The following is a 72,089-nucleotide window of genomic DNA, read 5'->3' on the forward strand; positions in this document are numbered from 1 at the left end:
ACATATGACATTTTCAACTATGTTTTAACCAAAAATATAATATCATAATGTTACGTTTAACAACTTAATATAACCCTTGGTACACAAATGACACCTTACAAAAGCATTTGTAATAACGACCCAATTACACAAAACACGGGTTAATACTCAATAACCCAACCCGATACCAAGAGCACAATCTCCGGGACTACAAAATCTCCAATCCGCGTCCAAATATGCAAAAGCTACCTCATCGAGGCCAAGCGCTCCTACGCATCTAATATAACAACTAACTAGCTTCACAATCACAATACCTGTAAAAAGGTAAACAACGAGAGGGGTAAGCATAAAGCTTAGTGAATGAAAAATATTATAGATATACATATATAATCTACTTACTTGCATACACTTACACAAATACTGCATACGAGCTAGCAATTCAACAACCATGCAATCACAATGCAAAACTAATTATCCGCAATTCACAATAAGCTAGCATCACCATTAGCATATAGTTCACAATTTAATATGCTAAAACTACAACACATAACCATGGTTAACCAATCGTACAAGGGAAATGGCTCTCGCGAAAGGCCATCGGAGTTCACAACATCCATTAGTGTACTTAGCACCGCGTATCACTAACCCCCGGGTGGCATCTTAGTGTAGTGACCCGAACTTTTCCATGTTTATATATATTAATTGAGATTGATATTTACATGATTAAATATTTCCAACATGTTAAGCAATCAAACTTGTTAAGACTTGATTAATTGAAATATGTTTCATATAGACAATTGACCACCCAAGTTGACCGGTGATTCACGAACGTTAAAACTTGTAAAAACTATATGATGACATATATATGGATATATATATATATATAGTTAACATGATACTATGATAAGTAAACATATCATTAAGTATATTAACAATGAACTACATATGTAAAAACAAGACTACTAACTTAATGATTTTTAAACGAGACATATATGTAACGATTATCGTTGTAAAGACATTTAATGTATATATATCATATTAAGAGATATTCATACATGATAATATCATGATAATATCATGATAATATAATAATTTAAAATCTCATTTGATATTATAAACATTGGGTTAACAACATTTTACAATATCGTTAACCTAAAGGTTTCAAAACAACACTTACATGTAACGACTAACGATGACTTAACGACTCAGTTAAAATGTATATACATGTAGTGTTTTAATATGTATTTATACACTTTTGAAAGACTTCAATACACTTATCAAAATACTTCTACTTAACAAAAATGCTTACAATTACATCCTCGTTCAGTTTCATCAACAATTCTACTCGTATGCACCCGTATTCGTACTCGTACAATACACAGCTTTTAGATGTATGTACTATTAGTATATACACTCTAATGATCAGCTCTTAGCAGCCCATGTGAGTCACCTAACACATGTGGGAACCATCATTTGGCAACTAGCATGAAATATCTCATAAAATTACAAAAATATGAGTAATCATTCATGACTTATTTACATGAAAACAAAATTACATATCCTTTATATCTAATCCATACACCAACGACCAAAAACACCTACAAACACTTTCATTCTTCAATTTTATTCATCTAATTGATCTCTCTCAAGTTCTATCTTCAAGTTCTAAGTGTTCTTCATATATTCTACAAGTTCTAGTTACATAAAATCAAGAATACTTTCAAGTTTGCTAGCTCACTTCCAATCTTGTAAGGTGATCATCCAACCTCAAGAAATCTTTGTTTCTTACAGTAGGTTATCATTCTAATACAAGGTAATAATCATATTCAAAATTTGGTTCAATTTCTATAACTATAACAATCTTATTTCAAGTGATGATCTTACTTGAACTTGTTTTCGTGTCATGATTCTGCTTCAAGAACTTCGAGCCATCCAAGGATCCGTTGAAGCTAGATCCATTTTTCTCTTTTCTAGTAGGTTTATCCAAGGAACTTAAGGTAGTAATGATGTTCATAACATCATTCGATTCATACATATAAAGCTATCTTATTCGAAGGTTTAAACTTGTAATCACTAGAACATAGTTTAGTTAATTCTAAACTTGTTCGCAAACAAAAGTTAATCCTTCTAACTTGACTTTTAAAATCAACTAAACACATGTTCTATATCTATATGATATTCTAACTTAATGATTTAAAACCTGGAAACACGAAAAACACCGTAAAACCGGATTTACGCCGTCGTAGTAACACCGCGGGCTGTTTTGGGTTAGTTAATTAAAAACTATGATAAACTTTGATTTAAAAGCTGTTATTCTGAGAAAATGATTTTTATCTCTATGTATGGGATGTGTATTGAAATATGAAATCTTGTGGTCTATTATTATGATTTGATATATATAGTTTAAACCTATAACTCACCAACATTTTTGTTGACGTTTTAAGCATGTTTATTCTCAGGTGATTATTAAGAGCTTCTGCTGTCGCATACTTAAATAAGGACGAGATTTGGAGTCCATGCTTGTATGATATTGTGTAAAAACTGCATTCAAGAAACTTATTTTGTTGTAACATATTTGTATTGTAAACCATTATGTAATGGTCGTGTGTAAACAGGATATTTTAGATTATCATTATTTGATAATCTACGTAAAGCTTTTTAAACCTTTATTGATGAAATAAAGGTTATGGTTTGTTTTAAAATGAATGCAGTCTTTGAAAAACGTCTCATATAGAGGTCAAAACCTCGCAACGAAATCAATTAATATGGAACGTTTTTAATCAATAAGAACGGGACATTTCAGTTGGTATCCGAGCGTTGGTCTTAGAGAACCAGAATTTTGCATTAGTGTGTCTTATCGAGTTTGTTAGGATGCATTAGTGAGTCTGGACTTCGACCGTGTTTACTTGAAAAATGATTGCTTAACAAATTTTGTTGGAAACTATATATTTTTAACATGTGAATATTATGTGATATATTAATCTCTTAACGCGTTTGATATTATGTGATAGATGTCTACCTCTAGAACAAGTCCCATTGACTCACCTAATAATAATGAAGAGTCAAATGTAAATTGGAATGATTCGTGGACTGATTCACAAGTTCCCGAAGAGGAACCGGAAGAAGAGTCGGAACCGGAAGAAGAATCGGAACCGGAAGAAGAATCGGAACCGGATGAAGAAATAGAACCATTGGGGGAAATAATAAAACGGTTAAGTAAAAGAAAATCCTCAACCAACCGACCAAGGTTAATTATGGTCAATGGTGTTTTCGCCAAGGAAGCAAAATATTGGGAGAATTACCAATTCTCCGATGAATCGGATTCCGACGAGAATTCCGATGATGTTATAGAAATTACCCCAACTGAATTTAAAAAGGCAAAAGAAAATAATAAGGGAAAGAGCATAAAAATAGAGAAATCTAATTCCAACCCCGATGAACTTTATATGTATCGTCAACCCCCGAAGTCCTTAAGTTGTAACAATGACCGGGGAACCTCTAAACCACCAGGTTTTTCTAAACCAATGTGGAAAACGACGACTCGTATTAGGGGAACATCATATATCCCTAGAAACTTGGAAAAACGAACCAAAACCGAAGAAGAAGAAACAAGCGAGTCGGAATAAGATAGTTGTATTCGTGTGGTGTAATATATGTAATATAGTGTGCTTATGCTTTATGATATATGTAAAAATTGCTTGTATTAATAAGTATTTTTTTTTTATGAATCTAAATCATGTCTATTTTAAAGTATAAAAACACAAAATGGATAGACAACCCAATATTTTAAGAGACCTACCCGGAGACATGATTGATGAAATCTTGTCTAGAGTCGGTCAGAATTCTTCGGCACAACTATTTAAGGCGAGATCAGTTTGTAAGACATTCAAAGAACGTTCCAAGAATGCCTTGGTTTATAAAAGGCTTTCGTTCGAAAGATGGGGGATATCACATTGGGAAATCCATAAGTTACGATGTGTTTACTTTGACGCATATATTGCGGGGAACCCAAATGCTATTTTACGCAATGGGTTAAGAAATTATTTTGACTCAATATATCCGAATATTGGACTTCGTGATTTAGAAAAAGCGGCTAACATGCAACATAAAGAAGCATGTTATGCTTACGGATTAGTAATGTTCGCTTCTCACCAAAGTGAGAACAAGAACATCGGGCTACAACTATTAAACAAAACGTTTCCACAAGTGACGAAGTCGGTAATTGGGGTAAGAAATGAGGTTTTTAGATTGTTACGGGACTGTTGGACATTACGTAACCCTCGTCCCTTTGACGACGTTACAACACGCTATATTATCAACGGCCATAACGGTTATGTTCCACAAGACCAAGGATGGGAAGTAATCCTAGTAAAACCAGAATGCATGACTTGTTTCTGCACGTATGAATTACGTGTCTTTATTGCCTTTGCTGAACGACTTATGTACTAGCTAGAATTATCTTCACAACCATCTTGTATCAAATTTATTGTGTGCTATATTTCATGCTATATGTAAAATAAGCGGTATTGTAAGTTTGCAAAATATTGTGTAAAAGTTTGAACGCGAAATATTATTATAATCAGTTTTTCATATAGAATTGGAGTAGTTGAATTGTATATTAGCTACTAAGTATGAACTTAACGGGTAGGTACTACCCGAATTTAAACTTATAAAACGCTAATATGAAGAAAAAGCTTTTATAAATGAGTTCATATTATGCTACGAAATACTATTAATTACTCTTAATATTCTGTATGATTAACTTGTTCCATTTGACTATTTTGAAGGAAATGGCACTGACTACTCGACACACCGTGAATATGAATGAAGAGGAATTCCGTACTTTTCTAGCTTCAAACATAGCCGCAGTACAGGCTGCGCTACATACCAACAATAACCTTGGATCTAGCAGTACAGGAAATCGTGTAGGATGCACCTACAAAGAATTCACTGCCTGTAAACCTTTGGAATTTGATGGAACCGAAGGACCGATCGGATTGAAACGGTGGACCGAGAAGGTCGAATCGGTGTTTGACATAAGTAAGTGTACTGAAGAGGACAAAGTGAAGTACGCTACGCATACCTTCACAGGTTCTGCGTTAACATGGTGGAATACCTATCTAGAGCAAGTGGGACAAGGCGATGCGTACGCACTACCGTGGTCAGCATTCAAGCACTTGATGAACGAGAAGAACCGTCCCAGAACCGAGGTTAATAAGCTCAAGACAGAACTTAGAGGGTTACGAACCCAAGGATTTGATATTACCACGTACGAAAGACGATTCACAGAATTGTGCCTATTGTGTCCGGGAGCATTCGAAGATGAGGAAGAGAAGATCGACGCATTTGTGAAAGGATTACCGGAAAGAATCCAAGAAGATATAAGTTCACACGAGCCCGCCTCCATACAACAGGCATGTAGAATGGCTCACAAACTAGTGAACCAGATTGAAGAAAGAATTAAAGAACAGACTGCTGAAGAGGCCAATGTGAAGCAAGTCAAAAGAAAGTGGGAGGAAAACGGTGATAAGAATCACCAATACAACAACAACAGCAATTACAACAATAATAGCAACAATTATCCCAACAATCGCAACTACAACAAACGGCCCAATAACAACAACAACAACAACAACAACAGCAACTACAACAATCATCCCAACAACAATAATAACCGCAACAACAACAACAATCAGAAGCAGCTATGCCAAAGGTGTGAAAAGTATCACTCGGGGTTCTGCACCAAATTTTGCAACAAGTGTAAAAGAAATGGTCATAGCGCGGCGAAGTGTGAGGTCTACGGACCAGGGGTTAATAGAACGAAAGGAACAAATGGTGTCGGAACGAGTAATGGCGGAGCAAGTAGTGTCGGAGCAAGTTATGCCAATGTAGTTTGTTATAAATGTGGAAAATCGGGCCACATTATTAGAAATTTCCTGAACCAGGAGAACACGAATGGACAAGGCCGCGGAAGAGTTTTCAATATTAATGCGGCAGAGGCACAGGAAGACCCGGAGCTTGTTACGGGTACGTTTCTTTTTGACAATAAATCTACTTATGTTTTATTTGATTCGGGTGCGGATAGAAGCTATATGAGTAGAGATTTTTTTGCTAAATTAAGTTGTCCATTGACGCCTTTGGATAGTAAATTTTTACTCGAATTAGCAAATGGTAAATTAATTTCAGCAGATAATATATGTCGGAATCGAGAAATTAAACTGGTTAGCGAAACATTTAAGACTGATTTGATACCAGTAGAGTTAGGGAGTTTTGATGTGATAATCGGTATGGACTGGTTGAAAGAAGTGAAAGCAGAGATCGTTTGTTACCAAAATGCAATTCGCATTATACGAAAAAAAGGAAAACCCTTAATGGTGTATGGAGAAAAGGGCAACACGAAGCTACATCTTATTAGTAATTTGAAGGCACAAAAACTAATAAGAAAAGGTTGCTATGCTGTTCTAGCACACGTCGAGAAAGTACAAACTGAAGAAAAGAGCATCAATGATGTTCCCATTGCAAAAGAATTTCCCGATGTATTTCCGAAAGAATTACCGGGATTACCCCCACATCGATCCGTTGAATTTCAAATAGATCTTGTACCAGGAGCTGCACCAATAGCTTGTGCTCCTTACAGACTCGCACCCAGCGAGATGAAAGAACTGCAAAGCCAATTACAAGAACTTTTAGAGCGTGGTTTCATTCGACCAAGCACATCACCGTGGGGAGCTCCTGTTTTGTTTGTCAAGAAGAAAGATGGTACATTCAGGTTGTATATCGACTACCGAGAGTTGAACAAACTTACCATAAAGAACTGCTACCCACTACCGAGAATCGACGACTTATTTGATCAACTACAAGGCTCGTCTGTTTATTCAAAGATTGACTTACGTTCCGGGTATCATCAAATGCGGGTGAAAGAAGATGATATTCCAAAGACTGCTTTCAGAATACGTTACGGTCATTACGAGTTTATGGTCATGCCGTTTGGTTTAACTAATGCACCAGCTGTGTTCATGGACCTTATGAACTGAGTGTGTGGACCATACCTTGACAAGTTTGTCATTGTTTTCATTGATGACATACTTATTTACTCAAAGAATGACCAAGAACACGGTGAACATTTGAGAAAGGTGTTAGAAGTATTGAGGAAGGAAGAATTGTACGCTAAGTTTTCAAAGTGTGCATTTTGGTTGGAAGAAGTTCAATTCCTCGGTGACATAGTGAACAAAGAAGGTATTAAGGTGGATCCGGCAAAGATAGAAACTGTTGAAAAGTGGGAGACCCCGAAAACTCCAAAACACATACGCCAGTTTTTAGGACTAGCTGGTTACTACAGAAGGTTCATCCAAGACTTTTCCAGAATAGCAAAACCCTTGACTGCATTAATGCATAAAGGGAAGAAATTTGAATGGAATGATGAACAAGAGAAAGCGTTTCAGTTATTGAAGAAAAAGCTAACTACGGCACCTATATTGTCATTGCTTGAAGGGAATGATGATTTTGTGATTTATTGTGATGCATCAAAGCAAGGTCTCGGTTGTGTATTAATGTAATGAACGAAGGTGATTGCTTATGAGTCTAGACAATTGAAGATTCACGAACAAAATTATACGACGCATGATTTGGAATTAGGCGCGGTTGTTTTTGCATTAAAGACTTGGAGGCACTACTTATATGGGGTCAAAAGTATTATATATACCGACAACAAAAGTCTTCAACACATATTTAATCAGAAACAACTGAATATGAGGCAGCGTAGGTGGATTGAATTATTGAATGATTACGGCTTTGAGATTCGTTACCACCCGGGGAAGGCAAATGTGGTAGCCGATACCTTGAGTAGGTAGGACAGAGAACCCATTCGAGTAAAATATATGAATATAATGATTCATTATAACCTTACTACTCAAATAAAGGAGGCGCAACAAGGAGTTTTAAAAGAGGGAAATTTAAAGGATGAAATACCCAAAGGATCGGAGAAGCATCTTAATATTCGGGAAGACGGAACCCGGTATAGGGCTGAAAGGATTTGGGTACCAAAATTTGGAGATATGAGAGAAATGGTACTTAGAGAAGCTCATAAAACCAGATACTCAATACATCCTGGAACGGGGAAGATGTACAAGGATCTCAAGAAACATTTTTGGTGGCCGGGTATGAAAGCCGATGTTGCTAAATACGTAGGAGAATGTTTGACGTGTTCTAAGGTCAAAGCTGAGCATCAGAAACCATCAGGTCTACTTCAACAACCCGAAATCCCGGAATGGAAATGGGAAAACATTACCATGGATTTCATCACTAAATTGCCAAGGACTGCAAGTGGTTTTGATACTATTTGGGTAATAGTTGATCGTCTCACCAAATCAGCTCACTTCCTGCCAATAAGAGAAGATGACAAGATGGAGAAGTTAGCACGACTGTATTTGAAGGAAGTCGTCTCCAGACATGGAATACCAATCTCTATTATCTCTGATATGGATGGCAGATTTATTTCAAGATTCTGGCAGACATTACAGTAAGCATTAGGAACTCGTCTAGACATGAGTACTGCCTATCATCCACAAACTGATGGGCAAAGCGAAAGGACGATACAAACGCTTGAAGACATGCTACGAGCATGTGTTATTGATTTCGGAAACAGTTGGGATCGACATCTACCGTTAGCAGAATTTTCCTACAACAACAGCTACCATTCAAGCATTGAGATGGCGCCGTTTGAAGCACTTTCTGGTAGAAAGTGCAGGTCTCCGATTTGTTGGAGTGAAGTGGGGGATAGACAGATTACGGGTCCAGAGATTATACAAGAAACTACCGAGAAGATCATCCAAATTCAACAACGGTTGAAAACCGCCCAAAGTCGAAAAAAGAGCTACGCTGACAATAAAAGAAAAGATATAGAATTTGAAATTGGAGAGATGGTCATGCTTAAAGTTGCACCTTGGAAAGGCGTTGTTCGATTTGGTAAATGAAGGAAATTAAATCCAAGGTATATTGGACCATTCAAGATTATTGATCGTGTCGGACCAGTAGCTTACTGACTTGAGTTACCTCAACAACTCGCGGCTATACAAAACACTTTCCACGTCTCAAATTTGAAGAAATGTTTTGCTAAAGAAGATCTCACTATTCCGTTAGATGAAATCCAAATCAACGAAAAACTTCAATTCATCGAAGAACCCATCGAAATAATGGATCGTGAGGTTAAAAGACTTAAGCAAAACAAGATACCAATTGTTAAGGTTCGATGGAATGCTCATAGAGGACCCGAGTTCACCTGGGAGTGTGAAGATCAGATGAAGAAGAAATACCCGCATCTATTTCCAGAAGATTCGTCAACACCTTCAACAGCTTAAAATTTCGGGACGAAATTTATTTAACGGGTAGGTACTGTAGTGACCCGAACTTTTCCATGTTTATATATATTAATTGAGATTGATATTTACATGATTAAATATTTCCAACATGTTAAGCAATCAAACTTGTTAAGACTTGATTAATTGGAATAGGTTTCATATAGACAAATGACCACCCAAGTTGACCGGTGATTCACGAATGTTAAAACTTGTAAAAACTATATGATGACATATATATGGATATATATATAGTTAACATGATACTATGATAAGTAAACATATCATTAAGTATATTAACAATGAACTACATATGTAAAAACAAGAATACTAACTTAATGATTTTTAAACGAGACATATATGTAACGATTATCGTTGTAAAGACATTTAATGTATATATATATATCATATTAAGAGATATTCATACATGATAATATCATGATAATATAATAATTTAAAATCTCATTTGATATTATAAACATTGGGTTAACAACATTTAACAAGATCGTTAACCTAAAGGTTTCAAAACAACACTTACATGTAACGACTAACGATGACTTAACGACTCAGTTAAAATGTATATACATGTAGTGTTTTAATATGTATTTATACACTTTTGAAAGACTTCAATACACTTATCAAAATACTTCTACTTAACAAAAATGCTTACAATTACATCCTCGTTCAGTTTCATCAACAATTCTACTCGTATGCACCCGTATTCGTAATCGTACAATACACAGCTTTTAGATGTATGTACTATTGGTATATACACTCCAATGATCAGCTCTTAGCAGCCCATGTGAGTCACCTAACACATGTGGGAACCATCATTTGGCAACTAGCATGAAATATCTCATAAAATTACAAAAATATGAGTAATCATTCATGACTTATTTACATGAAAACAAAATTACATATCCTTTATATCTAATCCATACACCAACGACCAAAAACACCTACAAACACTTTCATTCTTCAATTTTCTTCATCTAATTGATCTCTCTCAAGTTCTATCTTCAAGTTCTAAGTGTTCTTCATATATTCTACAAGTTCTAGTTACATAAAATCAAGAATATTTCAAGTTTGCTAGCTCGCTTCCAATCTTGTAAGGTGATCATCCAACCTCAAGAAATCTTTGTTTCTTACAGTAGGTTACCATTCTAATACAAGGTAATAATCATATTCAAACTTTGGTTCAATTTCTATAACTATAACAATCTTATTTCAAGTGATGATCTTACTTGAACTTGTTTTCGTGTCATGATTCCGCTTCAAGAACTTCGAGCCATCCAAGGATCCGTTGAAGCTAGATCCATTTTTCTCTTTTCCAGTAGGTTTATCCAAGGAACTTAAGGTAGTAATGATGTTCATAACATCATTCGATTCATACATATAAAGCTATCTTATTCGAAAGTTTAAACTTGTAATCACTAGAACATAGTTTAGTTAATTCTAAACTTGTTAGCAAACAAAAGTTAATCCTTCTAACTTGACTTTTAAAATCAACTAAACACATGTTCTATATCTATATGATATGCTAACTTAATGATTTAAAACCTGGAAACACGAAAAACACCGTAAAACCGGATTTACGCCGTCGTAGTAACACCGCGGGCTGTTTTGGGTTAGTTAATTAAAAACTATGATAAACTTTGATTTAAAAGTTGTTATTCTGAGAAAATGATTTTTATCTCTATGTATGGGATGTGTATTGAAATATGAAATCTTGTGGTCTATTATTATGATTTGATATATATAGGTTAAACCTATAACTCACCAACATTTTTGTTGTCGTTTTAAGCATGTTTATTCTCAGGTGATTATTAAGAGCTTCCGCTGTCGCATACTTAAATAAGGATGAGATTTGGAGTCCATGCTTGTATGATATTGTGTAAAAACTGCATTCAAGAAACTTATTTTGTTGTAACATATTTGTATTGTAAACCATTATGTAATGGTCGTGTGTAAACAGGATATTTTAGATTATCATTATTTGATAATCTACGTAAAGCTTTTTAAACCTTTATTGATGAAATAAAGGTTATGGTTTGTTTTAAAATGAATGCAGTCTTTGAAAAACGTCTCATATAGAGGTCAAAACCTCGCAACGAAATCAATTAATATGGAACGTTTTTAATCAATAAGAACGGGACATTTCACTTAGCACCTCGATACTTCAACCCCGGGTGGTGTCTTAACACCTCGACACTTCACCCGCCATATTTCTTAGAGTGGCATCTTAACACCTCGATGCTTCACTCCTTTCTAAATCCCGGAGTGGTGTCTTAGCACCTCGACACTTCACTCGCCACGTAAAACGTGGTGTCTTAGCACCTCGACACTACACCTCTCCCGCTACGTAAATAAATACATTATATACATACACATATAATTATTCCACTCACCTTGGAATGTCCGCACAAGTCATGTATAACATGATCTCCGTCCTCAAATCCGAGCAAGTAACCACCTATATTACACATAGGCACGATATACACATAAATAAATATTCTCTAAAAGAGAACCCGACACAAACATCCCTTAGCCGAGGGATCATACCTTGCTCGTCAAAACCCGCCCATTTAACACCTAATTGACACAAACCAATTACCACTTCGGGTGGTAATTCAAACCCACTCAACAAAGTACAATTTTACCCAAATTATACTTGACACCAGTTGACCAAACTAGGTCTTAACACTAAATTACTACTTAGGTAGTAATCATTTCATACGTCATTTACACCAAAACCCCAATGTAGAGACCCGTCCTAATCCATCCGGATGAAGTCCATATCGATTATAAACGATTCACAATAGTTGATTACATCGCGAGGTACTTGACCTCTATATGATACATTTTACAAGCATTGCATTCGTTTTTGAAAAGACAGTCTTTCATTACATCAAAAATTGACGGCATACATACCATTCCATAATATATCTAACTATAATTGACTTAATAATAATCTTGATGGACTCAACGACTCGAATGCAACATCTTTTGGAATATGCCATGAATGACTCCAAGTAATATCCTTAAAATGAGTAATTGCACAGCGGAAGATTTCTTTCGTACCTGAGAATAAACATGCTTTAAAGAGTCAACCAAAAGGTTGGTGAGTTCATTAGTTTAACATAAATAATCATTTCATAATTTTAATAGACCACAAGATTTCATATTTCCATTTCTCATAAACATACGTCCCATGCATAGAGACAAAATTATCACTCATATGAATTGAACACCTGGTAACCGACATTCACAATATGCATAAAAGAATATCCCCATCATTCCGGGATCCTCCTTCGGACATGATATAAATTTTGAAGTACTAAAGCATCCAGTACTTTGGATGGGGCTTGTTAGGCCCGATAGATCTATCTTTAGAGTTCGCGTCAATTAGGGTGTCTGTTCCCTAATTCTTAGATTACCAGACTTAATAAAAAGGGGCATATTCTATTTCGATAATTCAACCATAGAATGTAGTTTCACGTACTTGTGTCTATTTCGTCAAACATTTATAAAAGCAGCGCATGTATTCTCAGTCCCAAAAATATATATTGCAAAAGCATTTAAAAAGGGAATAATGAAACTCACCATACTGTATTTTGTAGTAAAAATACATATAACGTCATTTAACAAGTGTAGGGTTGACCTCTGATTCACGAACCTATATCAATTATATATATTAACACATTGAAATATTAATCAACTAAGTATATATATATTTTGTAATATATATACATTAATATCCTTATATATAATTATATTCATCCTTATAATTTGCTATAATACTTATATGATATATATACTTTAATAAATGTTATATTAGTATGAATAATGTTATATTAGTTAATACATTAAAAATCTAATATTAATATATATTTTTATATAAATATCTTTTGTTTGTAAAAGTAATAATAATAATGATAATAATAATAATAATATTAATAATAATAATAATAATAATTAGGTTTGAAAATAATAATCATAATAATAATAATAATAATAATAATAATAATAATAATAATAATAATAATAATAATAATAATAATAATAATAATAATAATAATAACAATAATAATAATAATAATATTACTAATATTACTACCTTAAGAATAAAGCTTTCCAAAACTAAAACGCCATTGCCCGAGTTCGAACCCGAGACCTCTTGCTTAAACTCAACACACTCCACTATCCATCTATCCTTGCTTTTCTGATTATAACCAGATACCGATTATACTTAAACCGAAATTTTCTGTTTCCTTTTTCTTCTTTTAAATTCAAAACCCACTTAATCTTTTCATCATCCCTTTCATTCTCATCTTCTATTATCATCATTCTATTCGATTCATGATCATCATTCAAGCATAAAATCATAATCTTTTTCTTCATAAAATCCCAATCATCATCCTCTTGTTTTAATACAAACCGAAACAGAAATGTAAATGAAGCTATCATCATAAATCTCTCTTTAAGGTGTTTGGCCAGAAATTATAGCTCATTCACAGGCCCAATTAAATACTTTCATGGCCCATGATGAAGAGAGCCCAAGTTTAACAAGTGTATGTTTGGTTATATGAATTCAAAAGCCCAACATCATAGTATTATTAAATCGACCGTGGGGTTAGTGGTTTTTGGTGGATGTCGGCCATAAGTAAAAAACAGAAGCACTTGTAACAGCAACATATGTTTTAAAGGATAATGTGAATTGCAGACTGCAACATTCGAATAATATCACTGCTGTTTTGCATTTGGGTTTCAAACTATAACAGTAACAAGATTGGGTCGAAGGATTGATCGTAGGGTTTAGTAACATTTAATTCGAATGGAATCAAGAATGATCAGTTAATAACGGTTTTGGGTTTGTTGTTTGTTCGATCAGAAAGAGAACAGAATAGGTTCATCATCATCATATTATCAACACTAATTATCATCTTGGTCCATCAAGAAAGAAAAAAAATATGTATCACTAAAATAATTACTGGATCGTGACACTTTTCCCTTTTGGCCATTTACTACCCCATTTACTTTAATTACATGGACAATACTTTAATGAGTTAATATTCTCCATGTAATCTACTAGCTATAAGATAAAGGTAAGTGGAGAATCTTTTGTTTAAAGCTTGTCGGCCAGAGATCAACAAGAAAAATATATACTACGTATATAATAATAGCGATAAACGGCAGTAAAGCAGCAGCTCAAATGGTTTTGAATTAGTAAAATAAAAACAATATGATAGTAGCCAATGGATCCATAGGATAACAGCCTGCAGCAGCCATAGTATGACAAGGGTGGGTTCTTGGGACTGCTTACAGCGAGAAAAGAAACGGACAGAAATAATAAGAGGTATTGAAGCAACTAAACCGGCTGAAGTGTTTGTTTTTGGTGACGTTTAATATAGAAAACCAAAAAAAATGTAACAACAAGATGATAATCAAAGGGGTTGGGTTTATTCGTATAGTAGTTACATACAATGATGATGGGTTGAATATAAACAGAAGACAAATTGTTGTTGTAGCAGTAAGGTTGGTGTTTCATGATTTTATGTTGGTGTTTGTAATGAACTGAAACAGAAACTGCAATGGATCGTGGTAGTGATGGCGGTTTATGGTGGTGTTGTGGTGGGGGTTCTCGTGGTGGTTACAAGGGTTTTTAATACGAGTTTAGATGATGGAGGTTTGAATTGGAGAAAGGTGGTGGGTTGGTCATGAAGGGATTGAAACAAGAAAGATAGATTGGTGATGTTTAGTGTCGGTTAATGGTGACCATGATTCATAATGGTTTAAGGTGGTAGCGAAGAAGAGGGATTAAGGTGATGGATTAAGTTGATGGTTTTTGATGTGGTTTTGGCTTTGTGTTCACGAAGAAGGAAACAAGATTAAGTTAGAGTGTTGTGTAAGTTTTCAGTATGTATCAATTATATAAACTATATAGGATTTGATGAGGAGATTCAAAGATAAAAGCAGTGACCACAATGATTATCAATCACAATAGTTATCGAAATAGATTGATAACCGAAAAATAGATTATTAAACCCCACTTGTGGATATGAATCAATATGTGGGTATAAAAACAAAAGAAAACAGTAATCTCAATTCTCTATTATCAAATTAATGCGCTCACGGGTATACTTTCAAACAAGGAGAATGAAATAATAATAATATAAAATAATAATAATATAAAATAATAATAATTAGAATAGGGTAATATTATAACAACTCAGATTAAACGTGTTATTTAAATTAGTCGTCGTCTTTTACGGTCTTGATTTCATACTCCGTTGTTAATCAGTGACGAATATAAGTGTTCAGAAAAATCTCATATTTTTAAATTAACTATATTTATTCATTTTAGTCATTATGGTATAAAATTTCGATCATTAACAAATTAAAATTATTAAACAAAAATTAACTCACTGTCCACTTCCGATCCTAGGTAAAATATAAAAATATTTTAAAACTTAACAAATATTTCCTAAATACATTTATAATAATTCTATAATTCATAGAACTCAGTTTTGGATCACCGTTTATTTTAAAATCATATAAGTTCAAATTTAATTTGCTTAATATCAGTCGGAACATCAAACGAGTATTACAGTCATTTAATATTTGTTTTTAATATACTTTATTTATATATAGATATGTTTTAAATGATAATTATTATAATATCATATTTTTATTTTATTTTACATAATTGATTTTTAACAACATATAATATCTCGAATTATATTTCCAATTATTATTTTTATATATGTACACACACATCTATCTATTTACAAATAGTGGTTCGTGAATCATCGGAAATGGTCGAAGGTCAATTGAATATATGAAACAGTTCAAACTTTTTGAGACTTGACATTACAGACTTTGCTTATCGTGTCGATTATAGATTAAGTTTAAAGTTTAAATTTGGTCGGAAATTCCCGGGTCATCACAGTACCTACCCGTTAAAGAAATTTCGTCCCGAAATTTGAGTGAGGTCGTCATGGATGACTATAAAAGTGTTTTCATGGTGAATATGAGTTGATAAATAGAGTTTTATCATCATTGGGTAATATAGATGAAACAATTTGATTACGCGAAGAGTATAAGTGAAGCTATCGCAAGAGAGTGAAATGAGTAAATTTAGTTTCGTCATATCTTTGACGTAGATAGGATTGATTTCCGGAGTTCAAGGGATTTAGAGAAAATCTCTGTAGTAAGATTTGGTTCTTCGGTGATTTAGAAAATCAATATCTTCTTTGATTAGATGCAATAATCTGTTTAAATGGCTCTGTCGGACCTTTCACTATAAATCTACCTTCTTCGTTTCCTTATTTCCACATCGCACACCTTCTATTCTTTCTCCCTCAATTCATACCTTAAAGTATTCTTCAAAATGCTCCATCCCATTCTGATCCTTGATATACTCTTAACTTTCATATCTGTCATTCTTCTCTTTCATCTACCACCGGAGGATTTTATTCACTTCTACTATTACCTTGGGGTTATAGTATTTTTAATTTTCCCGTGCCTTTACGTGGCAATACTTATTGATATGCACGGTTTGTAATTTATGTGTTGTTGTCGAGCTTTATATTTTCTTTTATATTCAAGAGTTCCATACTTTTGTCTCCTCTTCCCGACTTCAAGTCAAGCGAATGATGGTCCGGAATTTGTAGGTATGGATTTTGAAATGAACATAATTAATGTTCTAAGAAGGAAATCGTAATGGCACGATCTTGATTTGGTAAATTACCAGAATATCCCAGAAAAGACCGAATCAATAAGAAAAAAAATATTTTCTTGATATGTTTAGAGATTAGATAGAATGTAAGAGTCGTGTAAATGGCACATGATGATGGTACTGTGAATCATCACGTTCCATTAGAAACTCAGCATGACTTAATGTAATATAATCACGTTGATCAAGTGTCATTATATTATACTAACTCATGCATCAGTTCCCAACATTACTTCAATAACATTCATATTTTAAGCTCAAAATTTTACAGAATATAGAAACTAACAGTTTCTATATGATGTAATACTGATAGCACGAAGAGATTAATGATTTCAGATAAAAATAGTTATAAATATATCTCCAGAAATATGGAGGATGTTTATAATGAAAGATACGATAATATCTCGGAATATCTAAGATCAGAGGATGATAGAAACTATTGTCTACAAGAGTTTAGAGTAAGGAGCAAGACATTCACAAAAGACTTTAGCAGACATTGAATCATTTGGATTCTTTGAAGTCAAACTTATTCTTTGTGATTTGTCCACGGCTTTCTTCATTGTTTCGCATAATCTGCTTTTCGATACTAAATTTTCTATTGAATGTTTCCAATATAATGATACACAGGAAGCACGAGGAGGTATATAATTTCGGACGAGAATATTTATGAAAATATCCTCAGAAATATCGAAGATATTGATGATGATATTTTGGAATTTCTAAGTTCGATGACTGATGGATAAAGATTTTCCGCAAGATTTTAACATGACTTCGGAGCAAGATATTCTCTAAAGATTTCAACGGATCCAGAATTACCTGAATCCTTTGAATATAGGGTTTGGTCCTTGTATTTGTCCTTGGTCTCCTTCATGGGTAGCTCAATCTGTTTTTCAATACCCAATTTTCTATCGAGCGTTCCTAACACTCCTTTTTTTATCATCAAACTTTTGGCCGTTTAGACCATCTACCATTTTTTTTTCTGTTTCCTCTGCATTTAATGCTACCATATCTGAATCATCGATTATCAATCCGAGGTGGTTTCAGGAGAATTGTGTTTTTAGATGATTAAACGCTGATGGTAATATGGTGGAATATGAAAGGTTCTCTGGTAACAATAAATGAGCACGCATATATATCAAGGTTATAATAAGGTTGTTTTGAGCGAAAAGTCAAAGTTGATTTGCCGGAGCTGTGACAAAATTGGCTATTTTGAAGAAGAACTGCAAAGTTATTTTGGGTAATAATAACACTAAAAAAATTAGCACATTTATGTGTTAAACGTTTACTCAGTTTCTGAGAGTTTTTCAAGTGCATTACTATATGCATCAATCTTTTCTTCCATAGATGAAGTGCGGTTGGTTCATCCTATCGATTGAGACGTTTTCAAGAATCATGAAAGGTTTGAACGCAGATTGCAATCGTCAAGATACAAATGAGGTTTAAGGTGAAATCAAGTGGCAAACTTGAAGAAATGTTTAGTTTCATATGTTATAATCAATATTTTAATTCATTTTAATTGTCCAATGTTATTAGTCCTCAGTCGATAGTCCACAGTTGACGGTCGAATAATTCATACATAGTTTAATATATAATATTCGAATTAATTAATACATATCGTGACCCGTGTACATGTCTCAGACTCGATCACAACTCAAACTATATATATTATTGTAGAATTAACCTCAACCCTGTATAGAGAACTCGATCATTACTACATATAGAGTGTCTATGGTGATTCCAAATAATATATATAGATGCGTCGATATGATATGTCAAAACCTTTTATACGTGTCCCGATATTTAAAAAGTCAACTTCGACTTTTCGTTCGAAACAACCTTATTATAACTTTGATTTATAAGTTTGCCTTTCGTCATCATTACCGGGGAACCGTTTACACCCCATCACATTATCAGAAAACTTAGCAACAACTTCATTACTCATTGACTTAAGTCTCTCCGAAGAACCATTATGGTTGTTCGTTAAAACCTTACCATATACTCATCCATATCTTATAACGAGAATTACCATACCAATTACCGTGAATTAGCAATCAGTATTTTGAATCTCGCAACATGTCTACATCAACAGTTATAAGTATACATATAATCCTTATCTCTTAGAGTTATGATCCTTCACTTTAAAATTTTGAAAAGCACCCAGTCTATAAATCAATACTACAAATTCTGAAAAAGCTGAATACAGCAGCAAAAACTGTACAAGCTGAATACAGCAGCAAAAACTGTACACAATCTTAACTGTCGAAGGTATAAAGATAAAGAGTAGTATGTTGACAAAGCTCAGAAAAGTTGAAACTGGAAATCGGATTGAACAAACCATGAAGGAGAATCTGAACAAATTACAAGGACTAAACTTGCACATAAAGAATCCAGATGATTCTGTTTCTGATAAAATCTTTAGCAAATACCTTACTCCTTAACCACTCTAAATCATCGTGAATGAATTTCTTCATCACAATTTGATTCTGAAATCCTAAGATATCATCGAACCTTTCTTTATTAATATCCTCAATATTTCTGAAGATATCTTCATAAATATTCTCGTTCGATATTAATTATCTCTCTGCGCTACCTGTATTATATCATAAAAGGAAACTGTTTTAGTTTCTATATTCTGCGAACCTTCGAATTTAAAATATGAATGTTTTTGAAGTAGCGTTGGAAACTGATGCATGAGTTAGTATAATATAATGACACTTGATCAACGTGATTATATTACAGTAATTCATGCTGAGTTTCTAATGGAATGTGATGATTCACGGTAACATCATCATGTGCCATTTACACGACTCTTACATTCTACCCAATCTCTAAACATATTAAGAACATATCTTCTTGATAGTTCTATCTTTCTGGATATTCTGGTAATTTGACAAAGCAAGATCGTACCATTACGATTCCCTTCTTAGAACATTAACTATGTTCATTCCGAAACTCATATCTACGAATTCTGGACCATTACATACGATGCTTAATCACAAGAAGAGGAAACGAAAGAATGAAGTTTCAAAGTGTAAATGGGGGTATAAACCGCAGCAAATATGAGAGAGCATTAACTGTGGATGACAATGATTATGGGGAACAGAAGCATGAACTTCGAAAAATATGGAAAGATATAAATCTCAACAACAACACATAATCTACAAACCGTGTATATCAATACGTATTGCAACGTAAAGACACAGGAAGATTACTAACACTATAACCCCAAGATAATAGTAGAAGTAAATAAAATCCTTCGGTGGTAGATGAAAAAGAAGAATGACAGATATGAAAGTTAAGAGGATATCAAGGATCAGGATGGGATGGAGCATATTAACGAATGCTTTAAAGTATGAATTGAGAAGAAAGAATAGAAGGTGTGAGTTGTGAGGAAACGAAGACGGTGGATTTATAGTGAAAAAAAAAAATCTGACAGAGAAATCAAGATGGAATATCGCATTAAATCAAAGAAGATCCTAATTTCCTTAATCGCCGAAGAACCAAATCTTATTACGAAGATTTTTTTTTAAATCCCTTGAATTCCAAAATTCAACAGTGACTACGTCAAAAGTTAAATCTCTATCTTTTGTGATAGCTTCACTCATACTCTTCGAATGATTGAATCATTTTATCTATATTACTCAATGATGATAAAACTCTATTATCAACTCATATTCGTCATGAAAACATTTTTATGGTTAGCCAAGACGACCTCGATCAAATTTCGGGACGAAATTTCTTTAACGGGTAGGTACTGTGATGACCCGGAAATTTCCGATCAAATTTAAACTTTAATCTTTATATGTTTCCGACACGATAAACAAAGTCTGTAATGTTGAGTCTCGAAAATTTTGAAACTATATTCATGTAATCAATCACCCTTTGACTGTGCTCAATGATTCACGAACATTTATGTGTATATAGATATGTATATATAATATATACTTATTAATTGAAAACGTTAACAAAGTATTAGATATATAATACTTTACATGAACGTATTTTGTTTTAATATAAGTTTATTATATTTATCAATGAGATTAAAAGATATTTACAATGTCCCTTATGGATCATGTTGTTGTTACGAGTCTCTGTTACGAGGCTAGCGTTGATTTGGGAAATCGTTTCTTTTTAACGGTATTCGGAATAAATGGTAAAGTAATTTGCAAGTAAGAACAAAGTGTCACTTAACGAGTGTTAGACAAAAGTTAGTGGAGAATTGAATTTCATAATATTTGATTGATATTTTCAAACGTACAAAAACGTTTTTCGATATAATAGAATTTGATTACTAAAAAGATGTCAGATAATGAATTGTCGTTTATGTTGAAATTTGTCGATGCATAATTAGTGGAGTTTTACTAGAACGTAAATGGAGTACTATTTTAATCATTTGAAAGAGCAAATGATGTAATTGCCTATTATGCATTTATCTAACTATTTAGGAGGCGCATAATAAAATTTTATTTTTAAACTATACAACTTTATATATTACATTATGGGTGGTCAGTTTTCTTTAAACAAATGTATAAAGTATTTTAGACATTGGTACATTTTTAACATACGCTTCTCATAGAACATGACACTTAAACTTTAAAACTCATTCTTATGCTATGTTATGTTACTAATAAGAGATATTAGTTTAAATGATAATAACTTAGGTTAAAAATTAAAAATACGTAATTTAAACAAATACATATATATACATATATATATATATATATATATATATATATATATATATATATATATATATATATATATAACAAATATGAGATGTAGGAAAACAAGTTATGAAGAGCAAGTTTGTCTAACAAATTATATGAGGTGAAATTTTACAAGAAATATAAGGCGCATTCTTTTTAGTCTTTAAATTCATGAGGCGTAGGTTTTGCAAGGTATAAAAGGCACATGAGAAATTCTTTTTATGAGGCGCATCTTGTAATTTTTTTTTTTGACGCATGTCTTCTTAAAAACGAATATAATCTTTATAAATATCTAGAACCACTTTTAACAACCTGTTTCTTAGTTGTCATGAAAAAGGATAAAGATTTTAACGACATCCTAAAATTTGGAATTTTCACAAGACTTTTTGACATTTATTATTGGTACGGGGTATAAAATAACAATCTGTGAAAAACACGGAGTAAAAAAAAAAAAAAAGTAACACAAACTCACGGGTTGCACGTAATGGGATGGCTAGACATTGTCTTCTTATCCCACATTTTTTATATTTTATTATTCTTTTTATTATATTATTATTATTATTATTATTATATTATATTATTATTATATATATATATGTATATCTCGATTGCAACTCTTACACAAAGATTGATCTTCTTCTTTGAAACACACATATTACGGGTGTTTATATATACTCCATAATTTTTTTTATGGTGTTAATGGTAGACTGTAAAGAGTAAACGGGTGATTTTCAAATTGGGTTTAAGCTAAGGAAATTATGGGTTATAGCTTTGGAGGTTAGGGGTAATGTTCAAGGGTTTATTCGTGAGGTCAGCCGAGTGTTTATCATCTCAGTTGCGTCTTCATTACTTTCCTGCAATATTGAATCTCAATATTGATACGTGAGCACTCACAACTTAACTTTTATATACTAATAGTGTATCCCTGACTAGTGCTCGAGTATATAGGATTATGCATGCTTGTACTTTTGATATTGCCATTAGATAGGTTATGTTGAATCCTGAATTAGTTACATATGCGATTGAGATAAGGTATAAGATATGCATGTCGTTGGAAAGCTAGCGAAAAATTAAGAACTTTTCATTCAGATATCGAATGGTTTCGATGAGCGGATTAGAAGTTATAGTCAATTGAATTTTTGGTATTATTATTAAAAATGATTATTATTATCGTCGTTATTATCGCCGTTCTAGTTTTATCTAATTATTATTATTATTATTATTATTATTATTATTATTATTATTATTATTATTATTATTATTATTATTATTATTATTATCATTATTATTATGATTATTATTAATTATTATTATCATTATCCATAAAAAGTATTATCATTAAAAATTGTTATTTTATTATTATTACTATCGTTATTATCGTTAGAGTTATAATTATTATTATTATTATTATTATTATTATTATTATTATTATCATTAAAATAGTTATTAGTATTAATATTATCATAATATTTATTATTATTAGTATTATTATAATTAAAAATAATATAAGTAATACTTAATTATTATGATTACTATTATTATCATTAAAATGAACGCGATATAAAAGATGATTAAAAACTATTAAATGAATCAATTAAGAAATAATGAGTATTAGTATCATGATGAAATTAAAATATTGTAAGATATGAATTTAGATCATATTATTATTCTTATTATTTTATCATTACTATTGTTATTAAAAGTATTGATATATTATTTAAAAGTTAATATTAAAATGTATCGTAAATATTAAGGTTATTATAATTAGAATTATCATTTTACCATAATATCAATTTAAGTAAATATAAATATTGATATTTTTAGAATAATAATAATTATTATTACAAAATAATACAATTTTTACTTATTATTATTATTATCAATGTTATTTTATCAAATAAATATGTAATACAAATAATATAATTACCTTAATAAGACCTATCATAATATTTTTATGAACTTTATAAATTTTATTACTTAAGATATATAAAAGTATATTTTTATAAAGTTTTATTTATTAATAAATGAATTATATTATTTACTTTAATAAATCTTTTAAAAACATTTAAAAATATAAAACGACGATATTTAAACTATATAATAATCATGTATAAATTTTGGAAATCATTTTAAGTCAAATTGACTTTTGTTGACTTTTGCATACTAGACTCGAGCATTAGGATTGTGGTACACTATGACTTAACCTAAATTGATAGAAGAATATTGACCAACATATAAATATACATAATTAATTTAGGTTCGTGAATCCGAGGCCAACCTTGCACTTGTTCAATGACGTTATATGTATTTTTACTACAAAATACAGTATGGTGAGTTTCATTTGCCTTTTTACCCTTTATATTTTTGGTACTGAGAATACATGCGCTTTTATAAATGTTTGACGAAATAGACACAAGTAATTGAAACTACATTCTATGGTTGAATTATCGAAATCGAATATGCCCCTTTTTATTAAAGTCTGGTAATCTAAGAATTAGGGAACAGACACCCTAATTGACGGAATCCTAAAAATAGATCTATTGGGCCTAACAAACCCCATCCAAAGTACCGGATGCTTTAGTACTTCGAAATTTATATCATGTCCGAAGGAGGATCCCGGAATGATAGGGGATATTCTTATATGTATCTAGTTAATGTCGGTTACCAGGTGTTCACCATATGAATGATTATTTTTGTCTCTATGCATGGGACGTATATTTATGAGAACTGAAAATGAAATTCTTGTGGTCTATTAAAATGATGGAAATAAATGATTATGATAAACTAATGAACTCACCAACCTTTTGGTTGACACTTTAAAATATGTTTATTCTCAGGTGTTAAAGAAATCTTCCGCTGTGTATTTGCTTATTTTAAAGATATTACTTGGAGTCTTTCATAGCATATTTCGAAGAACGTTGCATTCGAGTCATTGAGTTCATCAAAGATTATTATTAAATCAATTTATAGTTCGATAGTGGATATTATGAAATGGTATGCATGCCTGTTAATTTTCGATGTAAAGAATGATTGTCTTTTAAAAACGAATGCAATGTTTGTATAATGTATCATATAGAGGTCAAATACCTCGCAATGTAATCAACTATTGTGAATCGTTTATAATGTATATGAACGGGTCCTTTCAAACATTATGGGCCGAGTTAAAAGAAACTTATGATACAACTGATGGTTCTTTGTTTTTTAATGTGTATAACAAAATCAATTCATTAAAACAAGGTGATAGTACTCACTCTGAGTGTTATCACAATCTTTCTACACTATGGAAATAATATGAACAAATGGTTAAATTAACTACATGCACTTGTGCTACTGCAACTAGTAATCAAGCTCATTCTAATGTTATGAAGTTAATGCAGTTTTTGTTGGGTCTTAATGATGAATATGCTATTGTTAGGAGTAATATATTATTAAGGGTTCCTTTACCTGATGTTAAAGTTTCTTATGCTGTCTTGTCTAGAGAAGAATCTCATAAAGTCATTACTAATACTGATTAAATGGCTAAGACCTAGACTTCTGCTTTTATGTCCCAAAACAACACTGGTAGTAATAAATCTGGGGGTAGTAATTTTGGGACTGGTAGTGGTTTTGGTTATGGAATTATTTGCACTGGAAGTAATAATAGCAATAATATAAACTTTAACAAAGGATCTAATTTCAATAAAGAACTTAATCCTAATCTGAAATGTAAAAAATGTAACAAAATTGGTTACACTATTGAAAAATATTTTGAAATCGTTAGATACTCTTCTAGGTTTAATAGAAGAGTTACTAGAAATAAAAACATCTTTTATAAGAAAACCACATCTAATAATAGTAATGTTTCTGATTGTTCTTCTTCTAACCCCTCTACTGCTTCCTTGACTAATGAGCAACTAGTTAAACTTTTGAGTTTGATTAATGAGAAGCCTTCAACTAGTGGATCTCTAATATGGTTGGTAGTTTCTTTAACTCAAGTGTCAAGTTTAATATAAATTGTAAACTGTTTTTTAATTCCAACACTACAGAAGATTTTAAAAATAAAAGTCAAGGATGGATTATTGACTCTGGAGCAAACCAACACATAACTGTTTCTAACAAACGAATGGTTAATGTTGTTGATATTCCTGATTTAAAACTTACTGTTGGACATCCCAAAGGTACTCAAGCTAAAATTAAAAAGATTGAGAATTTGAAATTGTCAAAAAATGTTGTTCTGTTTGATTTCTTTGTTGTTCCTGAGTATAATGTGAGCTTACGTCCTGTTCATAAAACTTCTAAGGATAGTAGATTTGGTGTAATTATTGATGAATATAAATGCTATATTTAGGATTTGAAGGAAAAGAAGGTTGTGAGGATTGGTAGTCAATTCGGTGGCTTATACTTGTTTAATAATGATTATGTGAATGATGTGAGTATGTGCTACAATGTGAATGTTTGTTATCTGTCTACTCAACTTTGGCATGCTAGATTAGGAGGCCCATCTGACCAAGTTCTTGTCATTTTAAAAATAAGCTGGATAAAAAGGATATTACATTATCCCTGTGATATTTGTCACAAGGCTAAACAAAGTAGAGAATATTTTCCTTTAAGTGATCGTAAAACTAATGAACTTTGGGTCCTTTTAGAGTTTAAAGTAGAGAATATTTTAAATATTTTCTTACTATTGTTGATGACTACTCAATGGTTGTGTGGATTTTTCTTCTATAAATCAAGGATGAAACCTTTGATCATCTGGTTAATTATTCTAATTTGATTGAAAATCAGTTCAATAAAAAAATTTAAATCATTAGAAGTGATAATGGAACTGAATTTATTAATAATAAAATGGATGCTTTTGTAAAAAAAACAAAGGTTTAATTCATCAAACTTCTTTTGATCATACTCCGGAACAGAATGGAGTTTTTGAAAGGAAACATGGACACTTGCTTAATGTTGCAAGAGCTCTTAAGTTTCAGGAAGGATTACCTCTTAATATGTGGAGTGCATGTGTTTTAACTTCTTATTATCTTATCAACAGGACACCATCATCTGTTCTCTCTGGAAAGACCCCTTATGAGTGTATTTTTCAAAAGAACCTAATCTCTCCCACTTGAGGTGTTTTGGTTGTCTATGTTATGCTTCTGTTTTGTTATCAAATGATAAATTTTCAAGTAGAGCTGATAAATGTGTTCTTATTGATTTTTCAAATGTAAAAAAAGGTTACAAGTTATATAGTCTTGAGAATAAAACAGTGTTGTTTAGTAGAGATGTTAAATTCTATGAAACTATTTTTCCTTATAAAATGAAGTCTAATTCTTTTGAAAGTGATAAGTCAAAATCTATTGAAAATAATGAGTTAAATCATTTGAATTTCTTTGACATAATTTTTCTAAATGAACTGCACATTCAAAGTCTTACTGATGAAGGGAGAGAGTATTGTGATGGAGATGGAAGTTATGATAATGATCATGTAAATGGTCATAGTCCTACTGCACCAAATAAGGATTCCACAACTTCACCTTAGGGCAATTGTAATACAAATAAATCTTTTGATAATTCTGATCTGGATCATAGATCATGATAATCCTGATCGGAATCACTCTGATCAATCCAACACTCTTAGAAGGTCTTCCAGAGAAACTACCTTTCCTAGAAGGTATGATGATTATTTTGTGGAGGGTAAAGTTAAATATGGTGTTGAAAGATTGGTAAATTACAATTATTTTTCTCCTAAAATTTCATTTTTACTTCCAATCATAATAAATCTATTGAACCAAAATCATATAAAAAGCATGTAAAGATCCTAATTGGAATGAGGCCATGAACTTAGAAATGGAAGCATTACATAGAAATAACACTTGGATAATTACTTATTTGCCTCCAAATAGAAAACCTATTGGTTGTAAGTGGATTTTTAAAATCAAATATAAATCTGATGGGGGAAATAGAGAGGTATAAAGCTAGGGTAGTTTCCAAGGGGTATAGTTAATAGGAGAGATTTGACTATGAAGAAACTTTTTCTCCTGTTGTTAAACATGTTACTGTAAGATGCATCATTACTGTGGCTGTTCAAACTAACTTGCCTTTGTATGAAATTGATATTAATAATGCTTTTATACATGGTTATTCAAGTGAGAAAGTTTATATGAGCTTACCTGAAGGATATTACAGTAATAATGATAATAAAGTTTGTAAATTGAACAAGTCTTTCTATGGTCTTAAGCAGGCTCTTAGACAATGGAATGCTAAATTGAAATCTGCTTTACTTGAACATGGTTTTAAGCAAAGCATTTGTGAATATTCTTTTTATGTTAAGTATGATAATGATGTATTCATGGTTCTTTTAGTATAAGTTGATGGTATTGTGATAATTGGTAACAATGTGAAAGAAATTGGAAATTTTAAAAGATTTTTGAAAACTAAGTTTCAAATCAAAGATCTTGGTAAGTTAAAGTATTTTCTTGGAATTGAAGTTCTTGAAAACAACATTTTTCATATGTATGAATCAAAGGAAATATTGTTTATAGTTACTTAATAATTATGGTATGCTTGGATGCAAACCTATTGGTACTCCCATTGAATTGAATACCTGCATGCTAGTGTTGCTAGTGAAAAGAATTCTTTGTTGCACAATATTACTGAATACCAAAAACTTGTTGGTAGACTTATCTATTTGACTCTTACTAGGCCTGATATATCTTTCTCAGTTCAAGTCTTAAGTCAGTATATGCATGCTCATTTACAATCTCGTCTTGATCTTGCTTTTAGAGTTTTAATATATTTTTAAAGGTGCTGCTGGAAAGGGTATCTTATTTAAAAGAGGTAATGGTTATTATGTGCATGCTTATTATGATGCTGACTGGGGAAAATGTAAGGTCAATAGAAGGTCTGTCACAGGTTACCTTGTTTACTTATGTGGCTCTCTTGTTTCTTGGGAAAGTAAAAAACAAACAACTATATCCAGGTCCTCAGCTGCAGCTGAATATAGGGCTATGGCTAATACTACTTGTGAAATAATTTGGTTTAAAAATCTTTTAAATAATCTAAATGTAGAAATTGTTCTTCCAATTGATTTATTTTGTGACAATTCTTCTGCTATTCAAATAGCAGAATCATGTTCTTCATGAAAGAACAAAACACTTTGACATTGATGTTCATTTTATCAGAGAAAAGGTGTCTACGGGTATCATTAAAACTGTTAAAATTGGTTCTAATGATCAACTTGCAGATGTTCTTACAAAAGGTTTAAGTGTTAGTCAACACAACTTGTTGATTAAAGGTTTGGGTATGTTTGACTTGTTTCAAAATAAATTTGAGGGGGAATGTTCAAAAGAATGATTATATCAAACTTATTTTGAAACCTTGTTTATTATTTCTCACTTGTGGTGTTTTCTAGGCTACTTTTGAAGTTTTAAATATTAAAGTGTTGATGTTCTATTTTTTTCATCTTGAAGGACTTTTTTTGCTATTCTAATGTTCAGAGGGTTGTTGGTTGGAAATATATCTAAAGTGGGAGGATGTCAGTGTTGCTATTTAAAGTGAAGGGAGCATTCTTTTTTTATTCTATATTTGGATTATATATTCTATTCATGCACCAGATTAGGGTTTATAACAAAATTTTACCCTAATCCGATTCTCTCTAGTTTACATCATTCGATCCTTTTTCTTCTGTATTTTCGATCTTGAATTATTCACAACTTGTGTATAATCTGATACTCCTATGATCTTGATTATGTATAGATCATAGTGATATAGTTTTGTTGTGTTCGACTGTAAGGATTGTTATATTGAAAAATTTCTATTAGTTTTGAGGTATTGGTTGATTTGATGTGGTTTGGTGATTGAATCCGTATATTTTTACACCACTACAACGGCTTCATAAGCCAACTATCCCAACGCTAATTACAAGAGCTTTTACTATGAATCCAATTAATAGAAGTAGTACAAATACAACAATAACAACAACAACGATACCCAATTCCACCAAAGTGGATAAACAGTACAAATAGAATCAAATAAATACTCTTTCTTCATTCTCTAATTAGCGACACCGTGTCATTCCAAAATCTCCACAAATGCTAAAGTGTTGCTGCAACAATCACATATAAATGGCTCTTGGCATCAGATGAATAATACCAATTACCAAACCACTCAATCCGATGTAATCAATTTTCGAATATAGGCAGCTGCAATTGGGACCAAACACGCACCTTATACCATAAGTCTGATATAACTGAACATGATAACAAGACGTGTTCGATCGACTCGACTCTATACCCACATATGAAACATCTAATATCTTGTATATCCATACATCTAATATCTTGTATATCCATACCTCTTTTTTAGTATGCAACAGCGGAAGCTCTTAGTATTCACCTGAGAATAAACATGCTTTAAACGTCAACAAAAATGTTGGTGAGTTATAGGTTTAACCTATATATATATATATATATATATATATATATATATATATATATATATATATATATATATATATATATATCAAATCGTAACAATAGACCACAAGATTTCATATTTCAATACGCATCCCATACATAGAGATAAAAATCATTCATATGGTGAACACCTGGTAATCGACATTAACAAGATGCATATATAAGAATATCCCCATCATTCCGGGATACCCTTTGGATATGATATAAATTTCGAAGTACTAAAGCATCCGGTACTTTGGATGGGGTTTGTTAGGCCCAATAGATCTATCTTTAGGATTCGCGTCAATTAGGGTGTCTGTTCCTTAATTCTTAGATTACCAGACTTAATAAAAAGGGGCATATTCGATTTTAATAATTTAACCATAGAATGTAGTTTCACGTACTTGTGTCTATTTTGTAAATCATTTATAAAACCTACATGTATTCTCATCCCAAAAATATTAGATTTTAAAAGTAGGACTATAACTCACTTTCACAGATTTTTACTTCGTCAGGAAGTAAGACTTGGCCACTGGTTGATTCACGAACCTATAACAAATATGTACATATATATCAAAGTATATTCAAAATATATTTACAATACTTTTAATACATTTTGATGTTTTAAGTTTATTAAGTCAGCTGTCCTCGTTAGTAACCTACAACTAGTTGTCCAACGTTAGATGTATAGAAAAAAATTGATATATATTATCTTGAATCAATCCACGACCCAGTGTATACACGTCTCAGGCTAGATCACAACTCAAAGTATATATATATATTTGGAATCAACCTCAACCCTGTATAGCTAACTCCCTCATTACTGCATATAGAGTGTCTATGGTTGTTCCAAATAATATATACACATGGGTCGATATGATATGTCAAAACATTTGCATACGTGTCTATGGTATCCCAAGATTACATAATATATTAGAATACATGTATAATACAATATAAGTTAGCTAGAATATGATTAATATAGATTTGTTACCAATTTTCACGTTGCTACAACAAGAAAAATTATCCAATCTTATTTTACCCATAACTTCTTCATTTTAAATCCGTTTTGAGTGAATCAAATTACTATGGTTTCATATTGAACTGTATTTTATGAATCTAAACAGAAAAAGTATAGGTTTATAGTTGGAAATATAAGTTACAAGTCGTTTTTGTAAAGGTAGTCATTTCAGTCGAAAGAACGACGTCTAGATGACCATTTTAGAAAACATAATTCCACTTTGAGTTTAACCATGATTTTTGGATATAGTTTCATGTTCATAAGAAAAATTATTTTCCCAGAAGAACAACTTTTAATTCAAAGTTTATCATAGTTTTTAATTAATTAACCCAAAACAGCCCGCGGTGTTACTACGACGGCGTATGTCCGGTTTTATAGTGTTCTTCATGTTTCCAGGTTTTAAATCATTAAGTTAGCATATCATATAGATATAGAACATGTTTTTAGTTGATTTTAAAAGTCAAGTTAGAAGGATTAACTTTTGTTTGCGAACAAGTTTAGAATTAACTAAACTATGTTCTAGTGATTACAAGTTTAAACCTTCGAATAAGATAGCATTATATGTATGAATCGAATGATGTTATGAACATCATTAATACCTCAAGCTTTCTGGATAAAGCTACTAGAAATGAGAAAAATGGATCTATCTTCAAAGGATCCTTTGATGGCTTGAAAGTTCTTGAAACAGAATCATGACACGAAAAACAAGTTCAAGTAAGATTTCCACTCGAAATAAGATTGTTATAGTTATAGAAATTGAATCAAAGTTTGAATATGAGTACTACCTTGTATTAGAAATATATTTTACTGTAAATAAAAAAGATTTCTTGAGATTGGATGATCACTCTACAAGATTGGAAGTAAGCTAGCAAACTTGGAAGTATTCTTGATTTTATGAAACTAGAACTTGTAGAATTTTTGAAGAACACTTAGAACTTGAAGATAGAACTTGAGAGAGATCAATTAGATGAAGAAAATTGAAGAATGAAAGTGTTTGTAGGTGTTTTTGATCGTTGGTGTATGGATTAGATATAAAGGATATGTAATTTTGTTTTCATGTAAATAAGTCATGATATATTACTCATATTTTTGTAATTTTATGAGATATTTCATGCTAGTTGCCAAATAATGGTTCCCACATGTGTTAGGTGACTCAAATAGGCTTCTAAGAGCTGATCATTGGAGTGTATATACCAATAGTACATACATCTAAAAGCTGTGTATTGTACGAGTACGAATACGGGTGCATACGAGTAGAATTATTGATGAAACTGAACGAGGATGTAATTGTAAGCATTTTTGTTAAGTAGAAGTATTTTGATAAGTGTCTTAAAGTCTTTCAAAAGTGTATGAATACATATTAAAACACTACATGTATATACATTTTAACTGAGTCGTTAAGTCATCGTTAGTCGTTACATGTAAGTGTTGTTTTGAAACCTTTAGGTTAACGATCTTGTTAAATGTTGTTAACCCAATGTTTATAATATCAAATGAGATTTTAAATTATTATATTATCATGATAATATGATGTATGAATATCTCTTAATATGATATATATACATTAAATGTCGTTACAACGATAATCGTTACATATATGTCTCGTTTGAAAATCATTAAGTTAGTAGTCTTGCTTTTACATATGTAGTTCATTGTTAATAGACTTAATGATATGTTTACTTATCATAATATCATGTTAACTATATATATATATATATATATATATATATATATATATATATATATATATATATATATATATATATATATATATATATATATATATATATATATATATATATATATATATATATATATATATATATATATATATATATATATATATATCCATATATATGTCATCATATAGTTTTTACAAGTTTTAACGTTCGTGAATCACCGGTCAACTTGGGTGGTCAATTGTCTATATGAAACCTATTTCAATTAATCAAGTCTTAACAAGTTTGATTGATTAACATGTTGCAAAAGGTTTGGACTGGCGGAGAAACCCTGACCCCGTGTGCCTTTGGCACCCATACCGCCCACCCCGTAAGGGCTAAGTATGCCTTGTAAAATACCTCCCCCTAATACCCACAAGGAACTTGCAGGCTGAAGAATCGAACCTGCACCCATTTATTGCATTAGGGCATATTCCTGTAGGCCCAGGGATCATTAGCAACGGGTACCAACTGAGCTATTGCTCGGTGGTTTGATTAACATGTTGGAAACACTTAATCATGTAAATAACTGTAGCGACCCCAACAAATCGTCAAGTGACGGCGTCGTCTACGTAGGTCCCATTGCATGGTCATAAGTCTTTAAGACTAAGTTTGACCAAAATATGTCGCCTTCATTTCAAAATAAAGATTGTTTCCCAAGTTTACAAGAATTGTTCAACCAAAAGTTAAGTTACAAGGTTATAAGTACAAATGAAATCTAGGCGACACGGTTTAAAGTGAAGTCAAAAGACGCTCCATGAAATGCATGTATACTCGACATCCAATACAAGTATCAAATAATGAGCGGAAGCATGTTTCACATATCGTGCAAGACCTGAGAAAAACATAGAAATCTGTCAACGAAAACGTTGGTGAAATCATAGGTTTAAGTAAGTAAGTGAGTAAAAGTAAGTAAGTCGAACCACAAGGTTTGCAAAGTTGAAATAATAGTAACACATTCTAGAAGTTAATATTCACGAGCACCCAATTATCAAAACTTAACATTCCGTCCGTTGAATACCCCATCAATAGTGCTAGAACAAACACTGATTCTCGAAAATATATTTCATCCGTAAACGGTAGCGAACCGTCAAAGATGAGGGTTGTCAAACCCATATGGCCATATAACATAAGTTCTCGCTTACACCATCTGATGTAACTAATGATAATTGAATTGAGGATTTTTGTTCTAAACTCGTATGTAGAATGTTTGTTTTCCCGTTCTTGTGTTCACTTAGTTCAAAAGAATCGTTTATGTTTTCTCATCCCAAATATAAGTTCAAAAAGAGTAAAAGTGGGACTATGATCTCACCTTGAGTGCAAGAGTTAATAAAGTACTTCAACAAGTAGATGCGTGCAAAGACAAAGCTAGTCTTGACCTAAACATATAGGTTGTATCAATAACGGTAAACACAAACGGTCAAAGATGTTCAATTAGTCCTATGGCTCGTTACGACTCGATTATGTAGCATGTGAATCAATTAGTCAAGTTTCATGCACGATACAAGTAACTAAGCATGTTAGAACGATCGTATAATTGTTTGGTTAAGTTTGACTAAAAGTCAAACTTGGTCAAAGTCAAAGTCAACGGGGTCGGGTCGGGTATCCGACAATTTTCCCAAGACGAGAAGTCATATAAGAGCCTAATAGTCAAGTTTCATGTTAAACGGAGTTTTAGTTAAGCGGAAACATTTTTGTGACATTTAAAAACAAAAGAGAGTGGCCTGGGGCTTTTGCGCGGCGCGCACTGGGTTGCGCGGCGCGCACCCAAGTGCAATTTCTGGTCAGAACTCAACCAAGAAGGCAAACATCTGGGATCTCTGATTCTGCGCGGCGCGCGGGTAAATGCGCGGCGCGCAATACCTGGGAATCATGCAGTTTGCAGAAAAAAGACCAAGTCACGAACCAAAACTCAAATTAACATATTTTATGAACCGAAAACATCCAAAATGCATACTATATATCGTTGGAAAGGTAATTTGACAAGGAAAACAACTAAACACGTTTCATCAAACAAAAACATCAATTTCAATAACCAATTTTCCGTCAAGTGATCATTAAGAATCCATTTTCAAAGTTTCAAGTTCATCAAATGCATTTTAAGTTTCGGGAATCCAATTCACACATGTGATATGCCGTTTTGAAGGTAATCAAACACACATTGCAACAAAACACTTAACAACAATATCTCATAGCATTTGACGCATCAAAAGTTCATGTAAAGCTCATCAAACCCTAATCCAAGTTCACAAAAACATTAATCATGTTCTTGGAGTTTCCTTAATCAACCTATACATCAAAACGAAGCTAATGATACTAGTAACACTTTTTAAAACATGCACTTTAACAATCTAACAACATTTGATCATCCAAAATCAAGGATTTAGCAAGTAATTTTCATATTGAACTAGTTACACCAAAAACAACGAATCGAGCATACAAATTACATACACGACATCACAATGAGCCATAGACACTAATTAACAACTTTATAACTCAAAAATCTCAAGAACACATAAAATTAGTGATTTTAGAAAGTTACCCAAATGAGATGAAGTTGGTATCAAATTGAAGAGGATGAAGAGAGGATTCCAAATATGTATTTTGTTTGGATTGAAGCTTGATCGATTTGAAATGGATGATGATTTCCTTTTTGAAGGATTGAGAGAAAATGGAGAAGTATGAAAAGAAATTGGAAAAGAAATGAAAAAGAAAGATGGGGAGGAGGTTGACTAGTCAAAGTGCTAGTCACCTCTTTGTCTTTTTGGCAAAACTAGTCCCTCGCGTTCGGTTGCGGGTGCGTGAATTGACCAAACGAATTATTTTAAATTACACGGAAGTACGGGAGATATTAAAAATCCGATAACGAGAATATTTAAAATGTTACTTAACAAAGGATACGAATCTAGATATGAAGGGTATTATTTAAAAAGAAAAAGACGGGCGTTAAAATAATTTAACGGAAAAATGCGGGATGTTACATTATCCACACCTCAAAAGAAATTTCGTCCCGAAATTTAGTTGGAAATAATAATCGATGCCTCTCACTCGAGACCGGAGATGTCAATGCTATGAATAAGTGAAGGTACGTCCTTGAGTGTTCTCATGAATTTGGATTTTTACGATCCCCGGTTTCAACTGGTTTTCCTATGAAGAGAAGTCTGTCTTCAATAGTTGGTGCATTTAGAAGAATTGCACGTTCCTGTTCCGCAGGACACGTTTCTATGTTTGTTACACGAAATGTAAGGTAAACGGAAACTTAATTGAGTCGGAAGTTCTAAACGGTAGGAAGCGGTTCCAATACGCCCCAAGGTTTCAAAAGGTTCAATATTGCGGCTATAGCCTTTCTCGATTTCCCAAAATGGATTACACCTTTCCAAGGTGCGGTTTGTCAATATTACGCGGTTACACACTGGGATTTGTGAGGTTTTCATCTAAGTTTGGTATAACTCTTTTGGCGACTACGGATCGTCTCGAGCCCTCCTCGGATTTGAATGATTTCAATTGTTGTTTCTTGATGGAGTTCAGATTTCGGTGGTTGATGCTTTGGTTAAATGAACAGGGGTATGACATTAGCGGTCATATAGGGTTTCGGAAAGTGCACGTGAACACACGAGTGGTAACTACTGTTGTAAGAGTGATCTACTAAAGGTGACAATACGAGTTTGTGACATGTCTTTCCAAGACGTAAATCGTTCGTTTGCTCGGTTCGTCTGTTTGTGGGTGGTACGCGGTACTCATGTCTAAGCGGGTTCCCAAGGTTTCTTGTAAAACTAGAAGTGAAACGAGTATTTCGATACGGAATAATTGACAAAGATACACCGTGTTGGAATAGAATCTCTTAAGATACGTTTGAACAAGTTAGTTAGGGTTCGAAAAATGTTCGTTAGGACTATTCACCCTCGTGGCGAATACTTATGTAATATGAGGAGTTTCTCTATCCATGGAGAAATGTTACAAGGAGTTTCTTTAAACGGAAATGCGAACGGTAAAGATAGTAGTGAAATGAGGACTTAGAATAGGATGAGTTTACATCTCGAGGTTGCCATAACGTGCCTCTAGTTGTCAAAAGTTGAAGTCTGAAAGAGAAACGAGGTAGTACACGTAGTTGTATAGTTCGGGGTTGAATAATAGTTGATCGATTATCAGAAACACAAGGGCGTTAAGTCAAAGAAGAGTGAAGTATCGTTGGATTGTGTGTTATCTTAAATCCCAGTAATATCAGACGGTGACGGTGAAATAACAGAGGTAGGTAGTGTGGTACGGGATGACGAGAAAATTGATCGGATCCACAATTTAGTATTCGAATTCTTCGTGCAAAATAACGAATTTCAGTTATGTTGATTTTTGAGTCGAGAGAGTATGCCTTTCGGCGTTCAAGTAGAAATATTTCCATGTTTGAGTTCCATCTGTTGCTATACGATTTTAACTAGAAATGTTGGTGTGAAGAATCACGCTCAAGGTTCGAACACGGAGAGGTTTAGAGTTTTCCTTAGTGAGTTAACGAGTTTAAAAGTCGTGTGACACGAGAAAAGTCAGAAATGAATCTTCGGTAACAACCGGTGAGATCTAATATTTTTACGAATATAAGTCTGAGTTGGGAGAGTTTCCTGATTACATGTGGCTTGATTTCGAGATTGATTGTAATGCCTTGACCATTAACATCATGGTCTAGAAAATTGGACTTCGTTCAACAGAAACTCTCACTCGGAGAATTTGGTATAGAGTTGCTCTTTTCTCAAAAGTTCGAGCTTAAGATGGTGATGTTGTTCTTTTTCCTTCTTTACTTGAATAAGTTAAGATGTCATCTATAAATACGATAACAGATTAGTCTATATGAATTTGCATACGCGGTTCAAGAGGTTTATGGATACGGGCGAGCCCTAAATAAATCAAACGGTACTAAGAGAGATTTACAACTAACGTTGCGAGTTCGGAAAGTGGCTTAGGAGACATCGTCTCACTTAACCCCCAATTGATGATAACCGGAACGGAGGTCGATTTGGAACATACGGGATTCATGCAAATAATCATGAGGTCATGGATGCGAGGGAGAGGGTATCGGTTTCAACCGAAAATTTCTTAGTTCACGATAATCTATACATAAATGTAGGGCAACAATTTCTCCTTAATGAATAGGTTTTGAGTTCCTTAGTTCTATTGGTGTCGAGTTCAATTTCTTAACGTATATCCTCCGATAATATTTATAGGCACACAATATTTTTCCGTTGGTCGCTTAAATCGCCTAAATAGTATCTAGGGGAAAAGATGGAAGGTAATGAGTACAAGTCAAAGTCTTGGTTGTAAAACGTCTAGCGGTAATCGAATCGAATAAGTATGAAATATGTGGTTCGTTGTGAAGAAACGTACCCGTGACTAGTCCATTGTCGTCTCGGGCATCCTAAGTGTTGATGTCAAAAGTTCAACGGCGTGCGTTGGGGTTGATTTTCTTATTTGGGCATGCACTCCTAAAATGACCCGGTTGGCCACATTCGAAGTAAGCACCCGTTCTGTGTGCGTTGGGCATCTTTCGAGCGACGGGGGTGGTACTTCCACAACGTTTGGCGACGTGACCACTTCCTTGGCGCCGGTGGCGAAACCTGCCACATCCTTCAAAGTGATGCTTGTGGCATTCGTTACAAAAAGGTAGTTTTCCGGCATAGCCTTTCTTGTCGTTGGAGGTGAAAGGCTTCTTGGCGGGGTTGTTATTATTGTTGTGGTTGCTAAATTGAGAGGCTCCCCATGTTCTTTTATTGTTACTCGGGTGGTTCTCGACCATTGGTGCCGGTGCTTCCATTTCATTCACCGTTTCTAAGGCTTGGCGGGCCATTGTTAAAGCCTCTTGTAGGTTAGTGGGTTGAGATGTCATTACCTTGTGTTGAATGCTCTTAGGGAGGCCATCCATGTAAAGTTCGACTCTTAGGGATTTGAGAGTCATGAGATTGGGACACATTGAGGCTAGTTCGGTAAACCGTTGATTATAAGCTTCGAGGTCATTCCCGACCATTTTTAAATTCCTTAGACCCTGTTCGAGCCTTCGAGTCTCGTCGCGCAGAAAATATTCGGTGATCATTCTTTCTCTTAATTCGGTCCATGAGAGTGTGTGGGCTCCATCGATACCCACCGATTGTACGTACTTGTTCCACCACGAGAGATTAATGCCGGTGAAAGTGAGGGTGGAAAACTTGACCTTATCTTGGTCTCGACAACCGCTTGTGTTAAAAACGGTCTCCATTTGTTCAAACCATCGGGTGAGAACAACCGGTCCTCCGGTTCCATCGAAAGTGGGAGGGTTGTACTTCATGAAGTTCTTGTAGGAGCAACCTTCGCTTGAATTACCGGCTCCACGATTGGTGTTGTTAGAAAATTGATCGGCCACGGCCGTACCCACGGCGGTGGTTACCATTCGTTGAAGAGCTTGTTCTAGAGTTTCGAGAGGAGTATTGTGTTGACCTTGGTGAGCCATTGTTCCTTCATGACACAAGGATATCGTTGGTTAGTATTTTCAACAATACTAACCGGAGTATGGAATAAGGATAAAGAGAAAATTTTTCCTTGACTCGCCTTAAATTCTCTATGTCATAGTGTCGGAACGTCCATGTGAATCACCGTAATATAATCCCGGAAATTATATTACCCTGATTCTCATGTGCATTTAACATTACTTCATAAAGTCAAGGTGGCGCATCAACAAAATTTATCAACGTAAGATCAAGATCGAATACGAGTTAGATATGATAGAAGAGTTCGAGAATAAATGCACAAATAGTCAAGTAATTCCTACTTCAGTCTATATGCCGGTTGTAGTCTAGATTCACCTATGTACCCTATGACTCGGGGTGGACACAAATGAACTCTAAATCCCTACAACCAAGGCTCTGATACCACTTGTAGCGACCCCAACAAATCGTCAAGTGACGGCGTCGTCTACTTAGGTCCCATTGCATGGTCATAAGTCTTTAAGACTAAGTTTGACCAAAATATGTCGCCTTCATTTCAAAATAAAGATTGTTTCCCAAGTTTACAAGAATTGTTCAACCAAAAGTTAAGTTACAAGGTTATAAGTACAAATGAAATCTAGGCGACACGGTTTAAAGTGAAGTCAAAAGACGCTCCATGAAATGCATGTATACTCGACATCCAATACAAGTATCAAATAATGAGCGGAAGCATGTTTCACATATCGTGCAAGACCTGAGAAAAACATAGAAATCTGTCAACGAAAACGTTGGTGAAATCATAGGTTTAAGTAAGTAAGTGAGTAAAAGTAAGTAAGTCGAACCACAAGGTTTGCAAAGTTGAAATAATAGTAACACATTCTAGAAGTTAATATTCACGAGCACCCAATTATCAAAACTTAACATTCCGTCCGTTGAATACCCCATCAATAGTGCTAGAACAAACACTGATTCTCGAAAATATATTTCATCCGTAAACGGTAGCGAACCGTCAAAGATGAGGGTTGTCAAACCCATATGGCCATATAACATAAGTTCTCGCTTACACCATCTGATGTAACTAATGATAATTGAATTGAGGATTTTTGTTCTAAACTCGTATGTAGAATGTTTGTTTTCCCGTTCTTGTGTTCACTTAGTTCAAAAGAATCGTTTATGTTTTCTCATCCCAAATATAAGTTCAAAAAGAGTAAAAGTGGGACTATGATCTCACCTTGAGTGCAAGAGTTAATAAAGTACTTCAACAAGTAGACGCGTGCAAAGACAAAGCTAGTCTTGACCTAAACATATAGGTTGTATCAATAACGGTAAACACAAACAGTCAAAGATGTTCAATTAGTCCTATGGCTCGTTACGACTCGATTATGTAGCATGTGAATCAATTAGTCAAGTTTCATGTACGATACAAGTAACTAAGCATGTTAGAACGATCGTATAATTGTTTGGTTAAGTTTGACTAAAAGTCAAACTTGGTCAAAGTCAAAGTCAACGGGGTCGGGTCGGGTATCCGACAATTTTCCCAAGACGAGAAGTCATATAAGAGCCTAATAGTCAAGTTTCATGTTAAACGAAGTTTTAGTTAAGCGGAAACATTTTTGTGACATTTAAAAACAAAAGAGAGTGGCCTGGGGCTTTTGCGCGGCGCGCACTGGGTTGCGCGGCGCGCACTGGGTTGCGCGGCGCGCACCCAAGTGCAATTTCTGGTCAGAACTCAACCAAGAAGGCAAACATCTGGGATCTCTGATTCTGCGCGGCGCGCGGGTAAATGCGCGGCGCGCAATACCTGGGAATCATGCAGTTTGCAGAAAAAAGACCAAGTCACGAACCAAAACTCAAATTAACATATTTTATGAACCGAAAACATCCAAAATGCATACTATATATCGTTGGAAAGGTAATTTGACAAGGAAAACAACTAAACACGTTTCATCAAACAAAAACATCAATTTCAATAACCGATTTTCCGTCAAGTGATCATTAAGAATCCATTTTCAAAGTTTCAAGTTCATCAAATGCATTTTAAGTTTCGGGAATCCAATTCACACATGTGATATGCCGTTTTGAAGGTAATCAAACACACATTGCAACAAAACACTTAACAACAATATCTCATAGCATTTGACGCATCAAAAGTTCATGTAAAGCTCATCAAACCCTAATCCAAGTTCACAAAATCATTAATCATGTTCTTGGAGTTTCCTTAATCAACCTATACATCAAAACGAAGCTAATGATACTAGTAACACTTTTTAAAACATGCAATTTAACAATCTAACAACATTTGATCATCCAAAATCAAGGATTTAGCAAGTAATTTTCATATTGAACTAGTTACACCAAAAACAACGAATCGAGCATACAAATTACATACACGACATCACAATGAGCCATAGACACTAATTAACAACTTTATAACTCAAAAATCTCAAGAACACATAAAATTAGTGATTTTAGAAAGTTACCCAAATGAGATGAAGTTGGTATCAAATTGAAGAGGATGAAGAGAGGATTCCAAATATGTATTTTGTTTGGATTGAAGCTTGATCGATTTGAAATGGATGATGATTTCCTTTTTGAAGGATTGAGAGAAAATGGAGAAGTATGAAAAGAAATTGGAAAAGAAAGGAAAAAGAAAGATGGGGAGGAGGTTGACTAGTCAAAGTGCTAGTCACCTCTTTGTCTTTTTGGCAAAACTAGTCCCTCGCGTTCGGTTGCGGGTGCGTGAATTGACCAAACGAATTATTTTAAATTACACGGAAGTACGGGAGATATTAAAAATCCGATAACGAGAATATTTAAAATGTTACTTAACAAAGGATACGAATCTAGATATGAAGGGTATTATTTAAAAAGAAAAAGACGGGCGTTAAAATAATTTAACGGAAAAATGCGGGATGTTACAATAACAATTTCATTTAATATATATATAAACATGGAAAAGTTCGGATCACTACAGTACCTACCTGTTAAATAAATTTCGTCCCGAAATTTTAAGCAGTTGGAGGTGTTGACGTATCTTCTGGAAATAAATGCGGGTATTTCTTCTTCATCTAATCTTCACGCTCCCAGGTGAACTCGGGTCCTCTACGAGCATTCCATCGAACCTTAACAATCGGTATCTTGTTTTGTTTAAGTCTCTTAACCTCACGATCCATTATTTCGACGGGTTCTTCAATGAATTGAAGTTTTTCATTGATTTGGATTTCGTCCAACGGAATAGTGAGATCTTCTTTAGCAAAACATTTCTTCAAATTCGAGACGTGGAAAGTGTTACGTACATTCGCAAGTTGTTGAGGTAACTCAAGTCGGTATGCTACTGGTCCGACACGATCAATAATCTTGAATGGTCCAATATACCTTGGATTTAATTTCCCTCGTTTACCAAATAGAACAACACCTTTCCAAGGTGCAACCTTAAGCATGACCATCTCTCCAATTTCAAATTCTATGTCTTTTCTTTTAATGTCGGCGTAGCTCTTTTGTCGACTTTTGGCAGTTTTCAACCATTGTTGAATTTGGATGATCCTCTCGGTAGTTTCTTGTATTATCTCCGGACCCGTAAAGTGCTTCAAACGGCGCCATCTCAATGCTTGAATGATAGTTGTTGTTGTAGGAAAATTCTGCTAACGGTAGATGTCGATCCCAACTGTTTCCGAAACCAATAACACATGCTCGTAGCATGTCTTCAAGCATTTGTATCGTCCTTTTGCTCTGCCCATCAGTTTGTGGATGATAGGCAGTACTCATGTCTAGACGAGTTCCTAATGCTTGCTGTAATGTCTGCCAGAATCTTGAAATAAATCTGCCATCCCTATCAGAGATAATAGAGATTGGTATTCCATGTCTGGAGACGACTTCCTTCAAATACAGTTGTGCTAACTTCTCCATCTTGTCATCTTCTCTTATTGGCAGGAAGTGTGCTGACTTGGTGAGACGATCAACTATTACCCAAATAGTATCATAACCACTTGCAGTCCTTGGTAATTTAGTAATGAAATCCATGTTAATGTTTTCTCATTTCCATTCCGGGATTTCAGGTTGTTGTAGTAGACCTGATGGTTTCTGATGTTCAACTTTGACCTTAGAACACATTAAACATTCTCCTACATATTTAGCTATATCGGCTTTCATAACTGGCCACCAAAAATGTTTCTTAAGATCCTTGTACATCTTCCCTGTTCTAGGATGTATTGAGTATCTGGTTTTATGAGCTTCTCTAAGTACCATTTCTCTCATATCTCTAAATTTTGGTACCCAAATTCTTTCAGCCCTATACCGGGTTCCGTCTTCCTGAATATTAAGATGCTTCTCCGATCCTTTGGGTATTTCATCCTTTAAATTTTCCTCTTTTAAAACTCCTTGTTGCGCCTCCTTTATTTGAGTAGTAAGGTTAGTGTGAATCATTATATTCATAGATTTTACTCGAATGGGATCTCTGTCCTTTCTGCTCAAGGCGTCGGCTACCACATTTGCCTTCCGCGGGTGGTAACGAATCTCAAAGTCGTAATCATTCAACAATTCAATCCACCTACACTGCCTCATATTCAGTTGTTTCTGATTAAATATATGTTGAAGACTTTTGTGGTCGGTATATATAATACTTTTGACCCCATATAAGTAGTGCCTCCAAGTATTTAATGCAAAAACAACCGCGCCTAATTCCAAATCATGCATCGTATTATTTTGCTCGTGAATCTTCAATTGTCTAGACACATAAGCAATCACCTTCGTTCGTTGCAATAATACACAACCGAGACCTTGCTTTGATGCGTCACAATAAATCACAAAATCATCATTCCCTTCAGGCAATGACAATATAGGTGCCGTAGTTAGCTTTTTCTTCAATAATTGAAACGCCTTCTCTTGTTCATCCTTCCATTCAAATTTCTTCCCTTTATGCGTTAATGCAGTCAAGGGTTTTGCTATTTTGGAGAAATCTTGGATGAATCTTCTGTAGTAACCAACGAATCCTAAAAATTGACGTATATGCTTTGGAGTTTTTGGGGTTTCCCACTTTTCAACGGTTTCGATCTTTGCCGGGTCCACCTGGATACCTTCTTTGTTCACTATGTGATCGAGGAATTGAACTTCTTCCAACCAAAATGCACACTTTGAAAATTTAGCGTACAATTTTTCTTTCCTCAATACTTCTAGCACTTTTCTCAAATGTTCTTCATGCTCTTGATCATTCTTTGAGTAAATAAGTATGTCATCGATGAAAACAATGACAAACTTGTCAAGATATGGCCCACACACTCGGTTCATAAGGTCCATGAACACAGCTGGTGCGTTAGTCAATCCAAACGGCATAACCATAAACTCGTAATGACCATAACGCGTCCTAAAAGCAGTTTTTGGAATATCATCCTCCTTTACTCGCATTTGATGATATCCAGAACGTAAATCGATCTTCGAATAAACCGACGAGCCTTGTAGTTGATCAAATAAGTCGTCAATTCTCGGCAGTGGATAAGGTTTTTTGATGGTAAGTTTGTTCAACTCTCTGTAGTCAATACACAACCTAAATGTACCATCCTTCTTCTTGACAAACAAAACAGGAGCTCCCCATGGTGATGTGCTTGGTCGAATGAAACCACGTTCTAATAGTTCTTGCAGTTGGCTTTGCAGTTCTTTCATCTCGCTGGGTACGAGTCTATAAGGAGCACGAGCTATTGGTGCAGCTCCTGGTACAAGATCTATTTGAAATTCAACAGATCGATGTGGAGGTAGTCCCGGTAATTCTTTCAAAAATACATCGGGAAATTCTTTTGCGACGGAAACATCATTGATGCTCTTTTCTTCAGTTTGTACTTTCTCGACGTGTGCTAGAACAGCATAGCAACCTTTTCTTATTAGTTTTTGTGCCTTCAAATTACTAATAAGATGTAGCTTCGTGTTGCCCTTTTCTCCGTACACCATTAAGGGTTCTCCTTCTTTTCGTATAATGAGAATTGCATTTTTATAACATACGATCTCTGCTTTCACCTTCTTCAGCCAGTCCATGCCAACTATTACATCAAAACTCCTTAACTCTACTGGTATCAAATCAATCTTAAATATTTCGCTACCCAGTTTAATTTCTCGATTCCGGCATATATAATCTGCTGAAATTAATTTACCGTTTGCTAATTCGAGTAAAAATTTACTATCCAACGGCGTCAATGGACAACTTAATTTAGCACTAAAATCTCTACTCATATAGTTTCTATCTGCACCCGAATCAAATAAAACATAAGCAGATTTATTGTCAATAAGAAACGTACCCGTAATAAGCTCCGGGTCTTCCTGTGCCTCTGCCGCATTAATATTGAAAACTCTTTCGCGGCCTTGTCCATTCGTGTTCTCCTGGTTCGGGCAATTTCTAATAATGTAGCCCGGTTTTCCACATTTATAACAAACTACATTGGCATAACTTGCTCAGACACTACTTGCTCCGCCATTACTCATTCCGACACCATTTGTTCCTTTCGTTCTGTTAACCCCTGGTCCGTAGACCTCACACTTTGCCACGCTATGACCATTTCTTTTACATTTGTTACAAAATTTGGTGCAAAACCCCGAGTGATACTTTTCACACCTTTGGCATAGCTGCTTCTGATTGTTGTTGTTGTCGCGGTTGTTATTGTTGTTGGGATGATTGTTGTTGTTGTTGTTGTTGTTGGGCCGTTTGTTGTAGTTGCGATTGATGTTGCGATTGTTGGGATAGTTGTTGCGATTATTGTTGTAATTGCTGTTGTTGTTGTATTGGTCATTCTTATCACCGTTTTCCTCCCACTTTCTTTTGAGTTGCTTCACATTGGCCTCTTTAGCCGCTTGTTCTTTAATTCTTTCCTCAATCTGGTTCACTAGTTTGTGAGCCATTCTACATGCCTGTTGTATGGAGGCGGGCTCGTGTGAACTTATATCTTCTTGGATTCTTTCCGGTAATCCTTTCACAAACGCGTCGATCTTCTCTTCCTTATCTTCGAACGCTTTCGGACACAATAGGCACAATTCTGTGAATCGTCTTTCGTACGTGGTAATATCAAATCCTTGGGTTTGTAACCCTCTAAGTTCTGTCTTGAGCTTATTGACCTCGGTTCTAGGATGGTACTTCTCGTTCATCAAGTGCTTGAATGCTGACCACGGTAGCGCGTAAGCATCATCTTGTCCCACTTGCTCTAGATAGGTATTCCACCATGTTGACGCAGTACCTGTGAAGGTATGCGTAGCGTACTTCACTTTTTCCTCTTCAGTACACTTATTTATGGCAAACACCGATTCGACCTTCTCGGTCCACCATTTCAATCCGATCGTTCCTTCGGTTCCATCAAATTCCAAAGGTTTGTAGGCAGTGAATTCTTTGTAGGTGCATCCTACACGATTTCTTGCGTCGTTAGCTGCATTGCTAGATTCGAAGTTATTGTTGGTATGTAGCGCAGCCTGTACTGCGGCTATGTTTGCAGCAAGAAAGGAACGAAATTCCTCTTCGCTCATATTCATGGTTTGTCGAGTAGTCGGTGCCATTTCCTTCAAATAGTCAAATGAAACAAGTTAATCATACAGAATATTAAGAGTAGTCAATAGTATCTCGTAGCATAATATGAACTCATTTATAAAAGCTTTTTCTTCATATTAGCATTTTATAAGTTTAAATTCGGGTAGTACCTACCCGTTAAGTTCATACTTAGAAGCTAATATACAATTCAACTACTACAATTCTATATGAAAAACTGATTATAATAATATTTCGCGTTCAAACTTTTTCGCAATATTTTACAACTTACAATACCGCTTATTTTACATATAACATGAAATATAGCACAGAATAACTTTGATACAAGATAGTTGTGAAGATAATTCTAGCTAGTACACAAGTTATTCAGCAAAGGCAATAAAGACACGTAATTCATACGTCCAGAAACAAGTCATGCATTCTGGTTTTACTAGGACTACTTCCCATCCTTGGTCTTGTGGAACATAACCGTTATGGCCATTGATAAGACAGCGTGTTGTAATGTCGTCAAAGGGACGAGGGTTACGTAATATCCAACAGTCCCGTAACAATCTAAAAACCTTGTTTCTCACCCCAACTACTGAGTCCGTCACTTGTGGGAACGTTTTGTTTAATAGTTGTAGCCAGATGTTCTTGTTCTCACTTTAGTGAGAAGCGAAAATTACTAACCCGTAAGCATAACATGCTTCTTTATGTTGCATGTTAGCCGCTTTTTCTAAATCATGAAGTCCTATATTCGGATATATTGAGTCAAAATAATTTCTTAACCCGTTGCGTAAAATAGCATTTGGGTTCCCCGCAATATATGCGTCAAAGTAAACACATCGTAACTTATGGATTTCCCAATGTGATATCCCCCATCTTTCGAACGAAAGCCTTTTATAAACCAAGGCATTCTTGGAACGTTCTTCGAATGTCTTACAAACTGATCTCGCCTTAAATAGTTGCGCCGAGGAATTCTGACCGACTCTAGACAAGATTTCATCAATCATGTCTCCGGGTAGGTCTCTTAAAATATTGGGTTGTCTATCCATTTTGTGTTTTTATACTGTAAAATAGACAAGAGTTAGATTCATAAAAAAAATACTTATTAATACAAGCAATTTTTACATATATCATAAAGCATAAGCACACTATATTACATATATTACACCACACGAATACAACTATCTTATTCCGACTCGCTCGTTTCTTCTTCTTCGGTTTTGGTTCGTTTTGCCAAGTTTCTAGGGATATATGATGTTCCCCTAATACGAGCCATCGTTTTCCACATTGGTTTAGAAAAACCTGGTGGTTTAGAGGTTCCCGAGTTATTGTCACAACTTAAGAAATACGGGTGTTGACGATACATATAAAGTTCATCAGGTTTGGAATCAAATTTCTCTATTTTTATGCCCTTTCCCTTATTGTTCTCTTTTGCCTTATTAAATTGTGTTGGGGTAATTTCTATAACATCATCGGAATCCTTGTCGGGATCCGATTCATCGGAGAATTGGTAATCCTCCCAATACTTTGCTTCCTTGGCGGAAACACCATTGACCATAATTAATTTTGGTCGGTTGGTTGAGGATTTTCTTCTACTTAACCGTTTTATTATTTCCCCCACTGGTTCTATTTCTTCTTCCGGTTCCGATTCTTCTTCCGGTTCCGACTCTTCTTCCGGTTCCTCTTCGGGAACTTGTGAATCAGTCCACGAATCATTCCAATTTACATTTGACTCTTCATTATTATTAGGTGAGTCAATGGGACTTGTTCTAGAGGTAGACATCTATCACATAATATCAAACACGTTAAGAGATTAATATATCACATAATATTCACATATTAAAAATATATAGTTTCCAACAAAATTTGTTAAGCAATCATTTTTCAAGTAAACACGGCCGAAGTCCAGACTCACTAATGCATCCTAACAAACTTGATAAGACAAACTAATGCAAAATTCTGGTTCTCTAAGACCAACGCTCGGATACCAACTGAAATGTCCCGTTCATATTGATTATAAACGTTCCATATTAATTGATTTCGTTGTGAGGTTTTGACCTCTATATGAGACGTTTTTCAAAGACTGCATTCATTTTTAAAACAACCATAACCTTTATTTTATAAATAAAGGTTTCAAAAGCATTACGTAGATTATCAAATAATGATAATCTAAAATATACTGTTTACACACGACCATTACATAATGGTTTACAATAGAAATATATTACATCGACATATTTTTCTTGAATGCAGTTTTTACACAATATCATACAAACATGGACTCCAAATCTTTTCCTTATTTTAGTATGCAACAGCGAAAGCTCTTAGTATTCACCTGAGAATAAACATGCTTTAAACGTCAACAAAAATGTTGGTGAGTTATAGGTTTAACATATATATATATATATATATATATATATATATATATATATATATATATATATATATATATATATATATATATATATATATATATATATATATATATATATATATATATATATATATATATATATATATATATATATATATATATCAAATCGTAACAATAGACCACAAGATTTCATATTTCAATACGCATCCCATACATAGAGATAAAAATCATTCATATGGTGAACACCTGGTAACCGACATTAACAAGATGCATATATAAGAATATCCCCATCATTCCGGGACACCCTTCGGATATGAGAAGACGAAAAAGATAAGATCGACACATTTGTAAAAGAGTTACCGGAAAGAATTCAAGAAGATGTGAGTTCACACGAGCCCGCCTCCATACAAAAGGCAAGTCGAATGGCTCACAAATTAGTGAACCAGATCGAAGGACGGATTAAAGAGCAGGCGACCGAAGAGGCAAACATGAAACAAGTCAAGAGAAAGTGGGAAGAAACCAATGACAAGAGTCACCAATACAACAACAACGAGTCACCAATACAACAACAACAATCACAACCAAAATCGCAACAACTATTCCAATAACCGCAACATCAATTGCAACAACAACTTCAACAAACGTCCCAACAACAACTACAATAACTGGCCCAACAACAACAACAACAACAACAACAACAACAACAACAACAACAGCAACAATAACAATTCCAACAACAATCTCAATAACAACAATGGCAACAAAAACCAAAAACAGCCATGCCAAAGATGTGAAGAGCATCACCTGGGGTTCTGCACGACATTTTGCAACAGGTGTAAAAGAAATGGTCATAGCGCGAAGAAGTGCAAAATCTACGGACCAATGCATAACAGAACTAAAGGAACAAATAATGTCGGAACAAATAATACCGCCATATATTGTTTTGGATGTGGAAAACCGGGCCACTTTAGTAGAAATTGCCTAAATCAGGGGAATACTAATGGGCAGGGCTGCGAAAGAGTTTTCAATATTAATACGACAGAAGCGCAGGAAGACCCGGAGCTTGTTACGGGTACGTTTCTCATTGACAATAAATCTGCTTATGTTTTATTTGATTCGGGTGCGGATAGAAGCTATATGAGTAGAGATTTTTGTGCTAAACTAAGTTGTTCACCGACGCCCTTGGATAATAAATTTTTACTCGAATTAGCACACGGTAAATTAATTACAGCAGATTATATATGCCGGAATCGAGAAATTAAACTGGGTAGCGAAATATTTAAGATTGATTTGATACCAGTAGAGTTAGGGAGTTTTGATGTGATTATCGGTATGGACTGGTTGAAAGAAGTAAAAGCAGAGATCATTTGTTACAAAAATGCAATTCGCATTATACGAGAAAAAGGAAAACCCTTAATGGTGTACGAAAAAAAGAGCAACGCGAAGTTAAATCTTATTAGTAACCTGAAGGCACAAAAACTAATAAGAAAAGGTTGCTATGTTGTGCTAGCACACGTTAAGAAAGTCAATTTCGAAGAAAAGAACATCAATGATGTTCCAATCGCAAAAGAATTTCCCGATGTATTTTCGAAAGAATTACCGGGACCACCTCCACACAGATCCGTTGAATTTCAAATAGACCTCGTACCGAGAGCTGCACCAATAGCTCGTGCTCCATACAGACTCGAACCTAGCGAAATGAAGGAACTTCAGAGCCAATTACAAGAACTTTTAGAGCGTAGTTTCATTCGACCAAGCACATCACCTTGGGGAGCTCCTGTTTTGTTTGTCAAGAAGAAGGATGGTACATTTAGGTTGTGTATCGACTACCGAGAGTTGAACAAACTTACCATCAAGAACCGCTACCCACTACCGAGAATCGACGACTTATTTGATCAACTACAAGGCTCGTCGGTTTATTCGAAGATTGATTTACGTTCTGGGTATCATCAAATGCGGGTGAAGGAGGATGATATTCCAAAGACTGCTTTTAGGACGCGTTACGGTCATTACGAGTTTATGGTTATGCCGTTTGGATTGACGAACGCACCAGCTGTGTTCATGGACCTCATGAACCGAGTGTGTGGGTCATATCTTGACAAGTTTGTCATTGTTTTCATCGATGACATACTTATTTACTCGAAGAATGATCAAGAGCATGAAGAACATTTAAGAAAAGTGCTAGAGTTGCTGAGAAAAGAAAAACTGTACGGTAAGTTTTCAAAGTGTGCATTTTGGTTGGAACAAGTTCAATTCCTCGGTCACATAGTGAACAAAGAAGGTATTCAGGTGGATCCAGCAAAGATTGAAACCGTTGAAAAATGGGAAACCCCGAAAACTCCGAAGCATATACGCCAATTTTTAGGACTAGCTGGTTACTACAGAAGGTTCATCCAAGATTTTTCCAGAATAGCAAAACCCTTGACTGCATTAACGCATAACGGGAGGAAATTTGAATGGAAGGATGAACAAGAGAAAGTGTTTCAATTGTTAAAGAAAAAGTTAACTACTGTACCTATATTGTCATTACCTGAAGGGAATGATGATTTTGTGATATATTGTGACACTTCAAAGCAAGGTCTCGGTTGTGTATTAATGCAACGAACGAAGGTAATTGCTTATGTGTCTAGACAATTGAAGATTCACGAGCAGAATTAGACGACGCATGATTTGGAATTAGGCGTGGTTGTTTTTGCATTAAAGATTTGGAGGCACTACTTATATGGGGTCAAAAGTATTATATATACCGACCACAAAAGTCTTCAACATATATTTAATCAGAAACAACTGAACATGAGGCAGCGCAGGTGGATTGAATTGTTGAATGATTACGACTTTGAGATTTGTTACCACCCGGGGAAGGCGAATGTGGTAGCTGACGCTTTGAGTAGAATGGACAGAGAACCCATTTGAGTAAAAGCTATGAATATAATGATTCACAATAACCTTACTACTCAAATAAAGGAGGCGCAACAAGGAGTTTTAAAAGAGGGAAATTTAAAGGATGAAATACCCAAAGGATCGGAGAAGCATCTTAATATTCAGAAAGACGGAACCCGGTATAGGGCTGAAAGAATTTGGGTACCAAAATTTGGAGATATGAGAGAAATGGTACTTAGAGATGCTCATAAAACCAGATACTCAATACATCCTGGAACGGGGAAGATGTACAAAGATCTCAAGAAACATTTTTGGTGGCCAGGTATGAAAGTCGATGTTGCTAAATACGTAGGGGAATGTTTGACGTGTTCTAAGGTCAAAGCTGAGCATCAGAAACCATCAGGTCTACTTCAACAACCCAAAATCCCGGAATGGAAATGGGAAAACATTACCATAGATTTCATCACTAAATTGCCAAGGACTGCAAGTGGTTTTGATACTATTTGGGTAATAGTTGATCGTCTCACCAAATCAGCACACTTCCTGCCAATAAGAGAAGATGACAAGATGGAGAAGTTAGCACGACTGTATTTGAAGGAAGTCATCTTCATACATGGAATACCAATCTCTATTATCTCTGATAGGGATGGAAGATTTATTTCAAGATTCTGGCAGACATTACAGCAAGCATTAGGAACTCGTCTAGACATGAGTACTGCCTATCATCCACAAACTGATGGGCAGAGCGAAAGGATGATACAAACGCTTGAAGACATGCTACGAGCATGTGTTATTGATTTCGGAAGCAGTTGGGATCGACATCTACCGTTAGCAGAATTTTCTTACAACAACAGCTACCATTCAAGCATTGAGATGGCGCCGTTTGAAGCACTTTATGGTAGAAAGTGCAAGTCTCTGATTTGTTAGAGTGAAGTGGGTGATAGACAGATTACGGGTCCATAGATAATACAAGAAACTACCAAGAAGATCATCCAAATTCAACAACAGTTGAAAATCGCCCAAAGTCGACAAAAGAGCTACGCCGTCATTAAAGGAAAAGATATAGAATTTGAAATTGGAGAGATGGTCATGCTTAAGGTTGCACCTTGGAAAGGCGTTGTTCGATTTAGTAAACGAGGGAAATTAAATCCAAGGTATATAGGACCATTCAAGATTATTAATTGTGTCGGACCAGTAGCTTACCGGCTTGAATTACCACAACAACTCGCGGCTGTACATAACACTTTCCCCGTCTCAAATTTGAAGAAATGTTTTGCTAAAGAAGATCTCACTATTCCGTTAAACAAAATCCAAATCAACAAAAAACTTCAATTCGTCGAAGAACCCATCGAAATAATGGATCGTGAGGTTAAAAGACTTAAGCAAAATAAGATATCAATTTTTAAAGTTCGATGGAATGCTTGTAGAGGACCCGAGTTCACCTGGGAAGGAGAAGACCAGATGAAGAAGAAATACCAGCACTTATTTCCAGAAGATACGTCAACACCTCCTACTGCTTAAAATTTCGGGACGAAATTTATTTAACGGGTAGGTACTGTAGTGACCCGAACTTTTCCATGTTTATATATATTAAATGAAATTGATATTTATATGATTAGGTGTTTCCAACATGTTAAGAAATCAAACTTGTTAAGACTTGATTAATTGAAATAGGTTTTATATAGACAATTGACCACCCAAGTTGACCGGTGAATCACGAACGTTAAAACTTGTAAAACCTATATGATGTCATATATATGGATATATATATATATATATATATATATATATATATATATATATATATATATATATATATATATATATATATATATATAGTTAACATGGTATTATGATAAGTAAACATATCATTAAGTATATTAACAATGAACTACAAATGTAAAAACAAGACTACTAACTTAATGATTTCGAAACGAGACATATATGTAACGATTATCGTTGTAACGACATTTAATTGTATATATATCATATTAAGATATATTAAAATATCATAATATCATGATAATGTAATAATTTAACATCTCATTTGATATAATAAACAATGGGTTAACAACACTTAATAGGATCGTTAACCTAAAGGCTTTAAAACAACATTTACATGTAACGACTAACGATGACTTAACGACTCAGTTAAAATGTATATACATGTAGTGTTTTAATATGTATTCATACACTTTTGAAAGAGTTCAAGAAACTTATCAAAATACTTCTACTTAACAAAAATGTTTACAATTACATCCTCGTTCAGTTTCATCAACAATTCTACTCGTATGCACCCGTATTCGTACTCGTACAATACACAGCTTTTAGATGTATGTACTATTAGTATATACACTCCAATTATCAGCTCTTAGCAGCCTATGTGAGTCACCTAACACATGTGGGAACCATCATTTGGCAACTGGCATGAAATATCTCATAAAATTACAAAAATATTAGTAATCATTCATGACTTATTTACATGTAAACAAAATTACACATCCTTTATATCTAATCCATATACCAACGACCAAAAACACCTGCAAACACTTTCATTCTTAAATTTTCTTCATCAAATTGATCTCTCTCAATAGAATTGAAGTGGATGAAGTTTGGTGGTTGTAAATGGAGTAAATGAAGCTCCAAAAACTGATCTAGGGCTTTCAATTCGGCCCCCATGTGAAATTACCAAAATACCCACTTTAAATATCTAAAAACAAGGTAGCTGGCCTGCCAGCCAATCTGGACGGCATCCAGATTTCTGGATGGCGTCCATCCCTTTACAACGGGACGACGTCCCACTAATTTGGACGGCGTCCAATATAACTTGGAAAAACTGGTTCTTACAACTCTCCCCCACTTGAACCGCCGCATGATAAGCGGGAAGATACACAAGAACAAACTCTTCGGGCTCCCAAGTAAACTCGAAACCTTTACTACGACGCCATTCAACCTTATAAGTTCTCACATCTTTATTTCTCAATCTTTTCACTTTTTCGTCAAATATAGCAATCGGCTCCTCAACATACTCTAACTTATTGTTTAGCTCAATTTCGTCTAATGACAGCCATGAAGAATCATCCGCAAGACATTTATGGAGATGGGAAACATGAAATGTATTATAGATTCCCGCAAGTTCCTCGGGTAATTCCAAACGGTATGCAACTTCGCCAATACGAGCTAAAACTTTAAAAGGGCCAATAAACCGAGGAGCTAACTTTCCCCGTTTTCAAAATCGGATAATACCTTTCCATGGCGAAACCTTAAGCATCACCATGTCGCCCTCTTGGAATTCAATCATTCGCCTACGTTTATCGGCATACGACTTTTGTCTATCTTGTGCCTTTTTCAAATGATCCCGAATCACATCAATCTTGCTATTCGTCTCTAAAACCAAATCGGTACTCCCGATTTCCTTTTGTCCCACTTCACCCAAACAAATTGGAGTTCAAGATCTTCGCCCATAAAGCATCTCATACGGTGGCATCCCGATACTAGTATGATAACTATTATTGTACGAGAATTCCACCAAAGGTAAGTGCTCGTCCCAACTACCACCGAAATCAATAATACACGCCCGTAACATATCCTCTAATGTTTGATTCGTACGTTCGGTTTGACCGTCCATTTGAGGATGATACGCCGTGCTCAATTTTAATTGTGTACCCATATCGTCATGAAACTTTTCCCAAAATCGAGATGTAAAACGGGTATCTCGATCCGAAATAATAGATATAGGAACCCCATGTTGAGCGACTACATCTTTGATAAACAATTTAGCCAAGGTCTCCGACGATATCGCTTACCGAATGGGAAGAAACAAAGCACTTTTTGTCAATCGGTCAACTATCACCCAAATCGAATCAAATTGGGTTCTCGGTGTTTTATGTAACTTTGTGATGAAATCCACGGTAATGTGCTCCCATTTCCACTTCGGGATTTCTAACGGTTGCAACTTACCATACGGATTTTGGTGCTCGGCTTTAACTTGTAAACACGTGCCGCATTGCTCAACATACTTTACAACATCACGTTTCATGCCCGGCCACAAATTCTCTTTTCTTAAATCAAGATACATTTTTGTCGCGCCCGGATGAATGGAATACTTTGACTTATGTGCTTCATCAAGTAGCACTTGTCGATAATCACCCATCTTAGGCACCCACACCCTTCCTTGAAAAGACAACAAGCCACGCGAGCCCATAGTAATGAACTCTGATTGTCTCACTATCCGTTCTGCATGCTTGTTGTGAACGTAAGCCTCTATTTGAATCACACCAAGTTTTTCAAGAAATTCTTTAGTAATAATCTTACGTAACAATCCCAATCATAACGCCGGGTGATGACTCTTTTGACTTAACGCATCCGCGACCACATTCGCCTTGCCCGGATGATAAAGTATTTCACAATCATAATCTTTTACTACATCCATCCACCTACGTTGACGATAATTCAAATATCTTTGGTTAAAGAGATGTTTTAAACTCTTATGATCCGAATAAATCGTACTCTTGACACCATACAAGTAATGGCGCCAAATTTTCAATGCATGCACAACCGCCGCCAACTCAAGATCATGAGTCGGATATCTCGTCTCGTGTTCCTTTAATTGTCAAGAGGCGTAAGCGATGACTTTACCTCTTTTCATTAGAACACATCCGAGCCCATTTAGAGAGCATCACAATACACCGTCATGTCTTCCACATCTTCCGGCAACACTAACACCGGAGCTTGACACAATTTCTCTTTTAGCAATTGAAAAGCAATTTCTTGCTCGTTCTCCCAAATAAACCTCGCGTTCTTCCTCGTCAATTTCGTCAAAGAAGAAGAGATCTTAGAAAAGTCTTGGATAAACCGACGATAATAACCGGCCAATCCGAGAAAACTTCGGATTTCCGTAGGCGTAGTCGGTCGTCTCCAACTCTTCACCGTCTCTATCTTCCCCGGATCCACTTGAATACCATTTTCGTTCACAATATGGCCAAGGAATTGAACTTCCCTTAGCCAAAATTCACATTTGGAGAATTTAGCATACAACTTCTCCTTCCGCAACGTCTTTAACACACACCGCAAATGATGTTCATGTTCTTTCATACTCTTCGAATAGACAAGTATGTCGTCAATGAACACAATTACCGACTTGTCCAACATAGGTTGGCACACTCGGTTCATAAGATCCATGAATGCCGCCGGTGCATTCGTAAGACCAAAAGGCATAACTACAAATTCAAAATTCCCATAACGCGTTCGAAAAGCCGTTTTCTCAATATCTTCCTCACGGACCTGCATTTGGTGATAGCCGGACCGTAGGTCGATTTTAGTGAAATACGTTGCACCTTGGAGTTGGTCGAACAAATCGTCAATCCTAGGCAATGGATAACGATTCTTGATCGTCACTTTGTTCAACTCCCGATAATCGATGCACATCCGCATACTACCATCCTTCTTTTTCACAAATAAAATCGGAGCGCCCCAAGGCGAAGCACTCGGTCGGATAAAACCCTTTTCAAGTAGCTCTTGGGTTTGATTTAACAACTCTTGCATTTCCGTTGGTGCTAAACGATAAGGAGTTTTAGCAATGGGAGTAGCTCCCGGAACTAACTCAATGCGAAATTCAACTTGTCTTTTTGCCGGAACACCCGGTAACTCATCCGGAAAAATGTCTTCAAACTCATTTGCCACCGAAATTTCACGAATGGGTGGTGGCTCATCACGAGTATCAACAACATGGGCAAGAAAAGCCATGCCACCACTAACAAGGAAACGACGTGCCCGTGCAAAAGTGCATAGCGGCACAAGTCTTCTTCGTTTATCACCGTGAATAATTAATTCTCCCCCACTTGGGGTCTTCACATGAATAAATTTCTCATGGCATGTAATATCGTCTCTATTATGATCGAGCCAATCCATACCAACAACGATATCAAAATCGCCCAAAGTCATCGGGATGAGGTCGATTTTAAAGTTTTCGGCACCAAACACAACATCACAATTCTTACACACATCAACCACTAGCACCGTCTTGCCGTCCGCTATTTTGACTTCTACCGGACGACTTAACTTAGCTAACGATCTACTAAGTTTAGGCACGAATTTTGGAGACACAAACGACAAATTGGCACCACTATAAAAAAGTATCCGTGCCGGATTAGAGTTAACCATAAAAGTACCTGAGACAACTTCGTTGGATTGCTTGGCTTCATCATTCGTTATCAAATGTTGCGACCCCTAGCCGTACCCGCCGCCTTCTCTAGACGCTTAACATTATCGTTTGTCAAATCGGGACACTCCGGCTTCTTATGCCTTTTTTTACCGCAATTAAAACAAGTGAGCTTTTGTCCGAAAGATGGTTTCGGACAATCACGAGCCATATGACCCGCTTGCCCACAATTGTAGCACGAAAAAGAAAAACCACCGGAAACGCCCTTCTTCACGCTATTGACACTTTCGGAACCCTTCTTGTTCTTGTTCTTCTTGTTTGAAAAGTTAGAATAACTAGAACCTTCAAACTTTCTCTTAGAAAAAGTGAAATCACTTCTCCTTGGAACCTCCGGCTCAAAACCCCGAGCCAATTCAAATAACTCTTCGAAAGACTTAGCCGCTCCTCGACTAATCTTACCCTTATACTCATCGTTCATGGTACGGTAGAAATATTTCATTAGCTTGTGATCGTCACCAACATATTCCGGACAAAAACGAGTCTTTGCCAAGAAGGTAGACTTGAGAGTAACTAAGTCCATTGAACCTTGTTGCAAATTGTGCAACTCGTCCCGGATTCTATCAAGATCGGAAGAAGTTCGGTATTCTTTGAAAAATTCCTTCTTAAACTCTTCCCACGTCAAACTCATACATTGCTATTCACCATATAAGTTGATTTTATCATCTCACCATAACTTAGCTTCTTCCCGCAACATACTAGAACCATACCTCGTCTTTTTCTCGGGAGGACATTCTGCGGTACGGAAAGCTCCCTCGATATCGGAGATCCAACATGTACTTTTTAACGGATCTCGCACCCCATTAAACATCGGGGGTTGAGCATCCTTGAAATTCTTGTAATGGAAGTCCCGCCTTCCATTCCCACCGTCACCATCACCCCTTTCACCACGAGGATGAATGTTTCTAGCTTCTAATGCCTCCTCGATCGTGGCACTAATTAGCTCGTTTATCATTTCGGTTACTTGCCCATCAACCGACTCTTGGAAAACCTTTCGAAGATCGTCGAGAAAATCCTTTTTTAGCCTTTTAAAGATGGCCTCAACCTTGGCCGTGAGTTCAACGTCCTCACTCGTACTTCCGTCATTGGTGACGTGTCCATTTCTCATCTTCATTCAATAAAACGAAGTAAATTAAACAACGAAACGAAAGGACTTAACACATATGTATATACATATACACCACACTACCCCATCTTGCTCAACAATCATCGTACATCGCTTGTTTGACACGATTTGAACCCGTAACAACGGTAGATAATCATTGTTACGCGAGCACGTCGTATTAACTTGCTAGTACAACGTCTATCTCGCTTGATGATTGCTAACACAACACTAAACAACTAGCGCCAGGTTAGTTCACATAAACACTAGCACTAGCAATTCCCGTTCCGCCCCAAAGTCCTACAAGTCCCGCATAAAGCGCACACACATTAAAGTCTAAGTCTAGGCACCTATCTCAAGTTGCCTAAATCCCTTAGACCATGCTCTGATACCGCTTGTAACGACCCAACTTCGATTTACCAAAAACACGCAAAAAAAAAAATATTCTGCTGTAGCACAACTGGACGGCGTTCAGATTTCTGGATGGCATCCAGCATATCTGGATGGTGTCCAGATTGCCTGGAAGCTGCTGTCCCCCGGGTCCAACTCACGTGAGCGGAAATCCCACTTCCCGACACTTTTAAACGAAAACCTTTTTACAACGTATCACAATATAATAAAATAAGAGGTTTCCATCATCAAAGCAAGTTTTACAACATCAGGCCCCATCGACCCGTCTTACGCGTTTCGATCAAAAATACAAGTTTCGACCAATACAAGTTTAATTTCCAAACGACACTAGAGCATGGTGTTTGGGGTTAAACTACCCAAATCTTGGCCGAACTTCCAAAAGCTAACCCAAAAGCCTCCCCTATCAAAATAAGCGGGAGACCACTAATCTAACCGAATACCTTTGCCTTTGTCCGCGCCGGAGCCTAAAAAGGTAAACAACGAGAGGGTAATCTAACGCTTAGTGAATGCAATAGTTATACACGTACATATATCAAATACTACTTGCACACTTACACAATACCGCACACATGCTAACAACAGAAAAGGGCTTAACATCTCAAGTACAAGGCTATCAACCTCCTATATCACAAGCTAGCATAACAAGGCATATATATATATATATATATATATATATATATATATATATATATATATATATATATATATATATATATATATATATATATATGTATATATGTATATATGTATATAACTCGAACCATATAATATGCTTACAACTCAACACAATAACCATGGTTAACCAATCGTACAAGGGAATGGCTGTCGCGAAAGGCCATCGAAGTTCACAACATCCATTAGTGTACTTAGCACCTCGTATCACTAACCCCCGGGTGGCATCTTAACACCTCGATACTTCACCCTCGGGTGGCGTCTTAACACCTCGACACTTCACCCTTTATTATGGAGTGGCATCTTAACAACTTGACACTTCACCCCTAGGTGGCATCTTAACACCTCGATGCTTCACCTCGAGTGGCATCTTAATACCTCAATGCTTCACTCGTCACGTGAAACGTGGTGTCTTAACACCTTGACACTTCACACCTCACGCTACAACAAATAAATACATTATATACCTACGCATATAATTATTCCACTCACCTTAGAGTCTTTTGCGAAGGATAACCGATCTCGCAACTTCAATGTAACGTACCTATTACATTTAGCACATAATCAATCACAACTCAAGTTGGTCAACCAACTTACTCCCCATTCTAGTGCCATTTTGACCCAAGATTCAATTCCGACCCATTTGCACCCCTAACCCTAATATTTGGGTCAACACCAACATAACCCTAATACTAGCCAAAATATGGTCTTAAACACTTTATAATCACAAGTTTAGTGTGTCCTCATACACATTTAACAACCTAGGTCGCTCAAGACCCATTTGACCCATTTCAAGGTCAACACGCCCATTTGGGTCACCCACAACCCAAATGACACCTACTAATATTTACTACAAATGTGCTAGTGATTTACTAAGCTTTTAAGACCCATTTACACACTTTAACTTTTCAAAACCCTAGGTGTAGTGACCCGAACTTTTCCATGTTTATATATATATTAAATGAAATTGTTATTTACATGATTAAGTGTTTCCAACATGTTAAGCAATCAAACTTGTTAAGACTTGATTAATTGAAATAGGTTTCATATAGACAATTGACCACCCAAGTTGACCGGTGATTCACGAACGTTAAAACTTGTAAAAACTATATGATAACATATATATGGATATATATATGGTTAACATGATATTATGATAAGTAAACATATCATTAAGTATATTAACAATGAACTACATATGTAAAAAACAAGACTACTAACTTAATGATTTTGAAACGAGACATATATGTAACGATTATCGTTGTAACGACATTTAATGTATATATATCATATTAAGAGATATTTATACATCATAATATCATGATAATATAATAATTTAAAATCTCATTTGATATTATAAACATTGGGTTAACAACACTTAACAAGATCGTTAACCTAAAGGTTTCAAAATAACACTTACATGTAACGACTAACGATGACTTAACGACTCAGTTAAAATGTATATACATGTAGTGTTTTAATATGTATTCATACACTTTTGAAAGACTTCAAGACACTTATCAAAATACTTCTACTTAACAAAAATGCTTACAATTACATCCTCGTTCAGTTTCATCAACAATTCTACTCGTATGCACCCGTATTCGTACTCGTACAATACACAGCTTTTAGATGTATGTACTATTGGTATATACACTCAAATGATCAGCTCTTAGCAGCCCATGTAAGTCACCTAACACATGTGGGAACCATCATTTGGAAACTAGCATGAAATATCTCATAAAATTACAAAAATATGAGTAATCATTTGTAACAACCCAAACCAAACCACGACAATTCCCTTTAAATTTCACAACATAAAAAAAAAATTTCTGGTGCAGTTCATTTGCGCGGCGCGCCAGGTGGGTGCGCGGCGCGCCAAACCACCTGGACAACCCGCTGTCCCCGGAAGTCAATTTAACGAAAATGTTTGACTAGTTCCCGACATTTTTAGCCAAAACGCTTTTAACCATAAATTCATATATATAAAACTAGCACGTTTAATTAATAAAATTAAGTTTACGAAGCGGGGCCCACATCGACCCAAATTACCCTTTAAGTATCAAAATACAATTTTTGACCATAAGACTCTTAATACGAAACAAGGCCGAGCATGGAGATTGGGGATACGCTACCCAATCCTAAACAATCCAAAAGCAAGCCTCTAAAGCAACTATGCAAGTCTTCTAGTCCCCGCGCTCACCCGAGCCAACGTCCGCATGCAATCTATAAAAAGAGTCAACAACGAGAGGGTAAGCTAACGCTTAGTGAATGATAATATACTACATACATATATATGCATAAAATGGACACGCCACATAAATAAACAAATACCGCATACCGGAGCGTCCAAGCCTAAAGGCAAGCTAATCTAAGTATACCATACGATCACTAAGCAACAAGCTAATAATACCATCAATAAGGTAAGTTCACCAACGTCAATGTGAACAACGCCAATAACTACCCCCGGAGGGTTAACTACATCACGACAACACAACATTAATCACGAATTAGCAATTCGACAATCATGCAACATATCGTGCATATACCAATAACCGCAAGTCCACAATAGCTAGCAATACCAAAAGCATATAGTTCATAATTAAATATGCCAATACATAACTCATACAACCATGGTTAACCAAGTACACAAGAGAACGGTACATGAAAGTCCGTTGGAGTTCATAACATCCACTAGTGTTACTGACACACCGCGTAATCACTAGTCCCCCGGGTGATGTCTTAAACACCGCGACTAACTCACCCTTACAACAGTGTGGCGTCTTAAACACCGCGACGAATCCACACTTCATTCAATACAATGAGTGGTGTCTTGAACACCGCGACACTTCCACTCCCATGACATTGTGGTGTCTTAAACACCGCGACAATACCACAAGTCAATTACACAATGAGTAGTGTCTTAAACACCGCGACAATACTACTCGTCAATTCCACAATGAGTAGTGTCTTAAACACCGCGACAATACTACTCGTTTCATAGAACGTGGTGTCTTAAACACCGCGACAATACCACATTCGTACAACATAATTAAATACATTACATACATACACGCATAATTATTCCACTCACAACCACGTGTGATAACGTACACCCAAAATGTGTACTTTGCCAAAGGTAGTCAACCAAAACGCACAACCGTGCCAATTGGACCTATGCACAAGTCCATCAAATCCACCTATATGTGAAGTGAGCTCTATAGCCGAGAATCACTTCACCCGACCCGCACCCATCCTACACATACATATGCATATAGGATATTAACACTCACCTTGAAGTCTTGATGAAAGCTTCCAAATAATCTGCAACTCGCCAATGGAAAATACCTATTCCATTATCATAATTACAACAATACACTTAGAATGGATTCACAAATCAACCCAAATTGACACTTAGTGCAAATTTGACCCAAATGCACTTCCAAGTACAAAACGCGCCCAAAATTAACCAATAATCACTAACACAAGTGAGAATGGTCTTAATACGCCAATTAAACCCGATCATAGGTGTTAAACACCTATCTTGCCCAAAATGACACTTAAACCCTAGTTTGACCCATAAGAAGTCAATATCACGCTATTAGCAAGTTTTGACACCAAAACATATTTAACTCGGTTTAACACTTCAACTTAATCCATTTTAAGTTTATAAACTTTGTTAAATCGCCAATTGGGTCATAATCACCACCAAACCCTAATTTGACCCAAAGTCAAAGTTAGTCAATCAAATAACCCTAAATAGGTTTCAATACTTCCACAATCACTAAACCTAGTGATTAAACCCAATTTCAAGTTCTAAACATAACCAATTTGTTCACTAAACCGAAATCCACCAACAATAACAATAAACCCGATTACTAGCATCACTAAAGTCACTTCATGAGTCTAAATGGGTTTATCAACAAATCAAGTTCAAACCCTAACTTTGAATAGCAAAATCAACAATGAAATTCGGAGTTAGAACTTACCAATACCGCCAAAATGATGCCGTTGACGAGTGGAACAACTTTAATACCCGAGGTTTGACCCGAAACACCCTTCTTCTTCTCCAATTGGAGCTCTCTCTCTCTAAAACTCTCCTCTCACTCTAGGGTTTGAAGATGAGAGTGTTTGATGAGTGAAATATGATCCAAACTGATCAAAGGATCAGTTTTGATGACCCTAAACCGACCCCAAGTGAAAAGACCAAAGTACCCTTCATTTAAAGCCTTTAAAAAGGCTGAAAATTGCTTCAGCAGTGATCGGCGCGCCGCGCCACAAGGTGGGGCGCCGCTCCAACTGACAGTTCAGTTTTCAGAAACTTGTTTTGGCCATAACTTTTTGACCGTAGCTCCGTTTTCGATGAATCAAATATCGTTGGAAACGTAATAATATTTTCTTTCCAATGGTAAGGCTTTGAAACATTAACACCAACTTTATTTGGGGTTGAAAAGATACGTACACTCCTTGTCACTTCAGACAATGTCCAGTTTCCTCCAACGTTCGAGCAAGCAACACGTACATGCTTCGTACACTTCATACATGCATAGTACACCATAAATACATTATCTACAATAAATATTTGGGTCTTACAACTCTCCCCCACTTAAACTCGATCACGTCCTCGTGATCTTCTCCACTTAAACAATCCGGACCTGCTTAACGATCCTCACTCAAGTCCCAATACGAACTTTCCTAGACCATTCTTCCCAATGGATCACTTTCAACAACTAAAGTCGTCAACCGTGATTTATCAAAACCACAATCCGAGCACTGAAACCTGGTCAATTTCCCATATCGGGAAAAACTCGACCCATCTCGTACCGAGATATCAATTCCTTAGCGTACCTTTACCAAGGACAACGCTAAAAGCAACCAAGTCTCAACTTAAAGTCAACAATCCGAAACGATGAAGACCGAACCAAACAAATCCTTACGGATAACATTAATCACTAACATCCCTTGTAGTGCGCAATACGACCTATACGCAACTACCATAGCATCAAAATCCAACGGCTAAAACCAAAAGCGCCCAAAACGACTATGGCAACGCTAAACCTAAGGTGTACAAAATCGACTATTGTCACACCCGTAACAACATGTGAGCGAAACACGGCTATCGCATCCCTAATCACACAACATGGTCCTCACGATCCCACCATCGGTGTATAAAACAACCGATAGATCACTCAACACCCGATGAAGTCAGCGGACCCCGTCAACGGTCATGCTTCACCGATATAATCCCATGATGAAGTCAGCGGACCCCGAAGGTCATGCTCCACCAATCAACAATACCATGATGAAGTCAGCGGACCCCGAAGGTCATGCTTCACCAATCTCATACGCACTTGGCCTCAAACATCGAGTAGTGCAACATCGCGCTCTGCTACACTATGGGGAACCCTAACGGATACCACTAACCACCCACAATCGAGCAAGAACCACCTATATCAAACATAGGAACCAAACAATAATTCTCTAAAAGAGAATCCGACACACACACATCCCTTAACCGAGGGATTTCACCTTGCTCGCCAAACACATCCATTATCTCTCAATGAGATTTACCACATTACCACCTCGGTGGTAATTTAAATCCAAACCAATAGTACAACTTGAACCAAAATTGTACTCCACCACAAATCGACCAAAAACTAGGTCCCAACACAAGTTTCGGATCTACCATAAGCACTATCCGAAATCTCACCCTAAAACTTCCTCGTGCGGGAGTGTAACTCCCCCACTTGGAACTACGTTCCATATCCATAACTCGTACTACCGTACGGTGCTACCAAATGTAGACTTTACCAACGATTGGGTACACACGACCCATCACCACATCTCGCTCTAACCTCGAGTTCACGAAGGATTTTAACCAATCCTTTTACACTTTGAACGAAAGCGTACCGCAACACAATCGGAGTCGAACACCACGCTAGTAGGTATAAAAGAGGCACCTAATGTTGCATCATGTAGACTCCATTACCATCACACATCGATATTAAAAACACTCGATCTCAAGGGTTCCAACCACCCGACGAACCTCATGGTTCATCACTTCAACATAAAAGCGAACACGCGCTTAACAATCGAACACCAAAACCATTTCCGTGGCTTGGTAGAAACATTTCTCAAATATCAAGGAATGCTTGGTTGCACCAAGTCTTACGCCCTTCGCCCGACAATCAAACGTCACCATAGGGTACTTCCATTAGGAACGTCACCCATAACAACAATATGCACAACACAAGGCATTAACAACTCAAACTCAAACAGCATCGAACATTCCCAAGACTTGTGACCCCTCATGCCACCATTGTAACATCTATACGCGCTAGAATTCGATATACTCGTCCGCGTACCACCCGTGCTCACGCTCGGACCCTCAGTCCTCTTACTCGGAGCACCATAAGAAACAACCCTTCTATCCCTTGAAGGCTCACCCTTCTTCGATCGTGTATGCGACTCGAAACCCCTAGCCAAGTCGAATAATTCCGAAAACGATTTCGCTTGACCACGTCTAATTTTTCTTTTCAAGTCGTCATTCAAAGTCCGATAGAAATCCCCCATTAATAAACGATCACTTCCCAAATACTCCGGACAAAAACGAGCCTTCGCCATAAAGGTCGTCTTAAGAGTATTTAAATCCATAGATCCTTGTCGCAAATTTCGCAACTCATTACGCAATTCCCACAAATCGGCCGAAGTCCGGAATTCCTCGAAGAATTCCTCCTTAAATTCGTCCCACGATAAGGCCATAAACGTTTCACCACCGACAAGATCAATCTTACCATCCAACCAATCCCTCGCCCTACCCCGCAACAAACTCGTAGCGAGTCTCGTCTTTCTCTCGGGAGGGCAATAAATAGTACGGAAACACCCTTCGACGTCCGAAATCCAAGTTGTGCTCACCAAAGGATCCGACTTTCCGTCATACATCGGGGATTTAGTCCTCATGAAGCTCTTAAGATAACGCTCCATTTCACTACTACTTTGAAGTTCGGAATACCTCCTTTCCATTCTTTCTTCCAACGCACCCATTTGCTCCGCAACGGCGGCCGCAACTCTAGCGTTAAACTCCGCATCATTCGCCTCGGTCTCGTTTCGCGTCGTCATTCAAAAGAATGCAAAACGATTAGTCCACGAACGTATAAAACCGCACGCACAACACCGTCCCATCTTGCTAAACACTCGTCGTACATCACTTGTTAGACACGATTTGTACCCGTAATAAGGTTTGCAAGTTCTTATTACGCACACACGCCGCATCGACTCGTTAGTACAACGACCGCCTCGCTCGATGATAAGAACAAACACAACCAAAATTCTACGCGATACAAACACACGCGAGAATTATTACCACAACACAAAAGCATATTAATAATATCCGCATTACTAATATATACGTTAGTCGACCTATAAACAAGGCACTAACTAAACCCATTCCGACCCGAAATCCTACAAGTCCCGCAACAATTTAAGCACACACAAAAGTCTAAGTCTAGGCACCTATCTCAAGTCACCTAAATCCCTTAGACCATGCTCTGATACCACTTGTAACAACCCAAACCAAACCACGACAATTCCCGTTAAATTTCACAACATAAAAAAAAAAATTTCTGGTGCAGTTCATTTGCGCGGCGCGCCAGGTGGGTGCGCGGCGCGCCAAACCACCTGGACAGCCCGCTGTCCCCGGAAGTCAATTTAACGAAAATGTTTGACTAGTTCCTGACATTTTTAGCCAAAACGCTTTTAACCATAAATTCATATATATAAAACTAGCACGTTTAATTAATAAAATTAAGTTTACGAAGCGGGGCCCACATCGACCCAAATTACCCTTTAAGTATCAAAATACAATTTTTGACCATAAGACTCTTAATACGAAACAAGGCCGAGCATGGAGATTGGGGATACGCTACCCAATCCTAAACAATCCAAAAGCAAGCCTCTAAAGCAACTATGCAAGTCTTCTAGTCCCCGCGCTCACCCGAGCCAACGTCCGCATGCAATCTATAAAAAGAGTCAACAACGAGAGGGTAAGCTAACGCTTAGTGAATGATAATATACTACATACATATATATGCATAAAATGGACACGCCACATAAATAAACAAATACCGCATACCGGAGCGTCCAAGCCTAAAGACAAGCTAATCTAAGTATACCATACGATCACTAAGCAACAAGCTAATAATACCATCAATAAGGTAAGTTCACCAACGTCAATGTGAACAACGCCAATAACTACCCCCAGAGGGTTAACTACATCACGACAACACAACATTAATCACGAATTAGCAATTCGACAATCATGCAACATATCGTGCATATACCAATAACCGCAAGTCCACAATAGCTAGCAATACCAAAAGCATATAGTTCATAATTAAATATGCCAATACATAACTCATACAACCATGGTTAACCAAGTACACAAGAGAACGGTACATGAAAGTCCGTTGGAGTTCATAACATCCACTAGTGTTACTTACACACCGCGTAATCACTAGTCCCCCGGGTGATGTCTTAAACACCGCGACTAACTCACCCTTACAACAATGTGGCGTCTTAAACACCGCGACGAATCCACACTTCATTCAATACAATGAGTGGTGTCTTGAACACCGCGACACTTCCACTCCCATGACATTGTGGTGTCTTAAACACCGCGACAATACCACAAGTCAATTACACAATGAGTAGTGTCTTAAACACCGCGACAATACTACTCGTCAATTCCACAATGAGTAGTGTCTTAAACACCGCGACAATACTACTCGTTTCATAGAACGTGGTGTCTTAAACACCGCGACAATACCACATTCGTACAACATAATTAAATACATTACATACATACACGCATAATTATTCCACTCACAACCACGTGTGATAACGTACACCCAAAATGTGTACTTTGCCAAAGGTAGTCAACCAAAACGCACAACCGTGCCAATTGGACCTATGCACAAGTCCATCAAATCCACCTATATGTGAAGTGAGCTCTATAGCCGAGAATCACTTCACCCGACCCACACCCATCCTACACATACATATGCATATAGGATATTAACACTCACCTTGAAGTCTTGATGAAAGCTTCCAAATAATCTGCAACTCGCCAATGGAAAATACCTATTCCATTATCATAATTACAACAATACACTTAGAATGGATTCACAAATCAACCCAAATTGACACTTAGTGCAAATTTGACCCAAATGCACTTCCAAGTACAAAACGCGCCCAAAATTAACCAATAATCACTAACACAAGTGAGAATGGTCTTAATACGCCAATTAAACCCGATCATAGGTGTTAAACACCTATCTTGCCCAAAATGACACTTAAACCCTAGTTTGACCCATAAGAAGTCAATATCACGCTATTAGCAAGTTTTGACACCAAAACATATTTAACTCGGTTTAACACTTCAACTTAATCCATTTTAAGTTTATAAACTTTGTTAAATCGCCAATTGGGTCATAATCACCACCAAACCCTAATTTGACCCAAAGTCAAAGTTAGTCAACCAAATAACCCTAAATAGGTTTCAATACTTCCACAATCACTAAACCTAGTGATTAAACCCAATTTCAAGTTCTAAACATAACCAATTTGTTCACCAAACCGAAATCCACCAACAATAACAATAAACCCGATTACTAGCATCACTAAAGTCACTTCATGAGTCTAAATGGGTTTATCAACAAATCAAGTTCAAACCCTAACTTTGAATAGCAAAATCAACAATGAAATTCGGAGTTAGAACTTACCAATACCGCCAAAATGATGCCGTTGACGAGTGGAACAACTTTAATACCCGAGGTTTGACCCGAAACACCCTTCTTCTTCTCCAATTGGAGCTCTCTCTCTCTAAAACTCTCCTCTCACTCTAGGGTTTGAAGATGAGAGTGTTTGATGAGTGAAATATGATCCAAACTGATCAAAGGATCAGTTTTGATGACCCTAAACCGACCCCAAGTGAAAAGACCAAAGTACCCTTCATTTAAAGCCTTTAAAAAGGCTGAAAATTGCTTCAGCAGTGATCGGCGCGCCGCGCCACAAGGTGGGGCTCCGCTCCAACTGACAGTTCAGTTTTCAGAAACTTGTTTTGGCCATAACTTTTTGACCGTAGCTCCGTTTTCGATGAATCAAATATCGTTGGAAACGTAATAAGATTTTCTTTCCAATGGTAAGGCTTTGAAACATTAACACCAACTTTATTTGGGGTTGAAAAGATACGTACACTCCTTGTCACTTCAGACAATGTCCAGTTTCCTCCAACGTTCGAGCAAGCAACACGTACATGCTTCGTACACTTCATACATGCATAGTACACCATAAATACATTATCTACAATAAATATTTGGGTCTTACATCATTCATGACTTATTTACATGAAAACAAAATTACATATCCTTTATATCTAATTCATACACCAACGACTAAAAACACCTACAAACACTTTCATTCTTCAATTTTCTTCATCTAATTGATCTCTCTCAAGTTCTATCTTCAAGTTCTAAGTGTTCTTCATAAATTCCAAAAGTTCTAGTATCAAAAAATCAAGAATACTTCCAAGATTGCAAGCTTACTTCCAAGTTTTCTAAATCCATTCCAAGTAATCATCCAAGATCAAGAAACCTTTGTTACTTACAGTAGGTTATCTTTCTAATACAAGGTAATAATCATATTCAAACTTTAATTCAATTTCTATAACTATAACAATCTTATTTCGAGTAGAAATCTTACTTGAAATTGTTTTCGTGTCATGATTCTGCTTCAAGAACTTTCAAGCCATCCAAGGATCCATTGAAGCTAGATTCATTTTTTTCATTTCCAGTAGGTTTATCCAAGGAACTTGAGGTAGTAATGATGTTCATAACATCATTCGATTCATACATAAAAAGCTGTCTTATTCAACGTTATAAACTTGTAATCACTAGAACATAGTTTAGTTAATTCTAAACTTGTTCGCAAATAAAGTTAATCCTTCTAACTAGACTTTTAAAATCAACTAAACACATGTTCTATATCTATATGATATGCTAACTTAATGATTTAAAACCCGAAAACACGATAAACACCATAAAACTGGATATACGCCGTCGTAGTAAAACCGGGGGCTGTTTTGGTTGGGATAATTAAAAGCTAAGAAGAACTTTGATTTAAAAGCTATACTTCTGGAAAAATGATTTTTCTTATGAACATGAAACTATATCCAAAAAATCATGGTTAAACTCAAAGTGAAAGTATGTTTTTCAAAATGGTCATCAAGATGTCGTTCTTTCGACGGAAATGACTACCTCTTTCAAAAACGACTTGTAACTTGTATTTCCGACTATAAACTTATACTTTTTCTATTTAGATTCATAAAGTTAAGTTCAATACGAAACCGTGGCCACTGGAATCACTCAAAACGGATTAGAAACGAAGAAATGGCGAGTAAAACAAGATTGATAAAAACTACTCATTTTACCTACGTGAAAGTTAGTAATAAATCTATTCCAACCATAACCTAATCAACTTATATTGTATATTATGTAATCTTGAGATACCA

Source organism: Rutidosis leptorrhynchoides, chromosome 2 (genome assembly GCF_046630445.1).
Source record: "Rutidosis leptorrhynchoides isolate AG116_Rl617_1_P2 chromosome 2, CSIRO_AGI_Rlap_v1, whole genome shotgun sequence".
NCBI lineage: Eukaryota > Viridiplantae > Streptophyta > Magnoliopsida > Asterales > Asteraceae > Rutidosis > Rutidosis leptorrhynchoides.